This window comes from Nipponia nippon, unplaced genomic scaffold, assembly GCF_047370975.1.
Source record: "Nipponia nippon isolate SJK-2023a ecotype South Korea unplaced genomic scaffold, ASM4737097v1 scaffold_8, whole genome shotgun sequence".
Lineage (NCBI taxonomy): Eukaryota > Metazoa > Chordata > Aves > Pelecaniformes > Threskiornithidae > Nipponia > Nipponia nippon.
The window spans coordinates 10,831,890-10,892,837 of record NW_028262402.1 but is presented as its reverse complement, the minus strand read 5'-3'; the positions used below and the strand labels follow the sequence as shown (position 1 = coordinate 10,892,837).

The following is a 60,948-nucleotide window of genomic DNA, read 5'->3' as shown; positions in this document are numbered from 1 at the left end:
GTACAAGAGAGATATGGAGCTACTGAAGAGAGTTCAGCAAAGGGCCATGAAGATGATGAGGGGACTGGAGTACCTCGCCTATGAGAAAAGGCTGACAGGGTTGTTCAATGTGGAGAAGAAAAGTATCAGGGGGTATCTTATCAATGTGTATAAATACCTGAAGGGAGGGTGCAATGAAGACAGAGCCAGGCTCTTTTCAGTGGTCTCCGGTGACAGGACAAGAGACAATGGGCACAAAATGTAACACAGGAGGTTCCCTCTGAACATCAGGAAATACTTTTTACTGTGCGAGTGACTGAGCACTGTCACAGGTTGCCCAGAGAAGTTGTGGAGTCTTCATCCTTGCAGATATTCAAAAGCTGCCTGGACACGGCCCTGGGCAACTAGCTCTAGGTGGTCCTGCTTGAGCAGAGGGTTGGACTAGATGACCTCCACAGGTCCGTTCCAACCTCAACCATTCTAAATCTATGAAAGCAACAGCTTTTCTTGCAAATGATTAACATTTGTCTAAAATTTAATATTAACACCTGCCATTTAATATTAATACATGCCATTGACAAGGTCCGTATGTCATTAAAATGACAAAGCAGCATGTCCTATGTTAATATTGTGTATTTCAGAAAAACGTTTAGCTGCTCTGATTTCTTACAGAATATACAACCAGTCCCTGCAAATGTATTTTCTACTCAAGAAAATCCAAGCAGAATGCTAGCCCTTACAACTAGCTTGCACTCACCTGAATTACCTACTTTTCTTCCTCCCCGATTACCAAAATTACTGCAAGATTTTTTTCTTTTTGTATCCTGAGACCACTGAAGACAATTGATGAAATTTATCAGTCCAGCAGGACATCAGCATTTGACAATGCAGGTGATCTTAACCCTTCAGAAGCTTTGTAGAACAATTGGAAGAGATTTTGGGTTATGCCTGTCTGTTGCCCAAGCATCAGTGCTTTGACACTATGAATATTAACACATTACAGTTTACCAAGGCAGTGATCACTTCAGGTGAAAAGAATACCTGCAACAAAGAGATTCAAAATTAAAAGACAGAATCATTTACCACAAGTACTTGTTTGTGGATCTTTAATACCATCTCCAGCATTCTTTACTAAATGTTGTTTCTGCCTTTGATATAAACTCAATTTGTTCTAAACGCTACTTCTAAGAACACCAGTAGATATCTACAGACACAAAACCAGAGTGTTTAATGTTTCACAAGGTACATCCCTTTATTATTGTAATCACAAAAACATGATTTTGTACAGGAATGTTTAAGTGAACATTAATCGATGCAATTAAATTTGTTTCATAAAGATCAGGTAAACGTACTACAGAACATTGTATTGTAAAGAACAAAAATATCAGCTTTCTGGCCTTGCAGTGCACGTTTTAGTGCAAGTATTAAGACGCAATAGTGTTCAATTCAGCAATGTATTGCAGAACATCATGCCACAGTCCACTTCAAAGAGGGTCAGGACATGCAGCTTGTTAATAAAATGCTGTAGTATATAAAAAAAGCCACATGTTAATTCATAAAATATATAGTGGTTTATCTGGATGATTTAAAGTGATTTCACTGTGGAATTTAGTTTTATCCAGAGTGTCTTGTCATTTGGAATATTCTTCTTTTAGGCGATGGCTTTGGCTTCAGGTAGGAATGCCTCCCAGTATTTTATTAGCTTGAAGAGAAGGGAAAAACACTCACTATTAAGTACTAAATGTTGGAAAAGAAAACACATATACCTTCCCCCTCTTGCAGTAAACTTGTCTCCACCAGATAAAGTGAGAACATATTACCCATTCATTATTACGTAATGCAAGAAAAAATACAAGTAATAAATATACAAATCTGCTCACAGCAAAAGGGTTGTTACCACACACTGAACTTGATGCTATAGAGTACAGTTATACAGAATTTGTTTGCAAGCTCAGTTTGCTATTCTTACCTCTAAGGCTACCACTTTATTTATTTATTTATTTATTCAAAGCCAGAGGGTTATATTCCTGGAGTGAACAAAGGAAAGACTCCAGACACTCTTCTGGGAACAACGTCTACTTCTGAGTCACTGGAAACTCTTTTACTGCTTTACAATATTCAGTAATATTTTATACTTTTTAAAAAGAGCAATAAACGTTTAAGTATTCAAGTCTTTTCAGTAAGTCTAAGTACATATTCATTACAATTTACTCCGATCTATAAGTGAAAGTATTACTTCAATTTCAGAAGAAGACAAGACCATCCACTCGCCCATAGCCCTAAGGGAGCTTCTCCCTTACTTCCCTGAATTAGACCTGTGCAAGGGAGCACGGCAACAGCTGGGAAACTGCAATCACTATGCTATTCTCCAATACAGTACAGACTAGGAGTAGTTCTTTATGTTTTAGAAACTGCTACAGTTAAAGTCTCTCTTTTTTTAACTAGCCTAGTATGGAATGTATTAAATATCAATGTGTACAAAACTTAAAATTTATCTTACCTGCTGTTGTGTTTGCACTAACGACTCTAAGTACTTGATAATAACAGTTTTAAAGTCTTTCACTCGTTCCTTCTGTTAATAAATAAATTATGGCATATTAACCTCTTAACCAATTTTACTTGGAATGTCAATATTATCTAAAGTAAAACTGTTATTTACTTGGACAAAATTATACGTGCCTCAAATCTTCCCACTTCCTTGCGAATGGTTTTGGAGATCTGTTCAAAATCTTTTTCCCCTTGCTGAACTTTTGTCTCCCACTGGCAAAGGAAAGACATGCAGAGATAAGACTTTGTGTTGTCTGTTCAGTCTATCAGGATCTGAACTTTTTTTGGTATATTAGTGATAGTCAGCTGAAAAGGATCTATTTGATTTTTTGGCATACTTAAGGGAAAGTCTTACAATAACAATTTTTAAGTAACAATTTGTATAATAGGATGTCATGAGATCAGTTAAAACAATGGTATCTCTAAGGTAATGCTATCTGTAGATGAAATGTAAAAATATCTTAGTATTGCTATTACGGAACACTTAACATTTTTTTTTAAGATTCTTCAGAAAAGAAAAAGGATGTCTAAAGCTTTACCTGCTATTCCATTTAAAAACACTGCTATAATGGGAATCTAAACCTGTAAGCTTTCTGTAACTACCTGTCCAATCAAGTGTGGAAGAGTCTCAAAAGTTCGTTCCCTGTACTTTCCTTTGATTAAATCTTCATCTCTGCCTATGGTCAAGTATATGATTATCTCTACCATATTTCTGTTGCAGATGACAAGCTATTGAGGATGTGTTTATTTGCTTTCCAGTCAGAACGCGTGTTGCTTAGGCAAGCCAAACCATGTGCTTTCTTGTTCAGTGAGAACTGTTTTCATAGAAAGCAGGAGTAGAAAAGTTATTGCAGGCAAGAAGAGCACAAAAGGAAAATTCAGAAGTGATGATGCTTGCGGGGTTTTGCCGTATTGGGCGTGTGGCATTCATGTAACAATACATGACACGTGTTTCTCCTTAGTTTAAGGGAAAAGACATCCAGCTACACAATAAGAGACCATCATCATCTACATTACCTTATAACTGCTTTTACACACCTATTATATCGTTAAATTTAAGCTAGCTGTGTAGATATACTGTGAAGAAAGGTATCGGCCTCGCACTTCAGATGCATGCAGGCTAACATATTTAAAATGCAAATGTATCTCTTCATCTCAACATAGTAACTGAGTCATGGGAGCCAATACAGCCAGTAACACTTATCTTCCTCAGAAAAAGGCAGCAGGGAAGCAACATACTTCAATATAGCATATTCCGGTTAGCAATCTAGCGGTGCTATTTATTCACAAAAGCATTTTGTGGTGCAGTGGCAAGTTACTCTTGTGATATGAGATGAACATCGTCTATGTTCCAATAAATATCTACGTATTTGTATTTTTCATTTATATTTATTCCCCTTATTGCCTTTTCAGATATACATTATGAAGCTATGCAGTAAGTCATAATAGGATGTCCTTCACAGAAGAACAGCCTGAAGCGTTATCTGACTAACTGAAAAAATACCCTACTCAGCCACAAGGAAAAGGTAGATTTAAGACTCCCTGTGCCTTCTTACCACAGCAACTAGAGGTGCCTGAGACTCCACTGAAAGCCTCTACAGGCCTAATGGATCCAACATCCCAGTTTCATCATGCCCAAATGCCAGGTCCTATACAAATTATCACTGGATAACAGTCTTGCCATCTTATAGTTTCTGACATGAAGAAATTTCTCCTTATTCAATAAGGTATTTCTAGGACTGTTCTCTGGCCTTTCATCTGCAAAAAGCAACTGAGTCATGGATGAAGCTGAAGCTGTGTAGGCTTCCACTGCAATTTCTCTGCCAGAAGAACGCTTATTACAGAATTCAGCAACTCTGAACAATGGCAGCAATAACTTTCAATCACCACATTCAAACTGTATATTTACTTACAACCTTCTCTAATCATCCAAGAAAGTAGGAAAATAAATCCTTCAGGAACAACATAACTAATTCTTTTAATAGTGGGACTGAGAAAGGATCACTGAGTATTTCCTTCTACTTCCAATACTCAGGAAGTATTTTCGACAAGGAGTTCCAGCTCACTTGTATTGTGGATGGATGGGTGACATCAAGAGAGGCAACCAGCAAGAATGTGGTCACACAACAACAACACTAAATTTCCCCAGTAAACAAAGGCCTTTTTAAGAAAAAGAAAGCCAAGTTAATGAGTAATTTCAACACTGTATGCAAAGCATATTGAAGAGCAGAAAGAACAAAGCAGCATGTGGTTAGTGACCAATGAGGAAGCCAAACAAAGTAACTGCGTAAGAGAGCTTGAAATCTACAATGATGTTCTCCCATTTTTTAATGGGAGAATACTGGTGCATAATTAGAATGCGTTAATGTTAAATAATTAAGTTGTCCTACCTCTTCAATTTCCTTAGTGAAGCATGATAGAAAAAGTGTATAAATTATGACACTTCAACATGTTAGATTTATTTTTACTGAAATTACACCATATATACATACATATATATATATGGGTAGATATGCTGCATAATTAAGAACAGTTCTCCATTAGTTGTCTTAGCTGGATTTTAGCTTTAGAAGCCAAGTTCCTTTGCCTACCCAAGTGACCTGTTAACAGTTAAAAGCATTATTTAACTTGTCCATGTTCCCCTCCTCCCATCTCCCAGACTCTGTAGAGACAGTATTAACTGCCTTACAGATCTTACAATGAGTAACAATTGCACACATTTAGTATTTTAAATAAATTCCTTTTAGCCATTTCAGTAAATATGGAAAACAGCAAATGATTAAGTGATTTGTAAATAAAAATGGTATAAAGTAGTGCATTAATGCAGAATGAATGAGTAAATGCAGGTAGTCTGACCTCCAAAACAATGTTTGATAACATTACCTCTTTTATCTCATCTTTAGCTTGCTGCAATTTATCAGGTTTGTTGGCAAGTTGGAGCTTTGCTTCAGCTTCACGTTTTTTTTGTAAAGTGACCTGAGCGTCTTGCCACTTCTGCCAGCATTTCATTCGATGATCAAACACACCCTGTAAGGACAAATTTATTAAGCAACTAGAATTGTCAGAGCTATCTAAATTACTAGTAGCAAGAGGTAATTCTGGATAAAACTAGAACAAGTATACTCAAAGAAACCTCACTGTGTCTACCACGTCTTCTTGCATTTCATTTGACAGCATGCTTGCACAGCTCAATACCTTCCACAAATAACACGGTATTCAAGAAGCCTTTTCAGAGCAGACACCTTAGTGCCCCAAACCATTTTGTGTTCCTCATTCCATCAAAACACTACCAAAACAACCACTACGAAGTGCTCTATTAGGCAAATACTTCTCTAAATGCAGATTCTAGCGAACTTTTCATGCATATGGATTACGTGCATATTCAGCAATACGTTTTTGTTAGCAATGGACTAAGGTAACAGAATTAAAGTATACACATTAACAAAAAAAAAAAAAAAAAGAGAGAGAAAATAGAAAGAAAAATATATACTCCCAGCAACCTGGAAAGTTCAAAGACATTTCTGGATAAAATTCATGGACACCCCTTCCCATATCAAAACCTAATTATGCTGTGCAGAGTGACTTACACCAAAACTGAATATTTTCTTTAATGACATGTAGATCCAGAAATTGTATTTGTTTGTTATTTACAGAAACTACTGGCTATCTACCAAATGTGGCCAAATTATGTTCTCAAAAATTTATGACCATACTGTAAAAATAAGTAACCTGACATAAACGAGTACAGTATGCTTAGACACAGTAGTGTATGGTGTCCCCAAATACGGTGCACAATTAGTACTGCTCAAAGTTGATGATGTTCACCATTTGCATTTTGTCTGGATCTTATTAACCCATTCCCATTTTTGATCACAACCATTTTTATCACTGAAATAATTGATCATGGATGCATTCATTTTACTCAGCTAGAACTTCATGCAAAACCTTAGCATTAACTGTGTTATGACGTGTGCAAATGAACACATTAATTTACCCTAATTATACAAGTTGAGGAATGTGACTTTAAACACAAAAATCAGTATTTCTCCTAGTAGTACTCACTTTTACTGCAGCAATGAGACGAATGTAATCGCCAAGCAGTTCTGAGAACACATAGAAATCAGCAAAAGCTTGTTCTTGATGCAACTGATCTATCTTCTCCTCAACCTCTGCAAGCTGAGACAAAGCTCTAGATAGAGCAGTGTGGTCCTCAGAGTTACCTAACATGGCAGCACTTTTAGCAAAGGCAGCTGTGTTGGCTGAAAGCTCTGAAATACAGGAGTAATGTTTAGTACAATATAGTTAATTTGTCCTATTACTCTGCGGCATAGATCAGTGGAGCAGAAACCTCTGCCCTATTTCAACCCTAACTTCACCAACTGAAAAACATAAGCTGTATTTCCGAAAGGCCATGATAAAACACACAAGGAGATCACAATGAAACCACATTTAGGAGAAAAACTCCTGCACAAAAAAACCTCTCCATCAGTAAATGTTTTGCTGAGTCTGTCAATGTCATGCCTACTCTGTCTGGCAAAAGACATGGAAAAAACTGTCACTTCAGTATTACCCAACTGCCTAGTTCAGAGCAAACACAAGCTCACAAAACAAAAGCCAAGTCACCTACAGAGAAAATCTGAACCAATTTTAACAGGTCTATAGCACAGTTGTTCCATGCAGTTCAGAGTGGGAAAAACCCCAACTATTTCACAAAACCACCACCCCCATGAGTGGAATTTTTTTCTGTTGTACTGTTTTATTGACTACCTTTAACTGTGCATACAGTAATGTATTGCCACATTCTGACATGCCTTAAAAGAAAAAAAAAAAAACCACATACCAGCATGGCTGACATCTATGAAGATAAAGTTTTGAGCTTATCTATTAACAAATACTTGGGCAACTGTCTCATCAAATCCCATGTAAGTCATCCTGTACAAAGTTAAGTCCTGTGAAGGACCTTTGAACAAATGTTTAATCCAAATTACTGCAGGATTAAAAGTGCAGGTTTGTTTACAACTGTGCTGCTTCTGCAGAATCATTAAAACACCAGAAATGTTTGAAGAAGCAAAATGTTTTCAGATATTTAAAACCCTTACAATTTAAACACAACTCTTAAAAAAAAATAAACACTTCTTCAAATCTATGAGCAGGTGCCAGATCAACAGTAAACAAACACTTCGATTTTCCATTACTTCTTAAAATACTCTTTAGTCTTGAGGACATCTGGCCAAAGATTTTTTTACTACAAACAGTAACTCCTGATGGAGTTATGAGAAAGCAACTTATGACATTTTCATGTATTTTTGAAAGTGTAGAGCTGAAAGGTGACCCCATATTTAACATAATACAGTAGTGTCAGAAGGCACATTTATGGTCTTCCTTGAACTACAAATCAAAGTTTTAGTGTTTTGTTTTTTTTAAAGTCATCTGATGGAAAGCAACCTTTGACAAAACAGCAGCACAGGTGATTAAAATATAAACTTACAGGCTTTGCTGCTCTCCAAAACAAGTAAACCAAAATCTGATATTCTGAGACTACTTATCTTTCCCGAAAAGTTTACATTAACAGTAGCTTGATGATGTATCTTTATGTGGACCAAATTAAGAATAGTAAATTTCTGTTTAAGAGCTTAAACTCAGTTAACAGACCAATACTGAACCAAAAGATGTTCAAATGGATTTATGCAGCCACTTTTTGTTCAGAAGAAAATAACTCTTGCCATGAGACCTAGAGATACATTTATGGATGTCTACTATAGTAGAATGACTTGCTAGGTATGGTATTGAATTTCTGCAAGGAAAAAAATTATGCTTAATCAATATAGTAACTTTAGGAATGACAGATATTCTGGTTAAAATTAAGATTAAAAACAGGTACACAAAAATGCTAGAACAGTTTAAACTAAAAGGTACAATTAAAAGATTTTTGCATTAAAATATACTGTACAACCCTATTAATTACTTAAGAGCTCTGACATACCAAGCTTTTGTTTCATCACCATTTCCTAAAGTTCTATGCACTTCAGTTCATGCAGCCACATAAAAGTGAAGTTACCTTTTCTGTGGCAGACTAATGCTTCGACACTGGCATGAAGTTTCCTAAGTTGCTGATCCAGATTCTCAAATTGCTGCTGTTTTTCTTCAAACCACTGACAAAAGACGAAAGAGTCAAGCATTACAAATTACATTACCAACAACATTTCTGGTTTTAAAGAAGCAAATTATCCACGTACTGCCAGGGTGGTCAACTGATACAGCTAAGAATTCAAGCCAATAAGCAAATTAATAACCCATTTTCTACTTCTACAGCTTTAAAATGCAACTGTTGAGGCTCATTAATTCGTCTCATTATTCAAGCTGAAAAATCAGCTCTTACTGCATCTGATTCATTCATCTTGATTGTCATTTTGTTGACAGCGTCGGCAGCCTTGTTCACCATCCTCAATATTCCTGCTCCACTCAGAGCCTGGGTGTTAACAGCTCTCGGCAGCTGGAATTGAATGACAAATAAGGGCAAACAGACTGGTTAAAAGGATGGAGGTTTAACTGGGCACAAGGGGGAAAGAAAAGGATATAGTGTTTTCTTTACTCCTATGTGTTTCAATATAGTGGAATCTAATTTCTCAGATTTACTACTTTTACATTCTCAAGAGGAAAACTTAAAAATATAGACTATTTACTTTTCTTCAACATCTTTACATTTAAATGGAACAAACAACCCACTTGTCCAAAGTTATTATGAACTAGCCAAAGGTCCTAACTAGCCACCTATACACTACAGAGAACAAACTGCCACTACAGAAACAGAAAAGCTTAGATTTACAACAAATTAGACAAAATAAATTCTGTAAAACATTTAATTGTAATGCAAGATTTGCACTGTGTGCTGATTGTAAAAGGTTGATGTCTTTTTCCTTTTCAATATAGGCCAGATTTCAAAACCTACTTCATGTGTATCAAGAGAACTGTGTATTTGCTTAGGTACTTAGAAATCCTCAGGGGTTAAGTTAACAAACTTTAAATTTAATTGATATTATTATTCAGGATAGTATGAATATGCCATACAAGGTGGCCCCTATGTCAGACCATTTACCCTTCATGTGATGTTTTGTCTGTCAGCAGCATTGACAAATCCTCTGTAAGTTATTTATCAATGATGCTTTTGTCAGCAGTGAGGTCTCTGTGACTTATTAGTATAACTAAGATATTGACATGGGCCAAAAGACAATTCAGTATTACAGTGAATCCACTATGCACGTTTATAATCTTTAACAATACGTTTAATAGTGTAAAAGGTGCCAGATTGATAGTACGGGTGACTGAAGTCCTCTACTTACAAAACATCTCTAGCCTGGCCAGCAGCATTGCTAGTGTTTTCACATTATCCTAGGAATTCACCTCATGTTGGACTCCTAGAGGCAAGACAGCTGCTTTCAAGCCAGTTTAATTCTTGATCTGACTTAACAATCAGTAACATCAATTATGGATTTTCACCATGTATGACAAGCTTCACTTGGAACTAGACAGACCAACACGCTTGAGAAGTCACTGAGCAGCAAATAGCTTTTGGTTGCTACCACTCGAGTTTTATCAGAAGCAGAGGCACGCCATTACCTAAGTAGCCTCTGCCATTCTGTCCCATGAAGGGAACAATCCAATATGATTTCATATGAATTTAGGGGTCTCAATACAAAGAGAATATATTGCTTTGTAGGCTACCATATCTAGAAACAAATAGGAGAACTGAAAAGAACTTAAATACCTCGGAACTTTCCAAGAACTGTCTTAAATCTGGATCCTGTAACAAGGTTGGGTGTTTTACTGTTCGTTGTAGATACCTATGATTTTAAAAATTAAAATATTAGATAACAAAATGGATTTAATGTGCCTGACAGCATTGGAAAGTGTCCTTCATCTAAAGAATGGGTACAATGCAGCACACAACCTCCCTCATTATCTAATGGGGCTTGAACACTCTTAAAAAGTCACCTCTAAAGGGTCAGATGATAGTTCAGTCTCCATGCCACTTCAATCTTTTGCCTCTCTGCTGACTCTTCAAACTACATTTATGCATTCTGTCACCTTCCTCTAGGCTAAGTCCTACGCAGAGTTACCAGCCAGGACCACTAAAGCTGTTCAAACATTCACTGAAGCCTCATTCCAATAATGCTGTGACAACACCTGAAACTTCTGACTGAAAGTAATGCAGCCCCACGCACTCCGTACCACAAAATAACACACCAAAGGTGCAGGCAGTGGTTTCTGACATAGTTTGTTTACACCAGAAACTCCTCAAGGTGGGACCTGCCATAACTGTTATGTTGCACAGCGGTAAAATATTATACTTCGTATTTCCAACAGCTGAGTGAAGTCCTCCTCCTCTAATAACAGCCAATTTATGCCAGGAAAAAATAGATGAGCTTATTTAAACATTCTTGTACAGTGCAGCGGACAGGCTTTGTGTTACAGATAATTCTGGCTGACTTATTTTACAATTAAAGGAAATTTTGGAGAAGTGAGCTCATTATGTTCTAGGTATGAACTATTTCTTTCCTGGCTAGACTAAAGCCTTCACCCCATATTAGTTCTAAAGGACTCATCCACCCAAAAAAAAGGAAAGCGTCCAACACTTACATGAGTGCTTTATAGAAATCTAGTACCTCAAAAGACCACAGGAATGTAAGTATGTGTTATTGCCAATTAAGATGCAGTGACGTAATTCTATCAACAGCACACTCTGCTTTTTGCAAAGCTTTAGTTTTGCTCAAGCATCAGCCGCCAAGTACCAGAACGGCCCCGTAACATTCACAAATTGCTTAGAAACTGTCCTAGAAAGTGATGTGGGCTGGGACTTTTAACTGAAAGTATAAGTATATTGATATTGTAAATGTAATGTATTTTTTCCATCCTCCATTAGGCACGGCCACCAGATCCTTATTCTTCTTCCTAAAGAAGCTAAGGGCTGCAATGAAACTATTTTATACGTTAGACTGCTCAACTTTTCCTTGCTTGTTCTATACCCAGTAGCAAGTATAAGTTAAAGTTAACACGGCAAGCAACCAAAGAGATTTTTCTTTAGAAATCTGCTGCTAGAGAATAGTCTTTACTCCGAGGGAGACTTTAACATTTTCACTGGAGACAACTGGCAATGTGTTTGAGGACGTCTGACAGGCAGACTTGTAGTATCAAAGTTTAATATTCTAGGGCATAAATTTTAGTGAACTCAACTAACAAGGTGCATTGCTTTCCTGCCCACGTTCCCCATAGTTCTCAGTTCAAAAAACAGCAAATTGAAGCAGATTTCTTTGGTCTGACTTTCTGGGGAGCATTAATACATTTTCCTCATGTTTAGGCAAGAGCAACAGAACTACTGCCTCTAAGTATCATTTGAACACCTTGGTAGATAGGTAATTTTTTATTCTGAAAGGAAAAGACAGCTAAAGTTGGCATGATGAAAAAGTTGCTCCTTGCCAGATAAGATATTCACAGTCTTTCTGAAAAAAATAGATGGAATATACTGTGAAGCCTTCCCAACATTGTCAAAAGTCCTGAGGAGTCCATTCCCCACTGTGGGAGGAATGCTCAACATGCACTAGAAGTGGTACACTAGTGTAACTCCTTTAACAAATAAATGAAAAAGCAGCACACACACAAGCTTGTGAATGCAACTTTTTTTAATCCTACTTCTGTTGTTCAAGTAAGCAACCAAGAGGGAAACTAGTCATCTCTGTTAAAGACACAGACCTAAAGTTGTGTGGAAGTATCTGTTCAGTTATCTAAACCCAATTACTCTAATCCAAGTCTTCATATCTCACAGCACCACTCAATAAACTTGTGTAACCAGAATGTGTTTCACAGTTCTGCTCCAAGTGACAAAACAATTTCAGTAACTTCTGGGTGCAATTTTATGTGGCAAATGTTAAGCTATATGCCAATTTTCAGTAACAGATAACTAAGAACAACCTATCAGTATTTTGAGGTTCAGTATCATTTCAGATGTTCTTCTGCTAGGAAGAAGGTCCTCTGTCTTAGGGAACAGAAAGATATTAGCAACAGGATTCTGAACAGATTTTTTTTTGTTTAAGATTGGCTCTGGAACTCCAGAAGTTCAAGAGCTTCATACATTATCTGTTAGATAGCTCTTCCACACACAATCTACAGCCTTTGACTTTTGTTAATTTTCTAGTTTAACTGAAACTGTTGTATTGCATCACAGCAATCAACCAAAATTAAGGCTGTATACTTGTCTACGTTCTACTAGTTATTTTCTAAAGGCTTTACTAGCCATGCCAACAGGGGAAAAGGATGCAGTATATCAGTGACAGTACCCTTCCATGGCAAAGATACTTGAACAATATTAGTTGTATACCAGCGCTGGGTGACAGAGATCCAGCATCTCTTATGCCAAAATTCAGTTAGTCACATTAATGTACTTCAAGTCATCAGAAGGCCGTTGTACTTTCAAGTGACTGAAGGTCTCTTTCACCCATCTCCCTGCCCAACAGTTGATTTTCTATGGAACAGATAGACTGCTGAAGTGCCTTAATTCCTTAAACCCAAAATCCTTAAGTAAGCTGATAAAGAAAGTTTTACTTACTGGATCTCTGGAATCTCAATTTTAAGCACCAACCAGTTTGAAAAGAGTTAGCTATAATCCTCTCTATGAATACGGCTGCATTTCCCATTATTAATGGGACCCATTACAGAGCCCATGTAGTATATTACAGGTCATTCTGAAGCTAAACAAGTTTTAGTTAGATACATACATTACCTTTCTAGAGCTGCTCTTCTTTTCTCTACAAATTCAGTAGATGAGGAATCTTCCTTGCCTACTTTAACCTTGGTCATGCCTTTGAAGAAAATGGCATCATATTGATTTTATTTTATCATAAAGAAATCATTAACATAACTGATGTGATTAGAAGATACAGCTCACCTAAGTTTATGTATTTAAGTCAAATTACAATGATAAATACTACACAGGAACAGAAAAAACATCAACACTGCATGCTGCATGGTTTTGTGGAAGCAGGTCTGTGAAATATGCAATTTCCTGTAATGTATTAATTTTGACTAAAAGTTATACAAAACTAGTTTAATTTGCATTTATGAAGACAATCTAAATGAAGAACAGAGTCTTACTGATCACTCATGTTCAGAAGAAGAAAACAGTTACCCAAATAAAGCAGAATAGGAAAATAAATCTCAGGCTATAAGCCTATTAATTGGTAAGCTTATTACTAACATTTTCATTCTATTATTTTTTTTAAGTTCTAAAACTAAGAGTTTTTTAGTCACCTAAGGCAAACTAACCAGCTCTGAAAATTCTGAAGCATATGAACAGCTACAAACTGAGCTGAGAATAAAATTAGCAGAATAAAATGCATGCAGCTTTACATCACTTCCTCTGCCCAAGTCAAGAGTGGCCAAAAGCTATGATAGGGGAGCCACAGTTATTAATGTATCATGGTATGGGAAATACATTCCACCTCAGCAACAGAACTCAAACTGTCAGACTGAGGTCAATATTTTCCATGCTAAAGACCCAAACTCAGAAAGCTTAGGAACCTGAATACTATCAAAACCAGCATGAGACACTGAACATTCATAATTACTCTTATTTCCTAAAACACAGGAGAGGTATGTTATGATACAGTCCAAACATCTTATTTTTACCTTTAGTGTATTCCTGCTCTGTTAGTTCTGTGCTTCTCCATCTGAAAGCTCTGAGATTCTGAATGTGTACTCTGTGACCTGCCAAGTCAACTGTTCCCAAAGTTGTTCCTCACCTGATCTCTGTTCTGGCTTTAGAAGTTTCACACAGTAACCCACAGAGGGGACAAACAGCATCCTTACAGGAACAAGGAGGGACCCTTAACCTCTCAGTGAAGCCTTAGTTTTTCCCTTGTCTGTAACATGATGAAAATAAATCCGATCGGCATTTTTTTCAAAGGTATACTACACAGTGTAGCGTAACTGTAAATCCACAAATTTATCTGTAAAATTGAGTGTCTTTAAATACAAGGATTAAAGTACTCAAGCAAAAGTGAGAGAATTCACATACCTCATGTTTTTGCATTAGAGTATTACTATTCATTAATATTTCACTGCAGAAAGCATGAAATGCTGCAGTTTAACACAAAAGATCCTTCACATCTGATAGCAACAGAAATTCATAGGAAAAGAACCTGAATATTTAATCAAATGACCAATATCAAGAATTCCTAACTTGTGATATTGATAGTTATTTCTAGATATCATGCCAGGTTTCTTTCTCTGCTATTATAAACCTATTTAAATGCAAGTGTAAATGCAGTTTCTGTAGACGAAGCACTCTAATCCTTCACAGGAAAGGATCCATGACTTAATAAATTATTTTCTTAAAAACAAAAAACGTGGTTTTCCAACACACATAGGTAAGTAGTGAAGCAGTTTGGATGGATGTCGAACTCTAGCTCACTACTGACTCAGTTTTATCTTGTTGTTCCACAGTCAGTAATTGACCCCTTGAATTTGTGGCTAAGGTCTGAAATGTCAGCCCCTCCCACCTGTCACCAAAATAAAATTTGAGCTTAAAACTCCAGGTGTTACCAACAGTGTAACAGAATGAACAGACTAAGGACTTTTGTACGACACACACTGCATAACACTGAATGCATGATATTTCATATTAAGATTTAAAAAAACCCCACGTCTGATGTAAATACGTCATCTTACTTTGAGCTGTTTTGCCAGCTCTGCTTTAAGATGCCTCATTTTAATCAGCCTAGAACCCCTCCTTTTTTCCAGAATTAGAAATGTATGGACTAAATATTTTTGGACAGAATTAAATACCACCTGTGCACTGAAGTTCAAATTTAAAGTAGGAGTTTCATGCTCTTTGGAAAATGTCCTGCAGTCTGTGAGTTTTCCCAACTTATCTGTAGCTTAACAAAGTCTCTATGCAAGGATCTGAAGTGACAGCCAGTGCTTGCTTACACTGCATTAAGTCCCACCATTTTACACACTTCCATGTATATCAATATTTATGCTCATTTTGTTCAAGTGGTATCTCAAATCCAGTCCAAGTTTTGTCTTACAGATGAATGTGACGGTGATGCAAGTACTACATTTCCATGTAAATTTACACTGTCACAAATGGCTTAAATGTTATGTCATCCAAAGGACATGACTAGAAGTCTCATTCCATTTTTATAAGCCCTGTTAGCATTTGTAATTGAACTTATTTTTGTAACAACAGGAAAAGTGGTTATTACAGAATCATACATTACTTTCAAGAACTACTGAAAATTCAGATCAAATTTTCAGTCTTACAGACTGAAAAATGCAGTGCTTTTCCACAGAATTAAAAGGACAATTTTCCCAAGCTTTCTGCTGCCTACATCTACTCTGTCTGCCTACTCCTACTTATATGAAAAGCTGCAGCTTTGATGAGCTTTACAGACAAAACTCCTGAAAAAAAAGTCCTGCCATTGCCTACATACCAAAAAGCGTTCTAGAGTCCAATCACTTATTTATATGGGTAAGCCAAAAGACTTCAGCAGGTTTTAGTGTTTTAAATGTTTAGTTATTTTGAAAGAACCTCTACTACTTAGAGCTCATAAAACTGAAGTTGCTTCAACGCATCAGGCATGCTTCTTAGTTCATGGAGAAAGGATCTGATCCTTCAAGGCATTCACAAAAACTAGCATCACTCAAAAGTGTTTTCTGAATTAAAACTTTGAGGAATTAACTAGAGGTTTTAGCATTCACCATGACCAAAAGAAACAGACTGAAGTATTAGAAAGGTTGAGTACGTATGAAGCTCTGTATATTGCAGGCAACTGATAACAGCACAAGTTAAAAATAAACTTTCATTTAACATCTTTGTTTTGATAGACTAATCAGCTCTTAAAGCGCAACAGTGAAGAAAGAATGATAGATAAGAAACAGAAGGCCATGTATTAGACAAACATCCTTCTTATTATCAATGCTGGTCTGAGTTAGGAAGAGGCCAGTACATATCTTTACAGTTTAACCCAAACTTTTTTAAAATACAGAACAGGAAGAATATTTAATAGTTTGGACCACTTGATAAGCAGTAAGTAATATTTGTGCAGAAAAGTATTTATTTTACAAGCCCAACAGATATTAAAATACTTAATTTGTATTACAGTACTTAAATGACATTCTTAAATTCTACCTCACAGGAACTACACTTACCTACAATACTTTTTTCTGGAGCTGGAGGCACAATGTAACCAATATGCATGTACTTTGTTGCTAATTTGCTGTGCAAGCCAAGAAAATCATTGAATCTTCTTTTAAGAGAGAATTCATTTTTGTGGAACATGGAAAGTGATGTCTTAAAAAAAATAAAAATTTGTTATGAATTAGTGATCCATCTACTCAGCTATGATACAAAATTATCTGAAAATATTTGTTGCATTAGTTACCTTTGTGGTTACTCTGTATGCCATATAAACTTCCATGCCATCTCCTGTAAGAAAATTAAGATACTTATCCCATGGCAAGTTATTCTAATCCCTTCACACACTTTTTGTTCCAAAATATACATTAAATAGCTTTCCATTTAGATACTAAAAACTGCCAAAAGACAACTGAATAAGAAATCATGCCAAAAATCTCAGGATAGTCTTCAAGGGATAAGACAGTCTACCACCTGAATTACTAGGCTGAAGGAACTTACCAACTTTCTCTGGATCTGATACATTGATTTCTATATCAAACAAATCTCCATTTGCTTCCTCTTCAATCTAGAAAAAAAGATAATGCCATATTTAACAAGGTAATGTACATTCATATTATGTATAATTACAAGGATAAGGGTATAGAGGAAGGAGAAGGAAAAGTCAGTATGTTTGTATAATAAAAAAAACCCTTCAGACCCACCATCCAATGCTAAGTGAACATAATTTCTAACATTGATTGTCACTGCAACAAAGTTCACGTGGTGGACTTGGCAGTCTTAGGTCTACAGTCGGACTCGATGATCTTAAAGGTCTTTTCCAACTTAAATGATTCTATGATTTTAGTTTTAAGCCTTCCTGCAAAAGCTTTTAGTATGGCAGCCTTTTCTCAGGACTTCTTGGCCTCAAAGTTTTTAGTAAATATTTATCTTAGGGATATGTTCATTGTATCTCCTCCAATGCCAGCAGATACTATGGTTCAAAACCCACTCATTTGTGATGTTTCTATATGCCTCTAACCAAAGAACAGGTATTCCTTTTTATTAATGGTATCTGTACCAGAAGAGCTTGGGAAGGAAAAAGTAACAGAGAATTTTCTGATACTGGCCCGAGCTCTAATCATGCAGAATTTTGTAATCTTTCACGTAATATACATAAGTTTGATAAAAACAGAGATCTTAACAAACACCATCGCAGAAGGGACAGTGTACCAGGGGTGAAAGGGGGAAAAAATCAGAATAAAATGCCATCTTGTGGTATCTGGGGAAGCAGCCATCATCGAGTCATGGGCAAGTCTTGTTTGCAAACCCATTTAGCAGAGGCACTGTCTAGTAAAAAAACACTCCAGAATGAATGGCATTTGGGAATGCCCAGGCTTTGAACAGAACACCAAAATGTAAATAGCAATGTTAAAACTACCATTAGCCTCAGCTGTCTGTTAGCGTGCAGGATAATGTTAACAACTGCTTCCTCCATTTCCCCATTAACAACAGCTTCAGAAATCCAAGTTGAAACCTGTAACATGCTAGTAAGAGTTATTATACATCATTAACGTTTCTCCTGTAACAAGCTCACAGCTTGCTCCTACAGCCACTTTTACAATATCTATTCTGAAGGAACAGAGCATCTTACTCTTCACGCTACAGATCTCCAATTTAATTACCTAAGTAATGAATTGTTATGGTATTTTCATGACTCAAATTCATACTAAACGTCATATGCAAAATAAACAGAATAGGTTTTCTTTTATATACTTCCCCTTAGCAAAGCATGATGCTGTGAGTCAACATTTAGGAACTGTCATTTTAAAAGAAGAAAAAACTTCAAAAAATGAACAAGACATTTCCATGATTTACAATTTTACTGTGTACCTCTTCTCTGGATCTATCAAAAATCACAGGAGCTGTTACACTTTTCGATTCCATTCTGGGAGCTACTAATGTAGTAGGTGTTACAGGAGTGATTGCAGGAGTAGGTTCTGGCGAAAGTATCGGATCCCTCTCTGGACTGTCCAGTGAAACTTCTTCTGTTGCTTCTAGATAAATATTTTGAGTTAGCAAAGAAGTTTTTGTGCAATAAGAGATGGATATGCATCTCAAAGATAACAGACACGTACACTAAAAAATGATGATATACAAGTTTAATCAGATCATCTGTAAATAGCATCCATTTGTACTGGGTAATTTCTTTCAATACACAGGTAAAACTAGATGTGACATTTGAGCTTCTAGTGCATAATGGGTTAAAGTAAGATTAATATTGCTTTTTTTTTAATATACTGTTAGGCAAAGAGTCTTTTAAAGTAGTTACAAGTGATAAGTCATTTATTTCTGCATGAGATATTGTGAAAACTAATGAATTTTTTTTTACCACACAAGCAGCTCTTTTTCAGCACCTGTACCAAATTTAGTTTTTGCACTCTGAACAACAGCTGATTTAGTCATATAGGCTGATAATTGAGCAGACCAGCCATGTGTTAAATGAAGTTACATAACCAAAATACACCCCCGCCCCTGCCAAAAGCCCACAAGCTGTAAAATAGAAATATTAGCAGATGAGACACTCTGACTAGTAAGACTATCTTTAGTCTCTATCTATCTTCAGTCTCTCTGGGGCTTAAAACTAACTGTTCACTAGAAACTGAATACTTTCTTCAGACTGTAGACAGTTCATCTATCTTTAAAGAGGATGTATATCTCTGCTCTATAAATCCTGCATGCTTTCCTCCACTAGCTGGTTTTGACCACTGGCAAACTACACACTTCCTGGCTATAGAGAAGTTCCTGTTCTAGTTTAAATAACTAATGCTGTGGTTCTCGCTAAGTGCGCATTTTCAAGAATTCTAGTTCCTTAAAAGATAATATTGACCACAGAACAGTCATTTAATACCAAAATTGACTTCCCAACCAATCTTAAGTCTTGTTACAAACTAGACTTGCGGCAGCAAGTACTTTATCATGCAGGTAAAAAGGCACTAAAACAGATCCACTCCAAGTTATACAAAGTTACCAAAAAGGTTTACTATGGAATGTGGAAAGAGCTGTGCTTGCAACTTCTGTCTACACAAACCACTCAATTTTCAAAAGAAAATAAGCCATCTCTCTTCCAAACTTTTTAAAGCCTGGTGCATATAATGAATATAATTAGTCCTTATCAACAGTTAAGAAAAGAAGAGTTTTAAAGATCAGATCTACTTTAAAATTTGTGAAATGATTATAGTGTATGTAACAAAAGTCTCATTTTTGTCCTACATAGGATTGTTTGCTCCTCCAGAACCACCTGTAATCTACTAGCAATGTAAAAACAGAACTGAAAATAGCATCCAATGAACCACATATCATTTATTACTGCAACAAGTAATATTATCATCTTTCATAATCAATATATCAAAACGACTCTGTTTTATCCCTGCTGCCACTTAGAGATATTCTGTTAGTCAATTCTGATTCCCATTCTTCTGTAACACTTTTTTGCCAATCCTCAATGTTTTTCATAAATGAACAAAACCACCCTTCGCTATTTCAGGGATGAAAATATTGTGTGTCCAAATTTTGTCTGATACTGAAGCTCAAAATAAATTGAAAAAACAAACTCCAAGGTAACTATGCCTTAACCTAGTTTGCAGCAGATGCTCATTCTGACTTCAGGCTGACAAAGTTTGCTGTCATCACTTTGTTTTGGAGTATATCACAGAATTGCTGAGCTTGGAAAGGACCTCTGCAGATCATCTAGTCTAACCCCTCTGCTCAAGCAGAGTCAGCTCGAGCAGGCTGCTCTGAACCACATCCAGATGGGTTTTGAGCATCTCCAAGGATGGAGAATCCACCTCCTCCTTGGACAACCTGTGCCAGTGCTTGACCACCTTCACCATTTAAAAACAAAAAGATTCTGAAGGGAAAAAGAAGTATTAGCTCTATATAGCAACAGGAGGCTCTTAGACTTTCTAGCTATTTTTCTCCCCTCAGAAAAGCAGTCTTTGTGTAGTACATAAGCTAAAGATCTGCTTTGCAAGAAATAGATTTCTTCTGATGAACTCTGGCATTTATGCTTCTTATATACATTCTTTCACTTTGAGAAATCAGATGGCATGGCCTAGATTAAAAAGTTTCATTGATAATTCTTCTGTTTATTTTGTGGTGGGGTTTTTTCCATGGGAAGATGAATTTGGTAGGCTTCAGAGTAGAAACTATGGCACTTCCAGAAACATTTGCTTGATTTATTCATTTTAGATTTTCCCCTGAAAACTTAGGTATTAGGTTGTGGTTTTGTGGGGTTTTTGTTTTGTTTTTAAATATTCTGTATTAGTAATTTGCATGAGAAATGAAATCTAGATGTCTTGCTTTCCTGGGAAGTTCTCAAAAGCATAAGCTCCTCTTGCATAAAGAGAGGCAACTGCTCTGCCCAACTTTTAGGAGGAAAACGTTTGAGATCCAACACTCACAGCAGCTATGGTAGTTATCAGCACATATTAAGCACTCCCACCAATCTAACGCTGTAAGACCTCTACACATAAATACCTACTTTACAATCCATAAACAGGCTTTGTTATGGATCACTGTGCGCATGCTTAGCTCCAAAAGAACATGAAAACATCTCATCCTGCAGCAGCAGACAACTACTTATGCTTAATTAACATTCCACAGCCAACTACACGAAGTTTCTATCAGCACTCAAGCATGGGGCTCAATCTCAGCATTAGACAGCTCTTGTTTCTTTACTTTTCATCACCAGTATTTGTCAAATATCTCAGAAAGTGCAAGTTTGCAATTCCTCACTAGCAGCTCACTTCAGCCGAGTAAGTTAATTTTACTGGTCACACTTCTAAATGTCAGACCTCTAAAATTCTGACATGGCTCAAGTGTTTAAATTGGCCTATTATCTTTGAAAGTTTACTCAGTGATCACATAAACATGGAAGTAAACTGAAGTAGAAACTGCTGTCCAGAACAGAAGACAAGTTATTAGAAAAAGGCTTCTCCAGGTATAGCAGTATTTCAGAGACACATACCCTAACAGAACTGTGAGAACTACTACACCTACATCATAGCCCATGACTCTTGCTGTTATACCAGGAGCACTAAGAATAATCTTAATGAGAACAGAAATAGTTTTAACAGAGTAGTCAGCCACTAACAAGGCCTTCTTCTGACTTCAAAACTGTAGGTTCATATGCTTTTGTGCATTTGTATCTTGCAGAACAGACCTAGAACTGAACAACCAGCTTCAAAAAAGCAGCAAGGCATCTGCACCAAACTCTTCTGATCAGACACACCACATGACAACAGCCTGACAGACACTATCAGCTACAAACTTTTGCTGTTCAGCTGGGCTTGAAGTATGTGTCTTGTCTGGTCCACAGAATTAGCATCTCCTTTTCTGTATCAACTCCCAGGAAAAAAGCCTAAGACAAATCTATCACAACCTGAAGAAAAACAAAACAAAACAAAACACCAACAAAAACAAACATCCCCCCAACACATTGACTTTCCCCCAGGACATAATAGCTAGATATTTGCATAAGACAATCCATTCCCAAACACCGTTCAGAGCTGAAAAAAACAAAAGAACAACAAAAATAATCTTTTACCAGAGTAGGGGAGAGGAAAAATTGTAATTTCCAATTTTTCCAAAAATGGCAACAGAGCACTGATACAACTTCACAGCCCTGTTCATCACCTATAAGCACTAGAGGCAGAGGGCACGGACAGCTATGTCCTGCACAGGCAGTTCATGGCACATCTCTGCAACTATATACAGAACTTTAGGCCAACATTTTGGAAGACTAATTCAGTATCTAGTTCTTCACTCTACAGTAGAAGCTTATGGACAGCCAGGTTTTAAGACATACTCCAAAGACCCTCAAGATAATGCTAATACTACCTGATTTTGAGCACTGGTCATTATGGCAGCCTTGCAGTACCTGAAGGGGGCCTACAAGAAAGCTGGAGAGGGACTTTTTACAAGGGCATGTAGTGATAGGACAAGGGTTAATGGCTTTAAACTGAAAGAGGGTAGATTTAGATTAGATATAAAGAAGAAATTCTTCACTATGAGGGTGGTGAGGCACTGCAACACATTGCCCAGAGAAGCTGTGGATGCCCTGTCACTGGAAGTGTTCAAGGCCAGGTTGGACAGAGCTTTGAGCAACCTGGTCTAGTGAAAGGTGTCCCTGCCCATGGCAGAGGGGTTGGACTAGATGATCTTTAAGGTCCCTTCCAACCCAAACCATTCCATGATTCTATGGTTTCCACATGTAAGAGCTCTACAAGGTAAGATAAAGTAATTCTTTCTTGGCCAAATAATCAACACGCTGACTTTTATTCTAAGGGTGAAAGTGCTTAAGTGGGTTTAGTAAGACAGTTTGGTTTTTTTACAGAACGAAGAACCACAATACTAATGAATGCAGCAGCAAAATTTACTGGTCTCCAGTAACAGATGGAAAAGTCATTTTCTTCCACCTTTGAAACCCAGTTTTAGTAGTTCAGCCAAAGCACTTATGAGTCACCAGAGGCAAGGTAATGAATATTTAAAACATTTTATTGCATACACTATCCTGTAGCTGCTGCAATAATACAATAGCAAAGAGGTTTCACGTATAGTCAAAAAGGCCTAAAAAAACCCCAGATTCTGAACTCCATTAAAACAGTACAAGAAATCATATAATTTGTTCTCTCTCACCTCTTTTTCTATTAGGTTGCATTATTAGATGGAATAAAGATTTATCAAGCGTACAATATCACATTTTGGCATACCATCACGTTTTTTACAAATAAGTCTGCAAAACTAGAATTGTTTATGCCCCCAAAGAGTCAGCCTCTCCTTTCGGAGTCATCCAGAGGATTTCCTTGACCTGGATTTTATACTGTCTAATAATTCAATAGGAAGGAACAACATAAGTTAGAAAGCTGTGGAACCTTATTCTCTTCGCCTCCATTTAAGCATTCCTATAAGCTGTGCAAAGATAGATTTCTTTGGAAATTCAGTTTCTTTGGTTTTCAACATACTGAAGAAAAACACCCAGTCACACTCACTTGTAAATTAAGTCTTGCTTTCACAGAAAGCCAAGCTTATGCAATCATGCTGGCAGCAAGAAAATAGACATCTCATGTTGCCTTCTCACACTGTTTCTATTCATTGCAAATCAGTATCAGAAAGTTAATCAAATGCATTAACATCATTGTCTAGCAAAACAGTCCTAAGAGAGAAAAAAGTTATAGTTGTGAGCGCACAGCACTGGAACACAGATTAGACGTTATTTTGAGAACGCCTATGCTGACAGTGATACAAAGAAAGTTGTTCATCACTAGGGTACAACTGTATTATGCAAACTTCCTGCTTAGAACAGGATACTGTGAAAGATGTCATATTCTGCCTTAGGCTCCATAAATCACTCTTGTTTTTTCCCCCCTGTTGGAGAGTTGGTACTAGCCTCAGTCTGTATATAAATTGATCTTTTAAAGACCAGTCTTAGTTGTGCTAGACATGCAGTACATTAGGTGCTTTCAGTTCAGTGCTGCGTGCATTTAAGAGAATGTCTTCCATGGCAAAACTCAAACTCATTAAATCAGCTCTGTGTGTTTTCCTCACAGCATTCATTTCAGTTGAAATAATCTGGCTGCTAGCATTTGTTCCTTCTGTCTGGTTCCCCTCAATATTTACTCCAGCCACCTTTTTTCTTAATATTATCCAAAGGAGAATTGGTTTTCCTAAAATATCCATGCCAGATGGCTCTATGGTTATAAAAAGCTGGCTTTATATACTGAAGCTAAATAACCAAATTACTAATACTAGAAAGCTTTGTTGGTAAAGCACTACTGGTCTTTATAAGTCATACGATCAGGTAATATAAATACAGAAGTAGGATTACCCTCTATTCTTTATTCTGTCTTTCTCTTAAAATACTTTGAGAGTTAATTAGCTAGTCAATACATTCTAACAGTGTCATGAGCAAACATAACTTCAAATACATGCCAATATAAATTTAGTAAGTTCAGAACAAAGGTAATGGGCATGTGCATACACCTATCTATACAAAATAACCCAAAACTAAAGGCTATGAAGTTTCTTTTCAAATTATCACATCAGGGAATCAATGAAGATGAGATGAGGACTGTATTCAAAGCAGACTGCCAACTGACTCACTCAATATGCAGTAATAGGAAAAGTGTTCATATTGAGAAGCAGCATTCAGAACCACCTTTTGACATACGTAAGATACTCCAAATATTACACATCCTTTCTTGAATATTTCATGCTCCTACATCTGTAACTGACAGCAACCATAACCCACATTAGGATAGTTGAAAACCAACACCAAAGTAGTGACAGATTAATGAAGCATTTCAAATATGTGTTGTCTATTGACTGATTATTTATCAAAACTTTCACACATCTTTCTCCAAAACATGCAATACTGTCAAGTAATAGAGAGAGAATCATGCACTAGTGAAATGATATGACTGGTCCCATATGCCAGTTTGTTACCTTCTCATAATAACAAAAGAGTCTTATGAAAAAGGAAATACCCTCCAGCTTGCAATATGATCTGAATTGTATTTCTTTGTAACTGGAAAAAAGACTGGGACAGTTTATGTATGGTTATTAAGTAGAAAACTAGGATGTAACTTAAGTCATGTTTTTACACACAGATTGGAATATTGTTAATTATATAATGATAAATACTGTTAGCACTGACAGCAGAACACACTACTAACCAGCTAACACTGCAACACTATGCACTGACAGAACACCTGTTCTGAGAAACCTGTTCTGAGAAACCTGTATTTAGTAAACAAACTTAACTAATGCTACAAAGTCCTGCAAGAACAAATCTATACATCATTGTCAAACTACTTAAGAAATTTAAATTCAATTTTTCTATTAAATAAGTTTCTCAAAGTGCAACTGATTCAATATATGAGAGAGCAATTAATTGTTATGCTGTGAAAATATATAACATCAAGAGCATAACGGAAGTGTTTATACCTCAGACAACATGTGTAAATCTGGTGAAAAAATATTCCCAATTTTAATTTACCAACAAAATTTTAACAAAACTCATCTAATCCTGAAAAGAAGTCACATATCACTTTGTTTTCACTACTAAGCAAGCTTAAGTTTTCTACTTTGAGTTTGAAATGAAAGGCTACACTCCAAAACAGTTTTACAACAATATACAATCAATAGCAAGATGTGTTAATGGTAAAACAAACAACTTTGGGCAAAGAAGAATCTCGGCTATTTTTCCTTTTTAGTGTGTTACTTCTCCTGCAAGTTCATAAACCTGACAATATGCTGCAGAAGATCATAGGACTTCAATTAAATACATGATTGTTGAACTCAGGAAAGAATGACTGATGATGGCTAGAGGCACTAATTCATTACTTAATGAATTTTCCAGGAAGCATACCTTCAACAGGTTAAGCAACAGTTAAGATTTGCTACAATACTAAATTGCGTAAAATTAAAATTGAAGTTTCCACTGCTGGGTTACTGCTTCATATTTCCTTACAGCCAAGAAAATGACCTTTTACAGCATAAAAAGGTTTTAATCCTCCTTCCCAGAAAAGCACATTCCTTTCAGTCCAAGAGCAAAAGAGTTTATGCAGACACATTAGAAGAAAAGAGCAATTACCAGCAAAGAGGTCTTCTCTGTCCTCATCTAGCATGATTTCTGCCGGCTTTGGACCATTGGAGTTTGTGCTGAGGTCTTCTGCAGGAAGGCTTGCTGGCTCTGGAGATGAAGGACTTGACTGTTTAAAAAAAAAAAGTGAAATAATTAGCAGAGAACCAGTTGCCATGTGTCAGTTTATAAGAATTATTGCAAGAAACATTCTTGCATTGCAAGGAAACAAGGCAAGATGTACAGAAAGGAAACCCTGTCAGCTATTTCCATTTCCTACTCCTAGTATGGTAACAATGAACAAAGGATATGAGCTAGTCAACAGCTCTTTTCATTTCTCTGTTGGAGAGAAAAAAAAGAGTCGCCGTTTCCTCAATTTTAATTAACGTGAAACAAAAGCTGCTACAGAAATCTCTAGAATAAATTTATTAGTATTGCTGAATGTAATTTGATTTTTAAGTTCCTTTTGGAAAGGCTTGTATTTAGATTTGGATTTGTACATAGAAAAAAATTAATAAGGAAATCTCCAAGGGCTCTATACCAGTTTTTCAGAGATCAAAAGAGTGTGTTAATGCCATGCCAACAATTCAAGACTAACTGCAGCCATAATAAATTTTGGTATCTTTGCAACAGGTTGCAAAACAAAGTTTTATCAGCAAAAGCAATTATTCACGAACACATTATAGATACTCATTCTGAACCAGTTTTGCTGCTACTCAACTTTGAACAGCAATCCGCTTACATTTTGATAGATCTGAGGTTTAGGACACAGTGCGGATGCCACACTGCCACAGATGCAGAATGACATGTAGTTCATGCTCGTCAATTCACCTCCATGAAAAACAGCTGTAACCTGGCCAGGCACAGGGATCAAAGGCCCTCCTGATCACTTGTTCCACACAGCAGATGGCTTTCAGCTTTATCCCTTAATTTGGTCTTGATTGAAGAGTGGTGGAGAAGAGCCCTTAGAGAACAGTCACACCTTCAAGCTATTCCCCCAGTCTATCTTCTCCATTTTATCCGAGGTAGCTAGTTTGGTTACTGATGATTACTTTTGACTATACCTTGCTTCTAATCACAAAAAGGAACCCTACTAGACAGAAGATACACCTTGAACACTTAAATCGGATCAACATATGAAATAATATGACAAACTAAAATATTTACGTGCCTAAAGCAACAAGTTAATCAGAGGTCAATACACAGCCATTCCCACTTTGAAGAAGGAACAGAGTCTTCCTAGGAACAGCCACAAATACATGGAAAGATACCAAGTCCTGGTAGGATTATAGATCTCTTCTGTTACTGAGCTGGGAAAGATACTGCCCTTGGCACTATTCAAGAAAGCCAAGAATTCTGCAGTGGATACCAGGCTTCACAGCTGTATTTAATGTATCAGTTACAGAGGGCTTTCTCCAAATTTCACATACCTTCGTTTCCACAAACCACAACTGGAGAATCCTCATAAAAGGAGAGGACTCAGACAGACCGTAAGGGAACCTCAGAAAGCTCAAGAAGCAAAGCTTATTCATGCAGCTGGTATAATCTGTATACAAGACACAAAGTCTAGAAGTCACTCTTACAGGAAGATTTCCAGTGAAACAGAAGTTCTGCCTATGTGTTATTTGTTTTATAAATACATAATAAATTCATATTCATTACAAATCTCAAGTTCTGTTTTAAAATTTTAAATTTACTTGATGCCAACGATTCATAAAATGTCACAAACATGTCCGTTTCCTGAACCTGTGAAATTTCTGAGTGACTCCTGAGCTGAAAGAAGTCAGGCAAAGCATCCAACAATCAAGATAGCCAATGGCCAGGACATTCAGGTATGGAGGACAGTCAGGATCCTGCTTTACTTGTTTTCTAGAAAACAAGTCTCTGGTGAGAGGCCTACGGGCCTATTCAAATTTGCAATGACAATAACAAGGTCAATTTTCTCCTCTTTTATTGAGCATTACATTCGGTGGTCAAAACTAAGTGTTTTATAGCTTTGACTTATGAAGAAACAAGAACAAGTTCTCACATTTGCTGCTGGCTGAAATAACAGCCCTAGATGTTTGGACATCCTCCCTTCTCTTAATAGTAGGGTCCCCCCCAAACCAGTTCAAATACTTGTCTGAACCCCTCCTAGCCTCGGTGTTCAGTCAGAACACAGGAGGCTGACAAAAGCTGACCATTATACTATTCTAGTTGTTCGAGTTAACCCGGCTCATTGTCTGAAACGGGGCTACAGAAGCTCACAAATCACAGCATGGGAAGAGAGAATAGATTCAACAGTAGGACAGTAACATTTTCAGCAGAAAGTAAGAGGACATAAGCAATCACACTAGAATGAACACCTACATGCTTCCATTACAGCCTGGATTTAACACCAAAGAACAAGACACGCATTTATATAGAATTACACCAATTACTTTCTGATACAGACTTAAGTTTTCTGCAAAGGTATAGTACAGTGTCGAAGGACTTAATACTTTCCTGTCAGATATTCCAACACGGTCTTTACTGCTTCCTCTATAATTGTCACTGTTAAATTCAATGGATATCATTAAAGATATCCGGACTTCTGTGCCCATCTAACGTTTTGCCTTCTGTGCAAAAACCAAATGCATATTGCAGATCTTCGACATAAACTGATAAACTGGCAATGAGATTATATACACACCCTGCCCTAAATGACAGTCCTTGACAGATTACCACATTTACTGCTTGCTCACTGTTTTCAAGTGCTTCCATGTATTCCTCCATTACAAAAAACAAAAAACCAAACACAACCAACCAGGAATATAAATACCAGTTAAAATGAGTTGGTAGCAGCTTAGCTACACATTCACATGGCACCTGCTTTACAAAAAGACAGAGACAGGCAATACAGAAATGAGCGAGAAGTTTAGGGAAAATGAAGCAAGAAGTGGCACAACAGATAAACAAGGAAGGTGTCAGAGAAACAGGCTAAGGCAAGGAGGAAGAAGGAGGAAATGATGAAATGAGAGTAACACTAAACATACAATTTTTCAGAAAATCTAACATATGCTTTTTTCATGTATGTTGTCAAAAGTGACTTTCACACAGTTGTCTGTGGTCTCACCTAATAGTGGCAGAAGACACAGACAGCAAATTAGCAGTTTGTTGATTACAAGCTTGTAACAGGGGAAGATTCTTCTCATAATGCACAGTTAACTTCCAGAACTTCTTGTTGTGCATATCATGGACACCTTTTTTTAAAACAAAACAAAAACCCATGCACTTGAAAATTTAGCAAGTAGGTCCATGGAAGATTATTAATACTGTAATGCTACCTAGGGCTCAGGAAGTCCATAAGCTACAAAAACCTGGTAGCTGGGAGAGCACTGCAGGTGACTACCAGCACATACATATAATCATCAGTAATATTCTTCACACGGCATCCACCACCGAGTATCATTGTAAATGCAATCTTGGCTTATACAATTTGTCTGATGCAGTCTGGCTGTTCTCATTGATGAAAACAACTCTGGCAGCTAGAGACCACTCAGTGACCATGAATTTAATGGATGCAGTCCTCGAGACATTACAATATGGTTGGTGCAATGAAAACTTAATAATAATCATTCCACTCTCTTAGGCACTGTGGATATCCGACAAGGAAATGAGCACCCCAGCAGCTCAGACAAGCTGTTGCTCAGCCCAATGCCCAGAGTTCACAGGTGCCCTACGTTCACAGAAAGGGAAGCGTTCTCATACTCTGCCACCCAGCAAGTTTTCAAGTCCTAGAACGTGTTCCCACCGCATCCCAGAAATGGCAGGTGTTACAGCTCAGTGTGATCTTTTAACATTTTATATTCTGGAATTAAGAGGGTTTAATTCAAGACATTAACTTTTAGTATGTGCACAAAGAAAGTTAAAACCCCAGCTTCTTTTTCCTCACATCAGAGAATTCAACTTGAAATAAATAATATTCTCCATTTGATTACACAGATAAGCCACTGAAGTCAGTAAGCTTTCCTATATTTAAATATTTCATATTTGCTGTTCATAATATACATTAAATTTGCATTTTGTCAGAAGAAACTTAGACGAGTTAGCATGTGTTTTCTAAATGGAAACTTTGTTCACATGGAAGCTATTTGGAAGACCTACTAGAAATCTTATCGCGTCTCTACTGTACAACCAAATCATAGGTAAGAAAGGAACAGCATGCCTTTTGTGAGCAGCAAAGAGAATGAAAACAAGAAAAAAATTGGAGGGGGACTGAAATTAATCACACAAAAAGCAAAGGGACAGCTCCAAGATAAAGCAGTGGGGAACACTTTCAAAGTACCATAGCCTTCATATAAGTCAGCTTTGGACCTCACCATCCCTTGCCATGCTCCCTCCTCTGGTATCAGCAAACAAATACATGATCAATTACGAAAAGCATGATGCCATTCTGTTGTTACTGCAGAACTTCCATTGCCATTTAGAAACAGCTACTTCGTGAATATTTACAGGATTAAAACAACACTCAAGAGAGAAGTTTAATTAGGCCCGTACCGTGAGATAATTGTTCTTCTCTGGACTAAGGTGCCTTATACACTTGAGTTAAACGATCTACATTCAAGCTAATAACAAGTTCAAAGCTAGTAACAAGTTCAAAGCCAATTTTCATGATCTCTTCCTTCCAAATTTGCAGGAAAATCACAAGATTAAGGCTCTTCCCTAAATGCTGTAGCTGATTAGATGTCAAAAACAGCTTTACTGACAAAGCTTTCCAAAGCTTCTCTTTAAGCAAGGAGGCTTCCCCTTTCTACTTCACTACTTTCTTCCAAATAGACTGTCTATAAAAATAAAGCAGTACAACGGAATGGTCAGCCAAACCATCCAATACAAAGTGCATTTTTTTGTCAGTTTTTGCAGTTAGAGCAGTTTTCAGTAACTATTTTTAAACTTTAGGATGAGGACTTCTAATTGTAACTGTGATTTAGACACTAAATCTATCATATCTCGTGCATCTTTAATTCCAGACCATATCAGTAAAGACATTATTTATGTTATAGTGCAGTCTTTCCTAGCGTGCAGAACAGAACACCAATACTACACACTGTATCACACACAGAAGTCTATCGATACAATTCTTGTCAACTGCAGGTTCACATCATTTGCTGTTCCTTCACAGCATTTTTCCACAGATCTTTTTCTACCAATGCACAGATTATGCATCTATAAAAAGAAAAAAAAATAAAGTGACTTGAGAGAAGGCAACTGACTTTAAAATACATTTAAGAGCCTCTTTGTATACTGGCCTTTTTTGTTAAGGACAGGCAACAGCCAGAGTAAAACAAAGAAACACGCACTGATCCTATTACTGTAAAGGTCAGGGACAGGAAACTCTTCAGGAAAAGAGGAACAGGAACAATTTTCTTCTTAAATGGGCAACTGTGTACAGGAAGAACAAAGTTCTTCCAGAAGATACTGGCAAAACACACAGGTGAAACACGACCACAACAACTCAGCAAGAAAAGCTCCCACTATAATAAATGAACACACAAGTATTCTTCAGAATGAAGACCTCTTTACGCATTCAGTTGTTCTGGGGTTTTTGTATTGGACTCCTGGCGTGGAGAGCAGGCGCGGATTAGAGACGTATTCACTACAAGTTTTCAGATCTTCCAGACTCCGATTTCTCTGGACAACCGCCGGTTCCACGACGCCTGGCCCGCACGCCTCCTCCCGTCGGTCGCCCGTGGCCGCCTCCCTGCCCGGGGACGCGGGGGGCGAGGGCCGCAGGCGGCAGGCGGGGCTGGGCCGGCCGCGTCCCCGCAGCCGCTCGGCCCTGGACGCTGGGCCACTGCCGCCGAGCGCTGCGCCGGCTCCGGCGGAGGAAGGCTGAGAGAGGAGTAAGTTTCAACAAGTTTTGGCAAACTGCAAGGGGGGGGGAAGCCTCGGAAAGAGGCCACACAAAGAAAACGGGTTGTTATTAACCCACGGAAAGTCAAGGGGGGGTGGAAGGGGACTGGCGACACTGGCGTCGTGTGACGGGGAAAGGTGGAAATATCCATCACCCCGGCAGTACAAGAAGGGGGTAAGAGGAGGGAAAGCGGCGACCTGGCACGGCGGTACTTGGAGAAAGAGTTCTTGGTTTCTATCGGCAGGAGCAGAGCTGAGGGGAACCACCGAGTCCCCGCGGGGCCGAGGCCACTCGCCCGCCGGGAGGGAAGGACCGACGAGCCGCCGCTCCCGGAACAGAGGCAGGCGGCGGGGCCGCAGCTGGGGGCCGGGCCGGTGAGGGCCGGCGGACGGGCGGGGGGGCCGGGGGCCCCGGTCAGGAGCGCGGTACCGGCGGCCTGGCGGGGAGCGGAGGGGAGGGGAGGGGAGGGGAGGGCCCGGCGGGCGCCGGCCCGGCCGCGGGGGTCGGGGCCCGCGGTGGCGGGCGGGTTCTCACCTCCAGGGTGGACACGGTGCTGGTGAAGAGGTCCTCGCCGTCCTCCAGCTCCTCGAAGTCGGCGGGCCGCGCCTCCCCCAGCGGCGGGGGCTCCCTCTCCGCCGCCATCTTCCCCTCCAGCCCGGCCGCGAGCCCCGGCCCCCCGCGCTCACGTGACGACCGCACCACCCCCCGCCCCCTCCCGCCACGTGACTTGGAGGGGCGGTGGGAGCGCGCACCGCCCCGAGAGCGCGCTGTCGCCGCCGGTTCGGGGCCGCCCTGCAGAGTTTGGGGAAGGCGGTCGCCGTCCGCCGGGCCCCGCAAAGCCTTCGCCTCACGGAGGCGGCGTCTACGCGTGCCCGTGTTTCCGGCGCCCCGCCCCGGCGTGGAAAGCTGGGGGTGCCGGGGGTCTCCCTGCCTGCAGCGGGGTGGCGTGGGCGCAGCCTTCGGTAGATGTGAGGCTGCGTCTGGGACGTGAAGCGTCTGCTGGGCCTCAAGCCGGGGACAGCACCCGCGGGGGAGAAGCTCCTTTCCCACCCCACTCCTCACCCTGCCATTCCCGGCTCTTCCCCTCTGCAACGTGGTGGGGCGTTTTACGTTGTCTTCCTTGCAGGAGGAGTCAGCGCTGCGAGGCCGACGTCGCACCGCTGCAGCCCTCCGCCGTGGGCCTCGCGCCACAGAGTTGGAAGGAACTTCAACAGATTTTGTTTTCTGCTTCATGTCAGTCGTGGAATTAAGAACGCCTTTGCTGTGAGGAAACTCCGCTCGTTACGCTGTTTAAGCTGAGATCTTCCTTAGGGAGTGAGGATTAGAAGTGTTACGCCCGGCTCTTGCAGAGCAGTCGTTTAGTCGGGTGCAGTGTATTCACAACCACCGAAGTAGCGGGACTCGTGCAAATAAAGTATATGCAGGCCCATTCCCTGAGTTACTCTTTCCAAATTGCTTTTCTTCCCCTCCTCCATTTGTGAGTTAGCTCACAAATGGCATAAATTTTTCCAAAATTTTAAGTTACAATACTCATTTCAAAAAAGGTGAAGTCAGATGTCAACAGAATCTATATAGCAAGCATTACCGAGGATATTTACACTTGATTTGAGCTGTTATTGTTGTTTTTGCTATATTGAAAACAAGTTTTTAAAAGTATCTTGATTTTCCATGTTGATAAAGTACAGGTTTCATCCACTCGGCATGCTTGTGGTTTGTGAGGACTTCGTTAATGTTTGCCTTGTTGAAGTTAATTTCTAAACTGTGTCCAATGGAGACAGCGCTCTTCATGCAGAAAGAATGAGTCTGTTTCTACAGACTATAAGCTCTTTGGGGCAAGGGTGGCACCTCTCTAGTTAGTTTCCAGAATGCCTAGTAAAGACTAAGTGGAAGGAATACGGTCTTACATATTTTTTTCCTTCAGCCTCTTCCCAATCACATCATGAGAAAGTTGCAAATATGTAAACAGAAATCAATGTTATCTTGGAAACATGTAAGTGCCATGCATAATTTTATCTGTACTGCTCAAGCTCAAGACATAAGAAGTTGTGGAAAGCGCTCTCCTCGGAGGCGTGGACTGCTGAGTTAAGATAGAATGTCCCTCGTCCCTCCTGACCTCTGAGGACACTTCCTGCCTCAGTGCTTTGAGTGAGACCTTGGAAATCTTCCACTCAGGAGAGCTAAATTTGTGGTGAAGCTTGGGAATTCCAAGTTTCCGACTGCAAATGACGAAGAAGTTATCAAATGGAGGAGATTTATGTACAATAGTTCCAAGAAAAGTGGCAATATGTCTTCTTAGACGTATAGAATTAGATAGAAAAGGAACAGCCAAGCTTTCCCATATTTCCTCAGGTCAGAAAAAGTTGTCCGCCACTCTACTAAAAGGTGTATTTTGAGACCCACGTAGCTACAATGTCACTGTTACCAGAAGGTGTAATAACTTACTTGTCATTTACCAGGTTGGATAGCATTTTTAAGTTTCATGGGAATGGGACATTTTCCAGCATATCCATGTTTCCCATTCCTGTACAAAACAAGAATAGTAGTGATGCTTAGGTTGTTGGCAGTGACTATGAGATGAAATATACTCTGTTCACATTTTTAGCCTATTCCTAAACTCAGCCCATTGCTGTTTGGTATATTTCTAAATAACATTCAAAAGTCTGTTTAAGGTTTAAAAATGCAGAGTAAGAAACTGAAAAAATCCTATTCAAAATATGGAAACATTTGCTATCCAGAAGTACAGTTCTCTGGCATCTACATTTTTGTGGATGACACTATCATTACATCCTTACTGCCTTTCCAATTTCTTGTGGTATTCCTGTTCTGCTATGCTGTTCCTGGAAGCTTTTCAAATAACTGGCATGCTCATGCTTTATCTAGAAATTAGGATTCAATCTCCTCAGTAATAATTCTGTGTCCTTTGGCATTATATGTTAAGGTATCTCACCATAATTTTATTTGCTGTGATTAGAAAGATCATATGATATGTATTAATTTTTTAGGTCTCTGGCAAGTGTACTAATCCAGCATAGTACTTAGGTGTTTAATGGTTTTCCACCAGACTGACTAGTTTTCTGACTTCATCAAGATTCACACCCATGCCTTTAACGCTCATGTGGCTAGACTGTAAATCAGCTCTCTGAAATACCTTGAAGTAGTCATCTATCACACCAACTGAGTATGCTACAGAAGCAGAATAAAACGAAGAGCAAACAAGATGTCAGTTGTGGGTTTGGTTTTTTTTTTTTGTCACTCATTAAGAAAGGTATGTAAGGAGTTTAGCTTCTCTGATTCAAAGTAACGTTGTATTTATATGTTGAGGGGGTTTTTATTTACTTTTCCAGCGCTTCTGAGATCTGTGGCCACAGAAATCTATTACAGATATTTTTGTGGCAGAGGGGACAATGAGTAATACAAAGGAAACTACAGGACTTGGATTTTTGACTAATTGAGATTTCAGTTTGAAAAGCTGTGGATTAGTAAATCTGAGTGGAAAAATAACCCAAAATAGAGAAAACCAATCAAGGAAATATATTGGAAAACCATTAATATTGCAGGCAAACTTTGGATGACTGCAAAAAGCACATCACATATGAGATCATAATGTGTTACTGCAAAAAACAAAACCTCAGTTTGAAGACAAGCCTCATCCCTGTCAGTGTGGTTATTAATATGTGTGTCATTCAACAAATACACAATAGCCGTCAACTCTACCTCATGCTACTAAGTCAGAATCTAGGGGAGGGGAGAGGAGAGGAAGCTACCCATGTATCCTAATGGAAACTGCAGCAACCCCTTCCTTTGCAGCCAATAAATCCACCTCTGTAATGCTACGTGAGAAGGATATTAAGGTTGCAAAGTGAAGAACCTGAACAGTAGAAACATCAAGGCTAAGTTTACAAGCGGAACTTGTTTCAGCCCTTTGTTTCTATGCGCTCTGACTGCTTTAATTACCTGGTTACATGTTAATGTTGCTATAGGAGCCCTCTTCCCAAGGAGCATCGACTCTACGGTTACAGAGACTGTTTTTCTGTATTGTTTCCTAACAGTTAGCTCTGTACTTCATTTATTATAAGCAATTCCAACCCTTCTTTGAAGATAAAAAGATTTATCTCCTCACGAGCTTTTCTCTGAGGCTCGTCGCTACCAAATCTAAGCGTTTCACAGGCACCGATGAATTTTATCTTCAGAGTATTCCTGTGGGAGTATGTTGCCCATTACACAGGCAGTGAGCAGAGACTGAAAAATTAAAACCTCATGTGTTACTAATTTGGATGCTCAACCTGAGGCAGCTAGGATTTGTTTTTTTCTGGAATACCCAACATTTCAATGATTTCTTCACCTAGACAGCAAGCCTCAAAATCAGAGTACTAGCCCTACCCACACCCATTTTTAGAGGTGGACTTTTATTTCTTTCCCTTTCTATTCTGTCTCTTCCTTTCCTTTTGGCAGCCTTTATCAGGTCCCATACTTTCTTGATTAGCCTCGAGAGAAGTTGAGAACCCTCCAAAAATGGTAATTTCTGGTTTTGGCCCACCAGCCAGCAGCTCCTCCAAGTCAATACATCTGCTGCACAAAACTTTCACCGTACCTCTCCTCCTTTGCCTTTGCAGGCCAGTCCTTCAGAGGAGATGAGGAAATCAAAAATGTCTTCTGCATAAACACTCTTGGGAGTAGTTATGCAATAAAAAACTTCCTGTTATCGTGCAGAAACAGGTTTCACTGAGAAGTATACTCTTGTCAATTTTAAATGGCTTTTAAAAGGAACAATACAACAGTGTTAGGGCTCTGTGCCATTTCCCTAGTTCAGACCACAGGTGTACTGAAGCATTGAAATAGTTACAAGAAGTTATTTGGCTATGGGCATTATAGCATTTATTACTTTGCTTAGATATACTTCTGTCCATCTGTCCAAAAACAATTAAATCGGATGCAAAATAAAGATGACAAAGTTCTAAGCAATGTGAATCAAGGTTCTGTAATCAAATATGTCAGATTTTTGTAACTTCTTTCATGTGTCAGACTTCACCGACTCTATCTTGTTATTGTACTAATGTCACAGCCACTTCAGTATTATGTCATTTTAACAACTGAAATGTCAATGAAACTGAAAGAAACTCAAGACTAAGAAAGGAGAGAAGAGAGTGATAGTGAGTTATACAAGCTCAAGGTGAGCCCCGGTGATTTGGGTCTGCAGGGAGCCACGGGAGGTTATCTAGTCCATTTGCTGGAAAATGTTTGTCAAACCTTTTCTTAAACATCTCCAATGATGAAGACCCCAAAAACTCTGCAGGCAAGCTGCTTTAGTGCTTTGCTATCTAGCAGTGGAAAAGATATTCCTCATGCCTAACCTAAGCCTCTATCACTATCCTGCCAGTTAAACATCCTCATATGGAATATGACTTTGTAGCAGCATCACGCTGTTGGGGCTCATTCGATTTGTGATCATATTCAGAACTGTTACTGGCCTCATTTTGTATCTGTGAAGTGGCTTAGTCAGACTTTGGAGTAAAATCACACATTCCCCACTGAATTTTGTCTTTCTTTTTACTGTCATTTACTCCAATCTGTTTTGACCATTTTGAATTCTCTTGCTATGCTACAGCTGTTTGGTATTACTTGCAAATATAATATACATTCTCCCCGTTCCATCACTGATGAGAATATTAAATCATATCAGGCCTGTGGTAGACCGCTGTCATCTTTCATTCAATGTATCCTTCCATAAAAATGGTAATCACTGAAAAATAGTCTTTGACTTTGTTTTCTAACCAGTTTTGTACCTACTCTGTATTAGATTAACATACAATCTTTCATTAGCTGCCTTATGAAAATGTCATAAAAGATAAATGTTCAAGAAATACTGGAGGAATATTTCCTCACTAAGAGATGTTGTAAGAAAATGGCTAAGTGCGGTGAGGGAACAACAACCACCAGAGTGCTTAGAATGAGAATAGATGAATTTTGGAGATTTGATTTTTCCCATTTATAAAATATTAAAAAAGGAATAATGTACTATTATGTAGTGCCTCCACTTGCACACAGCAGCAAAGCTCTGTAGTGAGTCGGCCTTCCTAAGAAAAATTACAGAACACAAATATTTACAAAATCTGTGCATTTGACACATGTCCACTTATCCAGTCAGCCAAATGAACATTATGCTTCAGATCATGATGACTGGTTTTCTGTGAAATCCTGTCTTTCTGTCTGGGTACTTAATTGCATGTTTTACAAAAAATTAATGTGTTCTGTCACCTTTGTTTTATTCTTTGCCAGTGAGTGGTCAGTGTTTTCATTTATTAGAGAAAAATATTTTTTATATATGTGAAAGAGACCAGTTCTTTTACGAGTTAGATACTTCATTTGCCTTTGGAGTAGTCACAGGTACTGCCCTCAGTCAATTAATGGCATGGAAATTTCTGTTCCCCAGTTCATCTAATGTTGCAGTGTATTAAAATATAAAGCTCTAGTAGCATTAGCGGGGTATGTTACAATAGTAAGATGATGTAAAAGGATAGTAATTTTTTTCCATCTTCATAAGCACTAATGGCAGGTGAGAACTAAGCAAGAAACATTGGTTACTGTGATATGCATTTATCTGCTATCAGGATTGTCCTTCACTGCTTATGCTTTACAAGGGAGAGAATATCTTCCAGCAAAGCTTTGTTTTTATTTTGGCACCACTAGCCTTGAATCTAAACCAGGCCATTGCAACTTGATGAGACACATGCAGCAGCCTCTGAGATATCCTGATTTGCTTTGGGCTTCAGTCACCTGCTCACTGATCACTGTCTCAAAGCTCATAAGGAGTTGTGTCCCAATACAGGAGTCATGCTGAAAACAAATATAAGGATGTTGTTAGCAGGGGGTAGATCTGAGGCATCTCTTGCCAAAGTAGAAGCCATGTGTCTAAAAGGCCCCAGGATGGTTGGAGATGGGACAATACTTGGAAGAAGCATCACATGCACTTGCCTGAAGCTAAGCTAACCCTTCTTCAAGCATCTGCTTATGGCCAGAGGGAGAAGCATAGTCTTAAACACATTAAAGAAAGCTAAGGGTTCCTAAATGCCAAGTAATTATTTGTTTAATTACAGCCCAGTAAAATTTTTGGGTCATGTAGCTGCAAGACCATGGTCCATGACTAAGTCAATTTCATACATTTCTATAAATATAAAGCTGTCTTGACCTGCTTTCCTACTTTCAGAGAATGTAAGGAAACCATGTAAGGTCTGCAGCTGGTCCCATGTAAGGTATGAACATTTGCAGCATTTTATTAATCAATTTTAACTCATTTTATGAAGGATAAATTGTTACAAGATTTTTTAAAACAAATCAATAAGTCAACATCCATTTTTTACTATTCTCTAACTTGCTAGGACTTTCATTTAAAGGTAGGATCACTAGAAGCCATCAGAGTCTGCTTAAAGATTCATATGCAGCCTTAGCTGCTGTCTGAGTGATATTCGTAGCAATTTATTTCAGTGCATATTCTTTGACTCCTTTTTTAGAGCTATCCATTTATATTAATGTTTTGAGTTGTCTTCATTCTTTCATCCAAAAGTGGACGATGCAAGGGTACCTAGAAAAACAGAACAGTGAGGGGAAGGAGGCTTGACCTTCAGCACAGTGTCAGAGATGAATAAGTGCATAGTCTCTGTTGGTGCCATCCCTGTGTGGCACATCAAGAGTTACCATTTGAAAATCCCTCCAGTCAAAGAAAAGATTTCATGTAGCTATTATGCAATTTTTCTTTAATGGATTCCAAGCTTCTTCAGCTGTGGACTATTTTTCTTTCCTCAGCTGGGAGACAGAGTCAGACGTGCTCCTCTTTTTCTGCAGCTAGTTTCTGGTACTGCATTAGGAACTGCTCAGAAATGCCTCCTAACTCTTACCATCACTGCTTCACCAGGGGAGAATTTAACATTACCATTTATTTTTATCTAATTTCTCCAGGGAAAATTTGATCTAGTGAGATCATTAGAGTCAGAACCATAATGAAAACAGTTTCAAGGGAAAAAAAACAACAATCCATTTCCAAGTGTCCATTTTTAGAAGAAAAAAAAATCACCTGCTGAAAGCACACACTTTGTTAAAAAATCCTGTAACCAAAGCTGCATCTCAGTGTACGTCTTTCAACCAGCAGTACTATCTCCACCTAGTGTAGGACTTAGTAAGATGAGAGCTCAAAATAGTTTGTGTTATCACTTGGTAGGTGAAGAAAGTTTCTGTTGTCTTTCTCTTTCAAAGAGCTACAATTCTCAAGCTAATCTTAGTTTAGAAGACTTGAGGAGGGAGTAGGGGAGAAAGTGAATGAAGAGGAAGCTTTGTGCATGTGTGAGAACCTTACAGAGAATTATGGCAAAAGCCTAAAGATAGAGAAGATGGCAGCATGGAGGAAAATGGAAGTGACATGAAGCAAAAATCAGTGTAATCACCTCTCCAGTTCACCACCATACACATAAACCTTGGGAGCACTGTGTTGTTCTGCCAAGTCTTGAACCTGTGGGAAGGGAGCTCATTTTCCTGCTTGCTTAGCACAAAGCAGAGGCTGTGATACTCCCATACAGCAGCCTACACCCATGCTGTGGGATCCCAGTGATGGGGGCCTTGCTATATCCTAAGGTAGCTGAGAGTTTTCAGTTGTTACCATAGGAACAAATGCAGGTTTTACTGATCACAGGGTTTTTTCTGACATAAGATCTGCATTCCTAAAATGTTAAACTGTAATGCTGGCTAATCCATCCATTTATAAAACGTGCATAAAAGGGAAGGGCCACATTGCAACTAGTTCCTTGGGATAGATAAGGACCAATATTTGTTATTTATATTCCAGACACTGCAGACAATGTATTTTGTATGTTCTCATGACTTTGAAGCCATTGCTAGGGAATGCCAAGAGGGTCTCCAAAGAGCTTGTGGAGGGTCAGTGTTTCGGGTTCCAGCCGTTCCTCTGCTGCAATTATGCACGTCCAAAAGGAGGGAGGTGTTGCATCTGCTCTTATATAGGTGTTCAGTGCTCTAAAATAGTTTGCCCCTCTGAGCTTGCTGTGTGTGATTGATTTGAGGTAATTCACTTTGATTTTAAAGCAGAAAGTAAGAGAATGGAAATCTGCTCTCTGAGACCACTGTTGGAATTTTAAGAACATGTATATCCAACATGTAGCTCCAAAACCCTGAAATTCAGTGCTCCCTTAGCATTTTCATATGCATTTTGGGTAGAGTTTACCCCTCATAACTTTAGCTGGCTAAAAGGCAGGAATCTAGTCTAAGTTATTCAGCTCATATTGCAGGCTACAGAAGGAGACAGTCAAAGGAAAAGATGATTTCTCCATAATCCTACCTGTCTTTAACTCTTACACTAGGATGGATTGCCTGATAAGTCCTTATTTCCGTTGCCTAGAGAAGATGGTTATGCAAATACATAGATAGACGCTTGACTTTAGGACAACTGCAGTTAGGTGAGAAAATCTTGTTCAACAAAGCTTATGCATATATCCTAAATTATACACTCTCTAAGTTACTGAGCCTTAATCTTAAATGTGGCTTGTTGGCCGCTTATGGTATTTATCATCATAAAAATTATAAAGTGGCTGTAGAATCAACCTGAACCACAATACTATTAATAATACTCAATCCAAAATTAGTCTGAGAAAAAAATACTTCCCTCCCCTCCAGGCCCACTGGCCCATGTACTGCTGCTTCTTTAAGAAAAACAGAGTCCTAAAATTAAAGAAAATAAAAAACAAACTCAAACTTAAAAATATCTCTTAAAATGTTTGCATTTGCATGGATTAAGAGAGATAGGCACCAGAAAAAGTTGTTTCAAATGTCTCCAGTCATTTTTTTCGGAGCATAATCTACAATCCACTGAGATTTTTTTCCCACTTTGTGAACATATAAGATAAGGGCATGTAAAAGCAATTTTTCATTGAAAATTGCACAGTGAGTATGCATGAACCAGTATTTGCTTTATTTGAAAGCTCCACAGCCCAAATGCAGCTGTAATTTGCATCATTTACAATTTTGCTGTAAACTGACTTGGGGCATCTGTCTACATTATAGCCAGACCAGGCAAAAGATAAGTAGGAAAAATGAAAAACTTCTAACATAATTGATTTCCACCAAATAGCACTGTCTCTGGCTGTTATAACAATTAGTTTATCAATTTAATGTTGATTACAGCTTTCCCAATAAGTAACAGGAAAGCCTGTAAACATCCAATGAACAGCAATGCAAAGGAAGAGTCTGGCACCGTTGCCGCTAGAGCTAATACAGTATCTAATACATATATTTGTATATCTAATGCATATATTTGTTTCTCTTTAAGATATTTTCAGATATGTTAAGCCAAAACCTGGCTTTACAACATTGTCCGTCTTTGACAAATTTTGTTTCACTATGATCCAGCTAAATTTATCCTGTGGAGGCCTAAGTTTGGGCTTGGAAAATCTATTTCCTTCAGGTTTGTACTTCAAGTGATAACAGATGGTAAACACAGAGTAAAAATAAAGATTAATCTCTCAAGAGCATTGAGAAAGCAATCAACGTATTGTCTAAATAAGTTAATAATTACATTTGGAAATTTCTTCATAAGAAAACAGCTTCAAGAGCTCAGGGAAGTCCTTAGAGGAGCATGCAGTCACAAGACAATGAAGAATCCATTGATAAAGAGACGGGAGCTTCAGAAACAAACCGTTGAGATTCACTTAATGTCTTAGAAGGGATTCTTTAAGTGCTTTACCTGCATAAACTAGAAATTTAACTACAGAAAACTGCATGTGGTTTTCTAATCTTCTATTTCTATTGCCACAAAGGATGAGGAGAAGGCAGAGGTACTTAATGCCTTCTTTGCCTCAGTCTTTAATAGTCAAGCTAGCCATCCTCGGGTTTTTCAGGCCCCTGAGCTGGGAGATGAAGATAGGATGCAGAGTGAAGTCCCAGTTGTTGAAGAGGTGGCAGTCACTGACCTGCTCCTCCACCTGGATGCGCACAAGTCCATGGGCCCAGATGGGATCCACCCGAGGATACTGAGGGAGCTGGCAGAGAAGCTGGCCAGGCCACGCTCCATTATTTATCAGCAGTCCTGGTCAACCGGGGAGGTCCCAGATCACTGGAAGTTAGCAAACATGACGCCCCTCTACAAGAAAGGTTGGAAGGAGGATCCGGGGAGCTACAGGCCTGTCAGCCTGACCTTGGTGCTGGGGAAGGTCATGGAGCACATCATCTTGAGTGCCATTATGCAGCAAGTGTGGGACAATCGAGGGATCAGGCCCAGCCAGCATGGGTTTATGAAAGGGAGATCCTGTTTCACTAACCTGGTCTCCTTCTACGACAAGGTGACCCGCTTAGTGGATGAGGGGAAGGCTGTGGATGTTGTCTGCTTGGACTTTAGTAAGGCCTTTGACACTGTCTCCCACAGCATTCTCCTGGAGAAGCTGGCTGCACACGGCTTGGATGGGTGCACTCTACGCGGGGTTAAAAACTGGCTGGACAGCCGAGCCCAGAGAGTGGTGGTGAATGGAGTCAAATCCAGTTGGCGGCGGTCACGAGTGGTGTTCCCCAGGGCTCAGTACTGGGGCCGGTCCTGTTCAACATCTTCATTGATGATCTGGATGAGGGGATCGAGTGCACCCTCAGTAAGTTTGCAGATGACACCAAGTTGGGTGGAAGTGTCGATCTGCTGGAGGGTAGGAAGGCCCTGCAGGGGGACCTGGACAGGCTGGATCGTTGGGCCAGGGCCAACTGTATGAGGTTCAACAAGGCTCAGTGCTGAGTCCTGCACTTGGGTCACAACAACCCCGTGCAACGCTACAGGCTGGGGGAGGAGTGGCTGGAGAGCTGCCTGGCAGAAAGGGACCTAGGGGTGTTGGTTGACAGCTGCCTGAACACGAGCCAGCAGTGTGCCCAGGTGGCCAAGAGGGCCAATGGCACCCTGGCTTCTATCAAGAATAGTGTGGCCAGCAGGATCAGGGAGGTGATAGTGCCCCTGTACTCAGCATTGGTGAGGCCGCACCTTGAGTACTGTGTTCAGTTTTGGGCCCCTCACTACAAGAAGGACATTGAGGTGCTGGAGCATGTCTAGAGAAGGGCAACGAAGTTGGTGAAGGGTCTAGAGCACATGTCTTGTGAGGAGAGGCTGAGGGAACTGGGGTGGTTTAGTCTGGAGAAGAGGAGGCTGAGGGGAGACCTTATTGCTCTCTACAACTACCTGAAAGGAGGTTGTAGCGAGGTGGGGGTCGGTCTCTTCTCCCTAGTAACGAGTGATAGGATGAGAGGAAACAGCCTCAAACTGCGCCAGGGGAAGTTTAGGTTAGATATTAGGAAAAATGTCTTCACGGAAAGGGTGGTCAAGCATTGGAACAGGCTGCCCAGGGAAGTGGTTGAGTCTCCATCCCTAGAGGTACTTAAAGAATGGATAGATGTGGTGCTCAAGGACATGGTATAGATGGACTTGGCAGTGTTAGGTTAGCAGTTGTACTCGATGATCCTAAGGGTCCTTTCCAACCTTGATGATTCTATGGTTCTATGATTCTATTTATCTATTTTATGTTGTAGCCTACAATATACTTTCTTTTCTAGTCTGGTGTTGCGTATGTCAAAAAACGGCACCAAGCCTCTCATTTCGATACTATAGGTTACAAGTACGATTCTGCCAGTAAGTTAGTTAGTGAAATCACCGGACCTGTTCAGGATGAATTTAGTATGAACTTAAAGTGATACTAATGAAAAGCTGCATGGGTATTCCAGTGTGGCACATGGTGAGATTGTCTTAACTTCACCTAACCAGTTTTCCTTAAAAAACCTAGCACTACCGTAAGGAGGGACTTTCTCTCCTAGGCACATTTTCCCGTTCAGATAAAGACAGATTGTAAAGAGCTTTGTCTTACCTAATTTTAAACATGATATTAAATTGCCTGTAATGTAAGCATCCACATTTCTATGGTCCCTGTTTAGTTGGCTGGAGATACCTTCAGAGAGCAATTCCAATTCACTCTACATCACCCCCACTTATCTCCCTTATCTCTTTCTGTTGACCATACAGGAGACCTATAGCAAGTCTTACCTTACCTTTGGCCCTTACCTTGGGCAACGCAGGTGGATGTCCTCTTTGACACAAGCTATCTTTTAGCTTTTCTAGGTTAGATCTTTTAGGTACAAAATTGGTAGATCCACACGGAAAAAGCCACTATAAAACAATACATAGAGAGTGGAAGGGTGGGGAGATAGAATATATATATAAAAAAGTGTATATAGATAGAATATTTATATAGAGAGACATATAGTCTGTCTATATGGTATATAGAGACTATATATACTCTATACCCTGTATATACTCAAAATAGAATATATATACCCTCTCTCTAAGTTATCTATCTGTTCTCTCTATCTATGTAGACTATAGATATCTCAATGTATATATATCTCAGTGTGTATAGATATCAGTCAAAAGCTTGGGAAGCAAATTTTTTAGCGAATAACAGAAAAAGTTTGCTTATCCTGAAGATCGCTAAGTTCTCTTCCTGTGGCTGCTAGTATACTGACACATTAATGTAAAGATAGTGGACTGGTATCTCAGTTCCTCCTTCTTGTTTGCAGTTCCACAGATTAAAATGGAAGAAGGAAGAGCAGCCTCCCACTTCCTGCCTGATGTTAGGAATATAGATCATAAACAGCTGACATGCTGATTTATCCAGAACAACAAACAGAACCAGTCCAATATTTCAAGATATTTGAGCTCTTTTAATTACTTTGAATAATTTTCTCCAACAAACATACCCACCTTCCTCTTCATAGACCAATTCAGTTTCTACAAAACATGTGCTATTTTGAAGTGTTTGTTTTCAAAAGATGTACAGATTTGTGGTGTTTCAAAGCTACATTTTCCCAGCTCCTCAGCTGGCTGTCCACAGTCTCTGGCTGCTCGCTGCAGCAGACCTGCCTATGGTGCAAGTGGGCGTGATTACTGTTGGAAGTGATCGGATGAATGGCCAAACCAGTAAGATCAACGTGCTGGGAACTGCTTGGTGGCAGTGAGCAGCTCAAGGCATGGGTTGGGAGCAGTACTTGTTCTGTGCAGATGGGTCACCTGGCTTTGCCCAAAAGCATGGCCTGATTCCCTCTGTGTTAGCTGAGGATGTGATTGTGCTCTGTTTTTTGTTGCCCCATCCTGTGGGAGGTTATTGATGCGCTGATTCTCCAGCCAACCAGTTGAGATGAGCAGTCAGAAGTGATTTTGCTAGCCCAGGCAGGATCCAGCTGGGTTTGCAGTTTGAATGAACCTGGCTAATTTTGTCCCAGGTGGCCTGGAAGAAACTCCCACTTACTTGGTGACAGAAACACAGGACTAAAAATATTAAATAGGTCTTGCATGGCAAATAAGTAATGAATAGCACATGAGAGATGTGGTGAAGAAAACATGATGGCTTTGGAACAATAGTTAAGAATTACGTTTCATGTTTAGAGAATATTTATTTTGTCATACCCAATGATTGAACTATTACACAGTTGCAGTACTTCTTGATCTATAAAAATTAGATAAATCTGATGCAGTACAAAAATCTGAAGGTAGACAGGGTAGTTGAAACCTTGAGAAAGGCTTAGACATTCATATGGTGTATTGTCATCCATAGTTAAACTAAGTTAAATATTTATAAGGTTAATTAGTCTTCATGTTTTAAAATAGAAATTATCTGCTTCTTCGCATTTGGAAGATTTATGCTATATTCATTTTATTATGTGGGAGGAGAATTTTTTTAATGGTTGGGATAGGACCATAGTTCTGCTTTGTTGCGATTCCTCCATTCCTATATTTGGCTAAGTTTTGTCAGCAACGTAGATAAAAAGGCAGTGCAAACAACTCTGATTTGCACAGGTGTGCAATGGGACTGGCAACTGTCTGCATGCTTTTAGTTATCTAAAAATTTACTTCACATCCCCAGGATCATTCAGGTACCTGTTTCCTAATGAGATCAAAAGGGTTGGACACTTGCACATCTGTGTGGATTGAGCTTTAGCGTTTTTTTGGCTTTTACCTAAACCTCCAGAGACTTCCTAAAAGTGCACACTGCCATGCTAGCAATAGGCATCTGCTGGGAAGGTGCCTACCTCCATCAAGGAAAAATTCCACCTGAGACTCTCAGTGCAGTAGGAGCCATGACCAGAGAAAGCAGCCACCTCATCTATGCTGTCCAAAGCAGAGGAGATGTCCCATCCCACCCCAGATGACATTGCTGGTTACATGGAGCAGGAAAGGATGGAGCACGGTCCATGCAGCAAAAGGGCATGGTCTGCCCCCACGGGAGAGGGTGCTGTTGCCTGTGAGTGCGTGGTCCAGAAACAGACTTCGGGGCAGTCTGCGTGGTCCTCACCATCACTGCTGTCCCTGACAGCATGTTAACAGGCATACACATCTGGCAGCTACTGTTTATTTATTTAATGACCCAGGTATGTGCCCCAGCATTTACCATCATCGAGCCAGTCAGCGTGCCAGTCTGACTTCTGTGTGCCTATTCATCAAGGAAGGGCTGAAAAAATTATGCTGGCACATTGTTTTTGTGGAGCAGGTGGCTCATGTAGCAGGGCTTGTCCCAGAGGCAACATTATCTGAAGAACTGGTGAAGACTGGGAGGACTGGGAGAAATACAAGTGCAGCGCTGGCACCAATGCTTTTGCGCGGGTGTTTAGGCAGCAGGAACCTGTGAAGACAGATGTTTGCTGTGCTGTCCAATACAAGTTGCCAGGTCCAGGCACCGACTGGTCATGGAGAAAGGATGAAGAAGGCTGAGCATCTCTCAAAGAACTGGATCCAACCCCTGCTTAGCACTCTCCCCACTCCAGGCTCCAAAAAACGTTTTAGCAGTGGTCCTTACATCCTTTCACTGGCTACAGAGGACTGGATGGGCATTGGAGGAGGGTGGTGTATCTTGAGGCACTGTGTATCCTCTCACCTGTATTTGTGGTGTACTGAGGATACAGCTGGAGCATTCAGGAGGTACCTTGAGAGCTGGCAATGAGAACATAGGCAGGTATGTAAAAATATGGCCATTTCCTTAGTTTTTCCATATGCCCTGAGACAATGCGGGATTCAGGGTAGAATTAAAAGTATTTCATGTATCTTCATCTTTTACTATGATCTAAGCAATTTATGCATTCTGAGTCTAGATCATGATTAGTGTAACCCATTTGAATATTACATGGGATAAAGTCCTTTAAATATTTTTCAGGGGCTTATACATTTTTATTTAAGCCTTTTAAAACATGGAGGAAATTAAAGTCTTCTCTGAGGTTCTGATGGATGAAAAACTTAAATGCTGATATTGTACTGCTTATTAGATCCAAGCATTAGAATATCCAAATTAAATCAAATGGAAAACATTAGTGGATTTGTAATTATGACTTCAGTATGATTGGGTTTTCTGGTTTAGAGAGAAAATGTTATTTAGAAGCCACTTCTCTTAAAAAATCATGAACATAAACCATCAGTCTTACGAAATTCCCATACTGTTATTTAACCAGAAGTATAAAAAAATGAAGCAAATGCTCTTTTGGACTAGTGAGCTTTTTGTTCTCTTGTAACAACTCTAAGCTATTGCCAAGAATATATTTCTCTTTGCTAAGTCAGTATGATGACATGGAACCTATTATTTTAGATGAGCATGTTACTTCTGGAAAAATTCATTGGTCTTGGTCTCAGTCAAAGGATTTTGTATTTTTTCTTCCTCAAAGAGAAGAAACAATGCATTGGATTGCATTTTTCCCAGACATTATGTATGTCAAAACTGGCATAAGCAGCATGTTACTTTATAAATTCAGTAAATTAAGAGACTTCCTTTTCTAACACAGGTGTTTAAACTACACTTGGAAACACAGTTTATACCCAGAACATATTTCAAGGTTGCCACTCATGTCCTCATTTCCCTATTCTCAGACTTTCTTTTAAAATTTATTGTCTAAAATAGTTCTTTTTTTTTTTTTTTTTGAGATCACAGAGTATTTCGTGTTACGTTTGGAGCTAGGCAGACTCCCTCTGGTGGCTGACTTCAAACCTCGACTCTCCAGAGACTCCCATTTCTCTAGGTTAAGTAGCTACATTGGTAGAGAACTATGCACATCAAAATTTACTGTGAAAGTAATGTGACTGGAGCCTGTCTTCATGCTTCTTTACAAAGTGGATACCAAATTCAGTCACAAAAGTCACAGAGATGTATGCCAGAAAAGCATTATAAAACCTGTGCACCAGTTAGCTCGATAAAAAATGCTTCACACATTGTCCATCCAAGAAGATGAGGAATATATGAACAAACAAAGGAATAAAAAAGGCTTGCAATATTGAAAAATGCTAATTTACTAAATCAAAGCCAATGCACGTCACCAACTGGCAACCTTAAGTAGTCTGTTGTCTTTAGAAAAACCATTTCACTTGATAGCTTTGAGTAATTACCATAATATACATTTTCAAAGACACATCTACTTCCCCGAGAAGCTATCTGAAACTGATGGGAAGTGGCAGCAAGTTGTTATGTCATCCATCTACCACAACAGCCAGTCAACAAGCCATATCAAAAAGGAATAGTCAGTTCTTCACAGCCAAAATGCAAAGACATTGTAAGCTGATACCACAGCTATCTATTCTGGGTCAGTCCTTCACTTGTGATTTAGTTGATGAAACAGATTCAGACTTAAAAAATCTGTAGATGCTTTATAGATAATTGAGAAGGACTGAAAGAGGATTAAATTCTGAAATTAAAGAACATGAGAATTGTCTGTAAGAATTTTAAAAAAATAAGTATCACATTCAGGAAGCAAATATGAAATGCACAAACACAAAACAAGGACTAACTGATGAGGAAAAAAAACTGCATCAGGAAATTGAGAGTGTAGAGCAGACCACAAGTTGATCCTGAGGGCATCACCTGCAAAATAGGCAATTTTTGTTCTAGGAATATTAACAGGAGCATTTTATATAAGGCATGAGTGACAGGTTGGGTTTTTTTTTACTCAATTCAGTGCTCAGGCCCCAGGTAAAGAATATTGTGTCTGCACAGTAAGAAAGATGTAGACAAACTAGAAAGACTTCAAGAGACAGCAACAAGAAGGATAAGAGGTTAGATAACATGACCTGTGAGGAAGAGCTCAGAAAACAATGAGGGACATGGCACTAATCTAATATACAAGAAGCTGTAAAGAATTGTGTAAAGAAAAGTGATGGTGAACCATTCTGCATTTCCCTCATAATAGGGCAAGAAGTAAAGCCTTATTTGTATATGGGAAAGTTTTGGGCAGGTAATAAGAAAACTTTCTAATACTTGTGGAGTTGATCATGTGTGGATCAACTCTTTCATGAGACACTGCACAGTAGTCTGAACAATGTCTTTCAAGTGTGGTCTAGATATATGTGATCTTAGTCAGAACAGGGAGCAGACCAGGCCACTTTCTTTCTTCTAGGTCACAGGGTGGCATCTGTTACCTCTGCACCTACACAACTTCTGCAGACGGATTTGTTTTGCTCAGTTTTAGACTGTAGCCATAAATGCAAGAACAAGCAATCGATTCTCTCATTGCATTGGAGATATGCAAGTTTTATGGATTGTTGAAAAGGGCTTATCAAGAGGTACAGAATTAAACTCTCATTTTTTCTTGCCTCAGAGTTTTCTTGAAAAAGGTGACTAGTGCGTAAAGCTTGTTGTAAAACTTATTTGTTATGCTTGGCATCTGCTGCCACTGAATGGTACCAAGGAGTCTGGATCTGTTGTTTTTCCTCCTTCATCCACACTTCAAGTATTTTTTTCAACTTTATTTATATCTGAAAAAGAAGCAATAGGGGATTTTTTAAAAGGGAAGCATCCAACACAAACAAGTGTTCCAATTCACGTGAAGCAAGATAGTAATCCTGAAACATAAACCAAAATCACTTAGATCATTCTGTCACAATATAAATCCTGTATACAGTATTTTCTTAAGAATTCTTTAAAAATGATCTTGTCTCTCACATTTGTTAAACCTGATCAGTTATTTTTGTCAGTTATGTATCTGTCTGTGATAACTTTCTGCCTTATCATGGGATCATAGGAGATGGAGTTGGAATGGACCTCAAGAAATTTCTGGTTCATCCCACTGCCTTATGCTCATCTGTCTCCTATCTGACAAAACACACATATCTGGTTTTAGAACATACAATCTTTTGTTTTTCATTCTAATCTTTGGAACAAACCGAGGTGAAAATTTCAAGGTAGAGCTAAAAATACTGCATGCTTAAACAGAACTTGGGACAATGTAGTGATCCTCCCTGCCTGCCTTCCAATATTTTGCTCTGTTAACTATATGTTTTGTTTTCCATTTCCTTGTTATGCTATTTTACAGCTTATTTTCCTAAAATTGTTGCACTCTAGCTTCTGTCTTTCCTTTGCCCTTATTTCCTCTGTTATCTTCACAGATGATGGTACAAAGAGAACTGAATGAAATGACTTGCTATAGAAGAGCTATCAGCAGCATGGTATCTTTCCACTGAAGAAAATGGAAATGCAATAAGCACAGAAATGATGCTGGTAATTGTTGATAATCATCTCAAGACTTTCCAGTCCATTTTTTCCTACTCTGATTGCCTTTATGTTGTGGTCTGGACATGCCATATAAGGACACAATGATTACTCTGTGTTGCATTCAAGCAGCTCTTTCCTGCCCTTGGTTCTCTGGCAGCTGCTTGTTGTTTCCCCTGGACATCAGATTCCCTTCTCTGCTCTTTCAGCATGGACCTGATGCCAGCAGTATGACTGAAAGCCAGGCCAAAAGTGACAGCTGACCTCCACCTGGGTACTTCTTATGGGAATCTGATCTGTTGGAAAAAAACTCCCAGTGAAAAATCCAGCCTGTTTCTTGGAAGGTGCTCACACACCCACTGTAAACCTGAAGGCAGGAAATAACTGTGTAAAACAGAAGGATTTTTAAAATTAATGAAAACTGCCTGGAGACTAGAATCCCATTTTTCTGAACTCCTTGATGATGCAGTACAGGCTACCCATGTGTTACCAAAACAGTTTAGATATGTGAAAGTTGGTTTTCAGTAATGTAAATTCTTGCAGAGTTTTTTGTAATCAATTTTCAGCCTCCTTTGTGAGCTTTTTTTCTCTCTTACTCTCTTTCAGTAACTGTTGCTACATCTGCATTGTTCTGCAGCTAGTGCCATGGTCAGGTTAGGGACCAGCTGGAAGAACCAATGACGACCTCTGCTCCAGATGACCTGCTGTCCTTTCCAGTGCTCTTCTGGAATGGATCGCCAAGGCTAGCAGCTGGATTGTGAAACTCCAGTTTATAAATCATGATTTAAAATGGAAAAGAAGAAAAAAAAGTCTATGCACAAAGAAGAAATGTCAAGCACTGTGTTATTTATAACATAAGTCATTAGGCTTGGACCTTTATGTTTAATTTTATACTCTATTTGCAAGAAAAAGAATTAAAATAGTTGAGAAATATTTTGTGTTTCTGAATGTCTGATAGCAAAGATTCATTTGCCATGAGAATAGGGAACAAGAGAGAGCTTATTGCACATATAGTAACTTGCAACATGACATTTGCTTGTATAAATGGAAGATCTATGTTGATCTGCTCTGACCAGTTGTCTGAGTGACACCCATGCATTTCAGTGAGGATCCTGGAAAATCCCCCCAAAATATTGGGACTTATGCAAAGTACCTTTCTTTTCTGTAGGCAAGGAAAGTGAGCTGCGGTAACAGGGAACTCCAATAGTTACAAGAAAGACAGCATGTAGATCCTTGAAGAAGAAAATTTGAAAAAAGTGAAAATGTTTTGTATTTCCTAGGTTTAAAAAGATTCACAGGAATTCTTTTTATATGCAGGGGCTCCCATCATTCCTAGGACATGGATCTGTTTCAGAGCTGTTAGCCAGCTCTGACACTAGGAAAGGTTTCTCACCAGTCTTATACTGTCTCTCCAACATCCATCCCAAAAGGTCTATTAACATATGTGCTAAAACAGAGATGAAGATGAGGAGAGGAGTCTAAGGCTCCACTGATGAAAGTAATGAGCTAGTTCATCAGAGAGCAGCTAGAAATATAAGTTTTAGTGAGCTTTTCTCTAAGAAGCACTGTGAGTTGAAATGGAGTGTACTCAGGACATTTACACCAGCAGTGCCTGTGAGTCAGGATTTATTAATTGATGTTAGATTTAAAGCTCAGTTAGGAGAACAGCTCCATCACCCTCTTATTGGACACTGTGGGAAAGTAGATAAACTTAGTATATTTTATGTTATACAAATAGTAACAATCTCCAAGAATTCATTAATTGATAGCCGAAAGGTTATGAAGAAAAACATTACATTATAATTCCCAGAGCAACAGCTGAGGTTATGATTGTGCAGAAAATAAATGCAATGAAGTCCAAAACTAATGTCAGATTTGGCTTTCATGAGCTGATTTTCCCCAGCCACATTCTCACCTCAGTTGGGGTTTATTTTTCCAACTCTTTGAGCATGACATCTCTGCATGGCCAGAGTGCCCCAGAAGGGACTCAGGAAGGACCTATAGGCTGTGTTCTGCCTCATCCACCATGTGATATCTGGGAGACCCCTTTCTTAAATTGGTTGGATCCCAACTCACTAGGGAATGCAGAATTGCCTGGTTGACTCTAGTAGTATTGAAGCCAGTCTCCTTTCGTTCTTGCAAGACCATCATAAGGTGAAGTAATCGGCTGCTTCTTGTTATTGTTTAACAGCATCCCAAGTGACTGGGAGTAAAAGTTGTGAAGACTAGAGGCATACACAACTTTTTTCTTACCTGATTTGCTTTTGCCTTATGTGGCTTTATCCCTGATTCTTAGTACTCTCTGTAAGCTTTTTTTATCAGAGAGAATCCTAAATCCTTCACTTACTCTTTGATTTGTGAAAGCATTACAGAGTTTAATTTTTTGCTTTCATTTCATTTATGAGGAAGATTACTTGGACTGTATTTTGCACTATGAAATTTTGCAACCTCAGATCAAGAGATCAGGCAAGCACATGCGAATCATATTAATGTCCTGTAAAACACAAAGAGAAAAGGGTACATTAACAAATAGGGAAGATCTGCTCAGGCAAAATGAAATAATGCAGTGCTTTCCTGGGAGAATAATAGTAAGCACTGTCTGAATATCAATTAGCAGAACTAAAACAAAAAAAATACAGTATAGCTGGCACAAAGGGATGCTTGCCACAGGAGTACTGCAGGACCTGCTGAATGAATGCACATCCAGTACTTTCTGATCCTAAGCTGCTACGTGCGTTAAGAGTTAGTGACTTTCTGCAAGTAAGCCCATTAAGTAAATAAATATATGTTTCCTACCTACAGCATATGTATTTCATAAGAATAGATCTTTGAACTCCCCTATCTATGTAACCTGCCCTGTGGATTATAAAAAGGCAGTGCATACACGGTTGTTTGTGGCATTTGGCATGAAAGCAGCACATTTGTCATGTCACTAGATGGTCACTTGCCAAAAGTTGCCCACATCCTGTTATCTGCTATGTGTCGATAATATATTTATCCTGGTTGTCTACAGTTAAATGAAGTCAGTCAAGTTTCCAGGGAGTATAGCACTGTTTGTATGCTATGAAAAGACTGAAAGGGAATTTGGGTGCAGTGAAAGGAGGTGAATGTATACTTTTAAACTTTCTAAGTCATTCAAGCCTTCAAGCCTAATAATGTCAGTAAAACACACTAATTATTTAAACAAAAGGACCTGCAGATAAGAGGAGAGCTCAGACACTGGGCAGCATCTAAAATATGGAGCTGCCTAACAAGATTAGTATATTTATACGTGTCCCATCTTACTCTGTATAAATATCTTCTACGTGGTAATGTTGTTTGCCACAAAAGAAATGAACCCGTTAAAACACAAGAAAATCATCTGATGCCTGGAATTACACAGACATATTTAATAAAGGCTGTACATTTCAGCAGTGAAAAACTTAGAGTAATACCCTAAGATGTTCCCAAAATGGTATCTGAAAAAAACTCAACACTGTTTTTCTGGCAGTCCAAGCTGGTAAGTGTCAGGATGCACCATGCAAGGACAAGTGCTATTTGCAATGGCTCTGGGAGGTGTCTGGTGGTCTCCCCTCCTGCTCTGGGCAAGCACAGGCAAGGTCAGCAAGGCAGGGCCCCTACAGTATCTGCAGACCACCGAGATACTGGATAGTGCTCTGGACAGATTTGTTAGTGAGCAGTTGAGCTGGGTCAGTGTAAACACCTGCACTGTATCTGAGCTGCTAACTTCTGAAGAGGAATTTCTCCTAATTGGTCTGTGTAAAGAAAACTAATGCTAGGCGGGGAAAAAAGCATACGTTGGTCAGAGAGTGGATAAGAACCTCAGTCTGACCCAGCTGTGTCTTGTCTGTGACAAAGAAAAGTGAAATAAATTGCAAGGTCATCGCACCCTGCCTGTATCAGACTGTCTTTCATATTCAATAAATGATGTGTGATTACAGTAAGCAGCTAGCTTTGAGGGAGTATATTCTGGCAAGGCCTCTCCCCTGTCTCTTCAGCACTGGTACTATGGCTTTGTGCCATGGTATCCTCCTACCTGTCAAAATAGTTCAGTCTGAATGCACTGACTGCTACTGAGTGAAGGGTAAGCCTGGCGTTAGGCAGCCGCCTCTGGAATGCGTCTCACCGAGGTAAAGTCGCTGGGCAGAGAGGTCACTCCCCCCATACCCACAAGGGTTATTCTGGTATCAACAGGAATTCCCTCTCCAGACCAGAAAGAGGTGGTTTTAGGAGCTAACAGGCTATTTTGTCTGGTCTCTTTGTGGAGGATACGGGAAAGTGATTGCCTCCTTCATCTATTTTTCCCTTTTTCCCCTCTCCAAAATGACTCTGTCAAGATGTGGTGTTTTTTTGTTGTTTTGGGCTTTTTGTTTGTTTGTTTGTTGTTTTTTCTTTTTTTTTTTTTTATACTTAAGGGTTGTTTTTTTCTCATTGCTTTCCCTCAAAAGCTCAACATTTGAATTTGTTTCTTTTATGGGTAGCATATACTGAAGACAGATTTTTTTTGCTTCCCTTTACTGAACTTCTCTTGTTAAAAATGACTGATGCTTGTTTATCCTCTCTTTTGTGCTTTGAACAGATATCAAATCCCATGCTTTGAGAAAGGAATATAGAAGGAGATCATGGATTCATCATCATTCATCATGCACTTCGATGTCATGTGTGTGCCTGCACTGCAAACTGAGACCGCAGATAAATTCATTGGTCTGCTTGCAGTGAGCTGTAATTAGACTTCTGACTAGCTGGAAAGTGACTATTCATTACACTGCAGCACTACAGAGCTAGATTCACTTTTTTTTGAGGCTTTTCAAACGCACCATTTGCACTTTCTGGCATCCACTGAATAATAATAATACAACCAAATAGCTTCTTAGTATTTTGCAGTGCAATAGCATATATGAGCCCACGTCATCAACTGGGAGCCCACTGGGTTAGGTCCTGTACATACACCGTATGTTTTGGCTCCATCCAAAAGGTCTTACAGTCTAAATGAGCAAGACTGAGCCAGAGAGGGCTTTTTTTTGAGTCTGTCAACTTTCCATGTAACTCTACACCTTCTGGGACTTGCTGCATAACTCTGGCTCAGAACGTAAGCAGCATTTGAGACAACATCTCATTTCTCCTTTACAGTAGATGTCTTTATTGCTCCACTCCCAGTGCAGATGGCTTCCTAAAGGCAGAATTGTCTGTCACAAGCGGAGTCCCCCAGTGTAACCACCATCTGGCAGCGCAGAGCCAGCAGAGAAATTCTGGTGTCTGCCTCTGGCAGGCTGATGGCACACAAGGATGGCCACTGTTTGTGCCTGCAATCTTTGGCTATTGTCTTCATCCCTAAGGTCTGCTAAGAGCTAATTCAACTTCAAAACATACCAGGAGAGAAGACTGTTAAGTGCCTAGTCCAAAAGGTGAAAGTGTAGGGGCCACCTTAATGAAACCACCAGCTCCTTTGAACCAGTGGGTATGTTCTTCAGCCACAGTCAAGGATTTAGACCTGACCGTCTAGTCCTTGAAATGACATAGGTAGCCTTCCAAGCCTGTGCTGTATATAACATGCAAATATGTATTCCTCTGTCTGCAAACATCTTGGAGCAGGAATTCTAAGACAAATAAAATCCTTAGCAGCCTTTAATTGGAGAGGTATTTTCCTCTGTAACAATACCAAATTCTTACCTTTTAGGCTGAAATATGCTGTTCTCTTATGAATAGTCAGTTTTTCTTGGAAATTTGAACAAAATCAATGTACACACTTTTAAGAAGAATAAAATAAAATTGTATTTCTGCTGCTACTGTAGAGAAAACACTTGAGTGTTCTTTCTTACCAGCTTTAACACTGAAGCCTAAGAAGTCCGAAATGTACATCTGGCATAGGAACATCTTTAAAACTCCAGTAATCTCTTTTAATCCTGAGATAAAATTCTATTTTGATCAGTAGAGCTATCGTATTAAAAAAATTTCTGTGTATATGTGAAACACAACTGTTAGGGACTATTATTTAATTCTGATTTCCTAATGGTGTAGATACATTGAATGAGTTTTCAATCATACTAAAAATCAATACAAGGAAGTTTTGGTTCTCAATGCGTAAGAATTTGTGTCTGCGTGTGAATGATTGAATGGATGTAGAGAACAAATCAAGCTTCGTAACAGAAGGGAAGCTGGAGAATGCTGCTACAGTACCTTAAATGAAGCCTTGGGTTTAATAAAGTCTGCTTTTCCTCAGAGCTGACGGTTTACCATCTCTTTAGCCAGGTATTATGTGTACTGCAACACTAGCCCCTTTAACACCATCCAGAGGTTTTTTGATGTCACAAACAGGTCTTCAATGTTTCTATTTCTGTTTCAATGTTTCATGTCTACCAGGTTTACTGTGCCATTTCATTAGTCTTTTCCATTTGTTTAAGCTACCTATTGTTTCTTGTCTTAAACTATAAATGTGAAGCGGATCTCTTTCTGTGCTGTATGTACTCATCCAGTGCCAAAAGAGCTGTGACTTGTTATCTATGACTGGGCACCCAAAGTACTATAAGGTACCTTTGTGGAAGGTTTGCTGTGACTCAGAAGATACCTGGTTGTTACAGAACCTGCTATCAGAGGGACTGCTGTGTTACATAATGGTAATGACTCCTTCCATCCTGAAAAATAGTAAAAGGATAATCAAAACTAATCTGCTGCCAACTTTAGGATTTGAAAAATGAACTTGAAACCCAGCAAGAAGACTTTTACAGATGCTGTGATTTGTACTGGAGGACTAGAACTTACCATGCTATGCTTGCATTTCTGTTGTTTAGCATAGGAATGAAACCCTCTGACACAGAGTAAGGTATCTGCCTGGGGAGACAACCCTTAATAAAAGGTTCTTAGGGAGGCTGGGTGTTGTAGAACCATCTAGAAGTACCCTCTTGAGCCTTTTTGAAAATTGTGGCTATACTGGAGAAGAACTTGGGATGTACACACATGACAGAGAAAGGAGGGTCAGCAGGAAAGAGCATGCTGAGGAGCAAGCAGACATATCAGAAGTTACTTGCTGCATCCTCTGGGAGCTACAAAATAAGATGTGCTTTTGAAGTTTAGAGGGGAAGATCCCTGATCCTTTTCTGTCAGTGGGCTAGGAGCTGAAAGCAGCTGCAGTAGCAGTAGAGAAATGTGCTGAGAGCCTGCCAGGAAGGACCAGACTCTACACGGGAGTCAAAAGCCAGTGAGCTGCAAGACAGAGCACCTACAGCTGCTATTAAAGAGCACTTCTTGGTAGCACAATGTATATGCATGCCTCCCAGATGACTAGAGGATCAGTGGCCTTAAAAGAATTGCTTATTTCATGGAGCTTCCCCTAAATCCATTTATGATTAAAAAATTGCAAAACTGACTCAAGTGGGAAACTGTTGAGTTCAGTGTTTAAGGTTCCACAAATAGAGCAAATAATTGGTTGCAATACAACTGGATGTAAACAAGCTTTGTCCCACTGATTAATTCTCTTTGAAGGAGAATGGTAATTAGGCCTAAATTTTTTTCACAGATGTCAGAGATAGGAGGAATTAATACATCTTCATTTCCTTTGTTATAATACGTCAAGTAGCAAAATCTAGAAGTTGTTCAAAATTCAGTATCTATATTTTTTCTGCTGATCCTGATGGGAGTGGGTTCCTCATTCTTAATTTTGTCATTGCTAATGACTTACTCTGTAGTTACACTTCACATGTCACATGAGATAGTTTTACTCCATGTCATCACCACAGTAGAAGTACCATTCATTCCTGTCCCTCGGGGAGGGCACTAGCTGTGCATCTGCAATGTAAGCTTTAGCTCAATCCCATGATATATGCTAATCTGATAAATCACTGTATTTGGCAGTGGTTTAAAGCAACACCCTTGCACTGAAGCAGGATCTAAACACTAAGACAGTAAGACACTGTTCAGGGAGAGCTCAGGGAGCCCTTTTTGCCATTGCTGAGCTGCCAGCTGCCTGTGCGAGTGACTGCAGCCTGCAGGAGGTCTGCCAGCCCCAACCTCTTTGCAGTCTCACAGTCAGAACTGCAGGCTTGGTTTCACAAACGGAGCTCTTATTTTAACCATTTTTGTACAGCTTTATTGCAGCTTAACTACAGCTTACACACAGACAGTATATGTTAGATATAAGGCTTGCAAATGTATTTGTACCAGAACATGCTGACTGCTCATATGGTGATACCCTTAGCAGATCAAGTAACCAACAGTACTTTAAATAAACCTTCTATGTCATGGAGTTGGTAGCGCTGTTTAGACATTTCAGTGAATGTGCCCTACTTATTACTGTTTTGCTTCACCAGTCCCAGAGAAATCTGTGTATGTTCAGGGAGGAATATTAAATAGCCTTTACCAAATAGAAAATTGAGTCAATTTACTCCATAGTTAATTAAAGCTTTTTCATTTGTTCAGTGTGTTTTATTGTGTATCAAATTATCCTCATCTTACCAAAATAAGAATGAATTCTGGAGAAAGCAGATATACCATGAGGTGCTTTGGGATAGGACACAAAATATGACATGAATGTGAATAACAGGTTTATCATCTGTACATTCTTTTTCATAGATAACTTCATTTTTCCTATTCCCATGAGACTTTGGAAGGTGTGGTAGGAAGTTCTTTAAATACTCAATATCCCTTCCATAAATAGCCAAAAATAAGTATGAAAATGCAATGCTGAAACCACAAGAACTAGCTTTTGGTTTCTGAATGCAGCTTGTGAACACACTGAGAGCTTAAATTTTTCTATGGCTCCTAGACAGGCCTGTGCTGAAAGATAAGATTTAGATTGCTTTAGATCTAAGCATGTGGCACTTTGCTGGGCATTTATATATTTGATTTTGGAAGATTTAGTACCTTTAGATCTTTGAAATACCAACTGAGCTGAACAAAAAAGATAAGATTTTAAGACCAGATGTTAAAATTGTGAAAGTAGTGACCATGAATAAATTCATACCTGTAAACTGAATCTAGGTATTTAAATTATTGCAGTTGCAAGTGAAATCAAGTATTCATATGAGCTAAACACCAGAAGAGCCATCTATCCCACATTTCATAACTCAAACTTTAAAAATCTTAAAGTTCTTCCTACCCCTAACTTTCACAGCCCCCAATTTTTTTTTACCTAATTTAGACAGCCATCTCTTTTTCAAAGAGACTTTCTCTTCTTCAGGTTCATCTATACAACAAAATGAAAGTATGA

The 60,948-nt window shown here is 39.1% G+C and overlaps 1 protein-coding gene and 1 long non-coding RNA gene across 2 annotated transcripts; one reads left to right on the top strand and one right to left on the bottom strand.

Annotated features, from left to right (window-relative positions):
- Nucleotides 1-1,205: 1,205 nt before the first annotated feature.
- On the bottom strand, nt 1,206-32,982 carry SNX2 (sorting nexin 2). Its single transcript, XM_087741493.1, has 15 exons — nt 32,746-32,982; nt 26,352-26,469; nt 18,590-18,753; nt 17,219-17,285; nt 16,965-17,008; nt 16,732-16,873; nt 13,301-13,379; nt 10,292-10,367; nt 8,906-9,019; nt 8,585-8,678; nt 6,589-6,794; nt 5,410-5,553; nt 2,659-2,739; nt 2,480-2,551; nt 1,206-1,681 (listed from the first exon to the last, which is right to left on the bottom strand). Exons 1-15 carry the CDS (start codon nt 32,851-32,853, stop codon nt 1,631-1,633), a joined length of 1,560 nt encoding a protein of 519 aa, XP_087597619.1. The 5' UTR covers nt 32,854-32,982; the 3' UTR covers nt 1,206-1,630.
- LOC148050448 (uncharacterized) lies at nt 31,107-35,408 on the top strand. The gene is made up of 3 exons (XR_015700943.1): nt 31,107-32,200; nt 32,456-32,585; nt 33,338-35,408. It is a non-coding gene; the product is annotated as an uncharacterized LOC148050448 (long non-coding RNA).
- Nucleotides 35,409-60,948: the final 25,540 nt, after the last annotated feature.

Coding starts and splice junctions, on each gene's coding strand:
- SNX2 (XM_087741493.1), bottom strand. CDS start 32,853: ATGGCGGCGGAGAGGGAGCCCCCGCCGCTGGGGGAGGCGCGGCCCGCC. Junction 26,470..32,745: donor GCACCGTGTCCACCCTGGAG/GTGAGAACCCGC, acceptor TTTTTTAAACAG/TCAAGTCCTTCATCTCCAGA. Junction 18,754..26,351: donor CAGAGAAGACCTCTTTGCTG/GTAATTGCTCTT, acceptor ATATTTATCTAG/AAGCAACAGAAGAAGTTTCA.